The sequence below is a fragment of the Rhincodon typus genome, chromosome 2, assembly GCF_021869965.1.
Source record: "Rhincodon typus isolate 14 chromosome 2, sRhiTyp1.1, whole genome shotgun sequence".
Lineage (NCBI taxonomy): Eukaryota > Metazoa > Chordata > Chondrichthyes > Orectolobiformes > Rhincodontidae > Rhincodon > Rhincodon typus.
Genome location: NC_063333.1, coordinates 133,934,119 through 134,006,207, shown reverse-complemented (window position 1 = coordinate 134,006,207; position 72,089 = coordinate 133,934,119).

The following is a 72,089-nucleotide window of genomic DNA, read 5'->3' as shown; positions in this document are numbered from 1 at the left end:
TACATGTGCAAGTGTCAACTGTGCCACCTATGTGATGTGAGAAGCGTTAGTTTGTGGCTCCAGTACTAATATATACATGGGAAAGGACAACTCTAGGCTGCCAATGCTTGACCAGATGCAAACTTCGCAATTTCTGATAAAGTGAAAATATAGAGCTACAATAAATTCTTTTCCTTTGCATAGCTCCTACATATCGCTGTATTCTCCCTCAAGTAAACACTTAAAAGATGAAGTCCTCTCAGTAGACAAGGACTACTTTTAAGATAAGACAATATGTTGACTTTTACGAGACTTGTAGCTGTGACATTGTTGGTGCTGGTAAGGATAATTGTCAATGAAGCATTCTGATTATCTGAAACCCAGACGATTAATGTTTCAGAATGTACTTCAAACAACCTTGCCCAATAAGACAATCTCTTCATCTCAGGAATCAGCCCAGTGAATCTTCACTAAATTATTCCCTGAGCAAGTATATCTTTCCTTAAGTTAGGAAACCACGACTGTGCTCAAGCTTCTATTGATAAATATTAGATTTTCTTGCCTTCAAGCCTGACACCAATTATAATACTCACCAGCAGATAGAACAAAAGCCACCATGGTGATAATCAATAAACAGACTGCCAGTAACTGGGTACAACATTTAGAGTATCAAACCAAAGACCACGACTGGGAACAAAATTGAGGTCTTGCTTTTAAGATTGTACATAGCAACAGGCATGTGGATTACAGTGGAGGGAGGCGAAATAGGAATTTTGGTTTATTGGTCAAAGAGGACACTAACTAATTTGAGATTTTTCTAAAAACAGTTGATTTTTGCAGTGAATTCCCGTTCATTGTCCTGAGCTCGTGATCAAAGCAATATTCTTCCTTGTGGTCTTCCCATCAGTAAACATCCTCATGTACTGCCATTCAGTTCCTCAGATTTCTGGGGGATGGGTTCCTCTATCACACAGACATTCTGAGAGGTATGACAATATGGTACAGATGTGAATACATGTATGACTGCTTTCATTTCCTTTTCTAACTGATCTGTTTTTGAAAGTACATTTCATTAAGTTATATATAGGCAGCTATTCATAACATCCATTTCGTATAACATGTTGGTGCAAATTGATATGCAGCTGTTTGGGAGTCATAGAGATTTTACAGCATGGAAATAGGCTATTTGGCCCATCATATCTGTGCTGGCCTTCAAGCATTCTAGACTCATTTTCTAACATTTGGCTCATAGCTCGTATGCAATGGTGTTTCCAGTGTTTGTCTAAATAGTTGTTAAATATCTTGATAGTTCCTGGCTCTACTCTATTGGACAGTGAGTTCCAAATATCCACTACATTTGGGTGAAAATATTTTCCTCAAATTCCCTCTAAATTTCTGCTCTTTACCTCAAAACTGCACCCCCTGGTTCTTGATCCCTCTACCATGGAGAAAGGTTTTGTGTATCTACCCTACCATAATTTTTTACAGCTCTATTCTGTCCCCACTTAGCCTTCCCTACTCTCAGAAAGCAACTCTAGCCTATCTAGTCTATGCTGCAAATACATACAATTTATAAGCTACCGTATTGCTACAGCTTGCACCTATGTATGTGTTAAGTGATTGAGGAAAATTTTGACAGATAAAATGGTATAATGTAAGAAAATATGAAGTTGTCCACTTTGGCAGGAAGAATAGAAAAGCAGAATATAATTTAAATGGAGAGGGACTGCAGAGTGCTGCAGTACAGAAGGGTATGGGTGTCCTTGTATATGGATCACAAAAAAGGTTAGCATGCAGGTACAGCAAGCTATGAAGAAAGAAAATGGAATAGCGACCAATCTTGCAATGGTTATGGAGTGTAAATGTAGGCAAGGCATGCTAGACCACTGATGAAAAAGCACTTGGGGTATTAAGCACAGTTGTGGTTTCCTAACTTAAGGAAGGATATACTTGCTCAGGAAATAATTCAGGGAAGGTTCACTGGGCTGATTCCTGAGATAAAGAAATTGTCTTATTGGGCAAGGTTGAGTAGTTTGGGCCTATACTTATTGTAGTTTAGAAAACTGTGTAATGAATCTATTGAAGCATGTGAGATTCTTAGGTGACTTTGAAAAGGTAAATGCTGAGAAGATGTTTCTTCTTGTGGGTGAACCTAGAACTAGGAATCACAATTTAAAAATAAGATGATTCCGGTTTCCATTCTAAACCTTCTGCACCTTGTATCTATGATTCCTAGATCTGGAATCCCAACCTTTGGAAGCAGCCAACTTCATAGAATCATAGAATCCCCACAGTGTGGAAACAGGCCCTTTGGCCCAACAAGTCTACACTGACCCTCAGAGCATCCCACCCAGACCCATCCCCCTACAACCCACCTAATCTACACATCCCTGAACACTATGGGCAATTTAGCATGACCAATCAACCTAGCCTGCACATCTTTGGACTGTGGGAGTAAACTGCAGCACCCTGAGGAAACTTACGCAGACATGGAGAGAATGTGCAAACTCCACACAGACAGTCGCCTGAGGGTTGAATCAAACCCGGGTCCCTGGTGCTGTGAGGCAGCAGTGCTAACCACTGAGCCACTGTCCCGCCCCAAACTTCTATCAGTCCTGCTGATTTTAATGCTCCTATCATATCACCCCAGCATCTGCAGTATTCCAATGAAAATATGTCCAATTTTTCAAACTTTTATTTATATTTACATCTCCTCACAGCAGGTGATCTGTGTTTGTTAAAAGCCTCAATACCCTTCCCATAATCTGGAATCCAATACCATACAAATATAACACCTGAACTAAAATCTTATAAATGTTTGATGGGAGCTGAGCATCACCTTTTGCTGAGATATTCACTATGCCTTGAGCTAAAACAACAAATCTATTTTATATTGTTTACAGCACTATCAACATGAGGTGCTGCAGTTAATGTCCTGTGAACCTGTATCCAAATCATTCTCTTCATAGCACTTTGTTCCACTCAGAGCATTGCAACTACTGTAAATTGTTCACCAAAATGCACAGTTTCACATTTACTGACTCTGTACTACATTGGTCATGTTTTAGTTGATTTTCTCATCTTATCAATAGCAACTGTGTTTTGTCTTAGTAAAAGCACTAATATTTCCCAGTGTAGAAGTGAATACCACAGCCCACTTCCAAACAAGTTGAACAACCACCCTTAATTCAGATTTTCTCTGCTCTCCCTTCTCAAATTGAATCTGATCTATAATTCTCTCACTAGTTGCAGAAAGTTCAAATTTCCCTCCTTATCTTCTATTTAATATTTGGTCAAAGACTTTCTGAAATAACTGCACAGAGGTTAGTATCCCTTCACCAAGTCAATCTTTATTGACATGAGCATAATACATGGGCTCTGACCAGCCAGCTCAAAGCCAGCCCCTGGGCTGAGGAGATCTTCTGAATCTGTCAGCCAAGGGTCCCTCATTGGCCCAGGTAAACAACCCCAATCAAGAATCTCATAGCTAAAGAGTTCCACCTGGCTGTGTTTCTAATCACTGCACTTTCCTAAAGTACATGTACACTGCATCTACTGTTTCCTCCAGCTACTACATGTGTTTCCTCCTCAAGTATTTCTCTGAGGTTTTGGAAACACAATTATCCATTTCCATTCTGGCTCCTTTTACTATTTTCTCTTGATCTAGACACATGATAATTCATCATTAATTAAAGGCTCTAAAATGTTCCCTGCCTTTGATGTTGCACTAACTGGCATGTAATTACCAAGATTATCTTGTACCTCCCTTTTTGAAAATGGGACCACAGTTTCCAGCCTTCAACACATATTCTCCTTCAATAAAGCTTAAATAATAATTTCTCTGCCCTCAATATTTTGCTCTGTCATCTCTTTGAAGGTCATAGGATGTATCCCAGAAGTCCCTAGTGCATTGTCTTCCTTCAGCCTCATACATTTATCAAAATCATTATTGTTTTCTTCAAAAACCTCCTTGCTCATCTCTCTCAACCACTTAAAGATTCATCTAATCTCTACCATCCTTCTTGTCAGTAAGAATCAATGCAAAGTACTGAGTAAAATCCACTCCCTTTTTTTGTTATCTGTAAACTCACAACTGTCTCCTATCAAGATGTCTTTTTCACTTTTAATATTCCTCCCACAAAGTATTTGTAAAATATTTTTTCTGATTATTTTGAATTATTTTCTTCTATCCTCTCTTCACTTTCCTTAACCACTTCTCAACCTCTATTTTTAATGGGTTAAGGGGTTATTGACACCCTCACTGTATGGCTCCCATGGGACAATTAATTATACATGGAGTTATGAAGGTCAAATTCTTAAGACAGCCTGTCTGCCCTTTGGATTTGAGGTGAGCTGAGTTGGTGAAGGTGTGGAGGTGAGCTCCTTTTGCGAGGTAGCAAAGGACTCGGAAATCAATACCTACCAAAGAGGATAAAAAAACAATAAAATTGACAAAGTAAAACTAACAATCATAGTAAACTGGAGAATAGCAGTGTTGATACTGGGAGAGAGAAAGTTCATCATTATCAGGTTAACCATAAATGACAATTTGAAATATTTATTCTGCTGGTCCATTCATATCAGCCATGGAGTCAAGTTATCCATTTCCTCATGCTGTGTATTATAAGCAGATGTAACTCATTCTTGCTTTGTGTTGTAGTTCATGATGTTGTTCAAATTAATTCTTTGCTATTAAATGCTGTGAGCATGTGACAATTTATAACTTAAGGGCTGGTTTAAATTCATGAATTGAGGTAATATGGATGGGAAAGGAGATGTGTTTCAATATTTACCTTGTACTAATGGACTGAAACAAAAGTTCACCCTGCGTTTTACTTATTTATTGATAAACCTGCTTAAATTTGTGGAAGGCTTAATATGAACCATTAGCAATCAGCATAAGTCACTTGCTACAGCTTTGCATCCTTTGGATCACAGAAATTGCACAATGTCGGATTTAATTGAGAAATACCTCTATGCTTCTTTTGCTTCACAATAAGGGTGTGATGTTAAATATATATGTCAAATATTTACACTGCATGACTGATTATTACAGTACAGATTGGAGTCACTGTTGAAGAGTAAAAATGTATCCACTAGTTGTTCTAATATCCATGTACCATGAACACCTTGTTATCTTTGGCACTTACTGTTCAGTGCTTCCAGTCTTCTGGCAATGTGATAACACATTTTCTTTGTTTAGAGTTGTTCTGTGTGACCTTGTTTTCAAATTCAATTTCAGTTAAAGAAGATAGCATTGATTTCAAAACTACACGAATATCAACAAACATATATTTATAAACACGTGAATATGTGAAGCTATCATTAACTCTTAGAAACTACCAGACAAGGGAAATTCTAAGCTACTATATCTGCTCATGGGCTTGCAACAAAGAACATTCACGTTGCACAAAATGGGACGTGGGAACATTTCTGAAAAGTAGATATTTTGGATTGTCAGAAGCATCTTTGTTGGTAAAGTATGACCCTTACTAGTAAGTATGATAGTTTGGAAAAGATATCCAGATATGAAGCTGGAACAATAAGAGCAGAAGTCAACAGGAATGTTAGTTAGGGCAATATTGCTTATCGTCCCTTTAGTTAATGCACAGAAATGAAGGGGCTGGTTGCATTGCTCTGCACCCAATTATTCTGAACACTTTGGCAGGATTTTTGTAGTGAGGTTGGGCGGGAGTAGAGGTGGCCAATCCTTTTATTTGCTGCACGTTTCCATGTTTTTAGCTACGATTATGGGATGGAATTTTAGATATGGCCACTGACAGGCATTGAAGGCATTGTTGAGGTTATACAATACAAAATCTATGTTCTGCATGCCATCTACCCACCCATGAAACCTTTTGTCCATTTCTCTGGAGTCGTTGGGGTATGGGGGGATGTAGGGGAGACATTGGGTGACCTGTCCACCCTTGGATTTATGAAGGTCCTAAAATGGTTACTTAATGGCTACATAAGTTCCCCATCCAGTTCACTGTGCTATTTTACCTGGGACAGGGGGAGACACAGGATTAGTGTGTAACGTCACAGGTTTTACTGGTACTGGGTGAAACGATTCCACAGAGGCTGGCATCTCATCATCAAGTCACCCTTTATTTACACAAAAACAGTTCTTGACTTTCACAATGTCTCATTCAGAGTCAGGTATCAGAGCATCAGTAACTCTGACGCTCGTTCTTTTTATATGTCAGCCAGGGCTACCTGATTGGACCAGATTAACAGCCCTAATCAGGAAGCTCATATTCGTTGAGGTCCAGCTGGCTAACCTCATTACATTCACTACACTGGGCAAGAGGAGGAGCTGGATGGACCTCCTTTTAGTGTTCTTCTCTGTCCATTGCAGGAGCTACTCAACAAGTTTAAATGTCTCCCTTTGCCCTGTGTTTTCAAACCCACCCCTTCTTGCCCCCCTCGCCCCTCACACGCCTGTGCTGGGTCCTCTCAGACACTATCTCAGACAATACTAATCACTACACACACCGCACCCTGTCTACCCTTTATTTGCTTGAATCCAGCACTCCTGTGGTTATGGAACTGCTGACCAATCAACAAGGGGCAAAAGTCTTCTCTTCAGCCAATTAAAGCTCCATAGAGAGTCAACTCAGTGTTACATATCAGCCAGATGTTATCCTCTTTGGAAAAGACCTAAAAATGTTGCCCAATTCTGATGCAAGTTCTGACGCACAGTACCCTTCAGGTTACAAGCATGTTTCTTCAATTAAATGCCATTATTATTGTTAAATGGATGGCCATTTTTGACACATTGCAGGTTTGAGAATCTTATTTGTTCTCGACACTGGGGTTTGAGACTCTAGCAGAAATTCCAACTTCTGCTGTCAAGTTTAAATGCGACAGTTTGGATATGTGCGGTGATGCAGGAGTGGGGTTTGGCTGGGTAATGTTGGAGGGAAATTGTGATGGGATTGGAGGAAAGGAAGAAGGATAAGTAAAGGGTCAATGGACGATGGGGTTCATCCATTGTATTGGTTCAATAGCTTTGGTTGGGGGGTTAGTTGCTTTTCATAATCTTGCCTTTTTTCGATTTTAGTGTTCAGCTGCCAATTATAATCACTCATCTGATTGGCAGCCTGCCATTGGGAGAATGGGAAAAGGGATAGACCATCCCCATTCTAAAAGCCATACTTCAGTGTTGAAAGCTGAGATTACAATTTCGATGGCCCTGTGGCAAAATTGATTTCCACAACTGACACAACACAAAAGACTGAGGTAACTGAGTTTTTGGATAGTCGAAGTTGTTATTGAGAAATTAAGTCAGGACATAGTAGGCGATCCTGTCTCCCTCAGATAGAAGGTGGGAACTACACCAAAGAATCCAAAGGCTTGGGAGAAATGACTGAACAAGTCAACGCTAGCAGCATCATTCCCAGGACTTGACTGCAGAGCCAAAAAATTCCAATGACTCTTCCAGCATTGCCAAGGTCAGACTAGCCTTTACACCTTGCTTTCTTGGATGCTGTTCTGCAAACTTTAGACCTATTGACCAGTTAAATCATTAACAACCTCCCTTCCCTTCACAAGTACTTCTCCAATAACAATGAAATATTCTGCGACACTGGACACTGACCTACTGAACATCTGCTCAAAACTGACAAAAGTTACAGCATGTTTTCACTTTGGCAGGACTTGGATTAAGTCTTATATGTTTGTTAAGTTCTTTGTTATTTCACACTTGTACTCTGCTTTGTTATGCTCAGCACTATCCTCTATACTCCAAGCTCCTCAGACATTTTCACATGATCCATTAATGCACATTACTGGAAGCTCTTCCAATTAATGAAAGTGATAGGGTACTCTGAAAGAGTTCACATGAGTGCAGATGGGAAGGCCTCAGAAATGGGTGAATGCCTGAATTTTGTGTGAATCCCAGAGCTCTACCCTATTATTGCTGGATGTCCATGGGAAATTAATTGAATTGCTCAACACACATGGCATCAGTGACAACAAGGTGTAGAGCTGGATGAGCTACTATCTCTGGCATCAGTGACATGCTTAATGTAAACAGGAGCTGTAGATTGTTGTGGATGGGATGAAACCAGACATGGAGATGTTAAGTGTCTTAGGAAGCTTGAATGCAAGAAGCAATACAGTGTTCATCTGGCAGTGGGCTGTAGGTTTTGCTGTAGGAGATCATGTCTATCTGAGACAGTTCTCTGCAGAAACATTGTCTTCTTAAACACTTTCTTTCATAATTAAATGCTTTACTTACATTTTTCCCCTGACTGTCTCCTGTTACACCATTCAATCTGGAGTTGAGAGGAAGCCTCAGGATTACTGAAACCCCACTCCAAAGGGTATTTTCTGTCAATTCAACTACCTTAGGCTGCGTCACTCCTATGGGGATAATCTCAATTTTGATAATGGATCCAAGAAACCAAAACATCTGTTACCACTGATTCCAATGGAAAGGAGAACAAGGGGAGGTGCATAAAGGGCAGATGATCCACAACTGCTTGACTTCTACTCACACTAGTTGAAATCTAATGCAAACAGGACCATGTTCCTTGCCTTTCAGAACCTGGAGCACTATGCATTGAGTCTAGGCACTTTAATCATGGTAGTCAAACTCATTTTGAGAATCCTAATAGTTAAAAGAACAATGAGATACAATGCTGCACCATGTATGCAGACAGGGAGGATTTGACCCCTGCTTGCTGCAAATCGTTTGAATCTTCTTACACCATTTGAATCTTCTTACTCAATGAAAATATTGCTCCATGATGTGGTGCAGGTATATTGTAGACTTTTCACGTTCCCTCTTCTGCAGCAATCCTTTCAGAAGGTTAACAGTTGACATCAATTCCTGATGAACAGAATGCTAAACATCTATTGTTTGATCCGACATTGAAAATACTCATGGGTTGATCTAACTACAATTGACTCGGGACTTGGTTTCTTATGCATTACGTGGTCAGCCCTTCAGATAGATTCTGTCTCATTATTTTGCATCTTCTATTTCCTTTCAGAACAAAATAAGCCTCGAAGCATTTGAGGGACTGGACTTAAATGGTGCAAAAAATTATGTGATCCTGAAGGGACTTGAATATTTCATGCATTGATTTTGCTCTTGCTATTAGTTTTGCAAATTCCTCTAAAATGAAAGGGGCGGCAATTACATCAGGTAAATGTACAGATCATTTTGACAGACAGCATGAATTAACCATGACGATTAGGTTTTTATAAATTACAAATCCTTGCCAAAGGCAGAGTGATTTCCACAAGTAGAAAGCTTGGGGAGAAGTGTCTATTCCTGATGTGTACCAACAGTGCTTTTGTTGAGCAAACTGCAGAAAAATATTTCTTAGGTTGAAACAACATCAGAAATCCAAAGGAAGATAATAAATGTCACCCTGTCTTCTTTTGCAGCAATGTAATGTGAATGGTGAAGTGCTGCCATATCTGGAGGAGAACCCACACTCTAAATACCATTTTCCAGCATCTTCTGGAGGCAGCAGTGTAGATTGTGGCTGTGGCTGATTCACTGATTTGGTTCACAAGTCGGATGCACAGAGACAAGGGGATTCCTCTCCTTACAAACTGACATTTAAAAACTGCTGCCTACATTCCCCTTTTTGGTCTGGGATGAAAATAGGGTGAAATAGGTGTGGGCTGGATTGAGAATCATGGTGTAAAACTTGATAAGAGCCGACTGCCAAAAGTGGGTTGGATGGAGACCTGCTCAGGACTCTAGCACTGTGTCCAAAAATTAAAACAAAAGAAAAATTCCCCCAACAGTTAAAAATCATACCTCTATACTCCATCTCACCGTCACACATATGTCCCATTCACGCCACCTGATGCCACCTAATTCTCTCTACCGTTTCCCCTTGGCCCCTTGTACCCCCATGCCACCCCGTCCATACTCCTTGGTTCATCATACTCCCTAAGGTAACTTAGAGGATTCTTCTAAACACCACCCATTCTGTCTTCCACTACCATGTGAATGTATGCAGCATGAACACATTTCTATACACATGGGAGGAAATTGAAATCCTCTTCCATTAAAATTCTTTATTGTAAAATATACTCATTCATAAAAAAAATGCTTCAACAGCCTTTGATGCTTAATGATATTGCTTGTCGAGTTTGACATTTCTTGACAGTTATTGATAGTTCTTGGCAGATCTGACATTTCTTGACAATTTGATACTTTGTGATATCCTGCTCCAGCATTGAAACTTTTTGACATCTCTTGACAGGTCTGAAATTTCTTGATAATTTTTGTATATCTTTATGAGTCTTGACAGGTTTGTCACTTTTAGACAGCTTTGACATTTCCTGGCAGTTATTGACAGGTTTGGCACTTTTTAAATGATTTAGACAGGTCCTTCTTTGATTTGAAAGTTCCAATGGGTTTGTGCAACTTTAACAATTTTCTCACAGTTAACAATCTAAAAGGTGCCTAACTAGCACCCCTCTCTACCTGAGCCCCAACAAAGGGTACTTGAACCTTCCTCCCAAAGGGTACCACCTTCCCTACCCTCCCTAACATGCCTTGAAACCATATCCACAGGGGTACTTCAGCTCTCCAAAGAGGTGGTCTAGCTGTCCAAAAGGATGAAAACAGTCCTGCTCTGAGCTAAACTGTTCTTTGGGGTTCATGCAATGGAATTACCAAAATGCCAGTTAAATGGTCAGCTGCTGCTGGGAACGCCATAAAGTGAAAGCCAATGCCAATCCTGCCCAGCAAAATTGATAAGTGTGGTATTTGGAAACAGGGCTTGTGCTTTCTGTTCACTTCGTCAATTTTCACCTGGAGTGGGAGGTTTTCAGATGTGAATCTCTGGGCCTCAGCCTGTAAGCATTTACAAGCAGCTCCCTCTGTTCATCACTGGCTTTCCCTGAACCGTCTCCTTTTATTAGTGTGGGCCCTGTGAGCTGTTGGAAACTCTTTGCCTGGGTCATCTTTGTCAATGCAGTCAAACTGTGCGCACAATACAATAGGATTAATGGCACAATCATTGAACCACCTCAAATGGAAATGACTAGATGCTAACATTGTGTCCTCTGAATCAGAATGTTTTGGTTCATGCCTTAGGGAATTTTGGAGGTGATATTCTTTGGATAAGATGTTACAATGATGCCCATTCCCTCTCACATGATTACAAAATACAGCATTAACAAAAGAGTGGGAGATTGTCAAAATGTTCTGACTACATTTATTCCTTGTTCAAAGCTATCAAAAACATCATGCTATTTGTCTCATTGTTGTTTGTGGGACTTTGCTGTGGTTTGTGGCTGTATTGTTAAATCACATTGATGACATTAAAAATAAATTATGGCCTGTAAAGCACTTTGGGACATCTGAATGTGTGAAAGGCACTACGTAAATGCATGAACTATCTGTCTACATAAATATAAGGCATACAGGCAGCTCATCATTTTCTACACTAAACATAGCATGCCCTGTTTAGTAATGCAAATTATTTCCATGTAACCGTCATCACACTACAATTGCTCCTACTTCAATGCAAGCTTCAACAGTGCAGGATGTATGATGAAGCATCATTACTACCAAGGGTTGCCAGCTGAAATCATTTTCACATAAAACCAAGGTTTCACCAAAACAATATTATGAATGTTAGCCATTGAGGTGAATTATTGGAGACTAACAATTGCCTGTTAAGTGGTAAGGAATGTCGAACTGGTAAAGTGAATAATGTTTAGAAGCACAGAGGAAAGATCAATTTTAATACAATCCTAGATAATCTTTCACTGTACTGAACACGGGAAGTTAAGATCAAGTGTTGTCTTCGAGTAATCTGAGGTGAAAAGGTGAGATGTAATTGGACTGAGGTGCACAAATGCATTTCATTTCCTATTTGAAAGTCATATACCCTATTACTAAGCTAATGTTTCCATGATAAATTCCTTTGTTCACATTTTTAATGGAAATTGCTTGTGTAAGTTTGTCCCAGTGTAATTACAGCCAGAGATATACTGCATTGCTATCAAGGGGGTAGGGGATAGCAACGTAATAGGAGATGACAAGTCTATATCGGCAGCTTTCATTTTATAAAAATGAACTTGGGGGAAATTGGAACTGGTGAAGTTATCAGATCTAAGATTTCTAAATACATTATTCAATCTAATCTTCTTGTTGGATAATAGAACTTACATAAACTTAATTTCTTTGTGTTACAGTATGTTCTATGCTGCAGAGAATATGCTCCTGGAATCATTGCCAGGTGGCCATGTTATAAATGGGTTTAACATTAGAAGTATATCCGATAATTAATGGGAAAGACAGAAAATTGTGTCAATAGTTATCCAGTGATAAGTATTGCACTATATAACATAACATCCAAATATCTCTGAGCCTTTCACTTGCACAATTTTTATTGCAATATGTATCATATTGCCTAGTCTCTGCAGGAATTGGCTGCTGAATGCCTGGAGGAAAAATTGCGAACAGGCATTAGTTAAATTATTCATTAGGTCTACTGGAATATAGAGCAACTAGTCTGCAGTTAAGTTTGAAGGCAGTGATTCAATCTTGGGATTTTACTGAAGCTCGTGAACTGTTCAGTCTTTACTCGTGTGGATTATGACAGCATCCGAACTGTTCAACCAACTTTCAGCATCTTTATTCGCTGGCAATCACTTATCTTGTGTTTCTTTTCCATGCACAAGCAATACCTTCTCAGGTTCTAAGAATGATAAGTGAAACTCTAGGAAATGCATGTGGAATTGTGGTTTTATATTTAATATCAGATAAAGCTCAGTCTCAGTTTCAGCTTGTCCACTATGAAGCTGGAACAAATATCAATACTATAATTTATATGAGTAGGTTAGTTGCTGATATGCTAACAATTTACATTTGATGGAATCATCTGAATTGTATTGAAAATTTTAAGCACAAAGTAATAAAAAATAACATGCTACATACAGAATGGAGAATTCAGACTGACTAATCCATGCCAGTGTTTATGTCCTACTTAAGCCTCCTATTTATCCTTTCTTATTTAATTCTATCAGCATAAAATATCATCATACATCAGAAGAAACAAATCACATAATAGAAATAGCTATAAATTAAGAAATGGAATGGAGGGGGGAACTCGAGAACATAACTACTATAAAAGCTATTTTTCCTGTATTTCTAACTATAGACTGAAATGAGAAAATAACCTCTATAGAAACTAAGGATGGTTGGAGGATCACTGTACATTTGAAAGCAAGTTACCCTGACACTCATTGCAAGCATCATTTATGCAGGTGCTCCTGAACCAGTAATTGATGTTTAATCCACAAATGACCTGCAACCAAAGGATGGGTGTGGGATGATAGGAAGTATGAATTAAATGCTCAGTGAAACACTATAACATGCCAGGCTATTTTTGATATTATAATGGTGTCACTAATAGACCTGCTCTGCAGTCTATGGATTGAGCAGTATTTTGCCAGATTGTTTAATATATCAGTTTCTCTAGGAGATCACAAGAAGGCTCAGTACACATTTAGAAAACTAAACAGAGTGATAAAGGTTTCTGTGCATTCCCTGCTACATTACTAGGTGCTAGGTATATAAAGATATATACTGGATAGTACGGTTTGAAAGCTTACTTATTTCTAGGGCTCCAGAAAAAAGAACAATGCATTGAGATTTGTTTTGGACTGTGGAAGTGAGGAGCTGCAATCGGGATGATGGGCTTGAGTGTGCTTTTGTGTTGTAAATTGATGGCACTTTGGGCTCCAGATGCTGCTTTTGCACCTAAATGATTGAGAAGGTTTTTTTTTCAGGTCAGAAACATGAGGCTTACTTCTTTCATTGAAAATGAGATCAAGGCAAAATGTGCCTCTGAATTTTCTGGCACATTCTCTGGGCTTGAAAAGTCTGCCCAGAGAGTTCAAGGAGAAAAAGATTGTTAATTCGAAATCCTCCTTTTAAAAATTATGTGGACAATATGTTTAAAATATATCCCTGCAGACTTTTAACTGTATGGTGAAGCAATTCTGTTGTTTAATTTCCATCAGCTTTTCTTGCCCATTAATTATCCAGTTGGTCAGAGTCTTCTGAAATTATTTATGGGTTCACAGTGCAAAAGGGGACTGAATGCATCTGTGGTATGAGACTAGTGTTAGATTTTTAGCAAAGCTTAAAATAGCTAAATATTAAATCTACTCCTGTACTTTTGTCAGCACAACAGTTTTGAATAATTTAACTTGACTGCAAAAAATCTTGCATAGATATAAGAGAAATAAACCCATAAGTATGTGGTTGTTGAGACTACTTATGCACTTTTTAAAAAAATCCAGAAGTACAGAAATGTACTTGTGCATGTACAGTGAGATAGCCTGATGTTTGTTGTTTACTTTGCTTATTTTGAAGAAAACTATTCCAAAAAGATATAAGTATGCTCCAACGTTATTTCTTAGAGACTGTAGTTTTGCATTTTTCCGCAGTTTATTTTTCCTTTACAAAAACATGCTCACAGAAAATGTGTCACTTTGAGCAACAGGTCATCAGTAATTTCCTTGTTAGATTGCAGAATTTATTTTGCATTTTTTCTGAGAATTATATTATAGAATATCAAGATTGGCCTCATCTAAACATAAGGGGTTTGAAATAACTGCACAGAGGCTGGTATCCCATCAACAAGTCACCCTTTTTTTACATGTACACAGTACTCTGGCTGTGACCAGCCAGTTGAAAGTCAGTCCCTGAACTAAGGAGATTCTGAATCCCCTGTTTATATTATTGTTATTGTTTTTATTTTTATATATAAAATAAAATTCCCTGAATCCCCTGTTTATATATATTTTTCCTACCTCCACAACACCTGTGTTGTGTGTGTTTCTTGACTCAGTGAAGATACCATGAGCAAAAAAAAAACTTTATTCAATATTTCTACCACCAGGAAAACACCCACGTGGCCAGGGAACCAATAACTAGCAAAGCTCTATAAGGGCAATGCTTATGTAATCCCCTGTTTATATTGGTCAGCCAGGGCTTCCCGATTGTTCCAAGGTAACAGCCCCAATCAAGGATTTCAGAGTCAATGGATCCACCTGGTTCCAATCACTGCATGGCTCATATTAAGAATTTGAAAATTGAAGCTGATGAGTGTCCATATTTAAGTGCTTGGTATAATTGAATGCCTGCTAGAAAGCCAACATGTAAAGCCCATGAGTATGAAAGAGCCCAAGACCAGACTGTCACAGGGAGATGCAATATATTTGCAGCCCATTCTTTCCAAAATGAAAAGGGTGCCTCGGTCTAGCAGTCTACATGTGGAACCAACAATAGTTGCTTGCCAAGGGGATAAAACATTATCAGAGTTATGCAGGAAAGTAGAGCTGAGATGAAAATCAGATTAGCTATAGAGCAGGCTCAAAGGGCTGAGTGGCCTACACTTGTTCCATGTTTGTATGTTCACGTAAATATCTGATGGCCGTATCTCAGCCTTCATTGTAGCTCAGTGTTCATTCAATATCTGTGTGCGTCGGTAGGAGCTCAGACCAGCATCATTCAATCTTAGCTCCTTGTCAGAGAAGCTCAGACTACAGTCCTCCCTGAGTTTGAGATCACATTAAAGGAAATTCCATGATGTTGCAGCATCCTAGCAATTAAATTTATTGTCAAGTTACTCTATTAAGATCCACTGCGCTGTTGAAAACCTTTCTCCCTCTCCTGAGCCTCCCTCTTCGAGAAGCTTGTCTCACTGTGGGTGATCTCTACTCATTGTCTCAGTAATACACAATAATAAGAAGAAGTCCTACTGGATCACCCATGTCTAGATGGCTTATGGCTTGTGATGAAGACCTAAAGCCAACAGAAAAGAACATCAGCACCTTCCATCCCATTCTACACAATCTGTTTAAACTTTAACTAATTATAGACAATGCCCAAAATACCAAACAATTTCAACAACAACCAGACGAGGTAATTTAGTTATAAATAGTTAATTATTCCTTTAATAGCACTGGTTAGGGTTGGGATGGAGGGTTGGTGAGTGTCCCTTGGTGTATTTAATCTTGGTGTATTTTAATGGCATTTAACTGTGTGAGGTAATGGGAAGGTGTAGGCTGGATCATGGATCTTCAAACTGGGAGTTCTGGCATTATGATAGCATTGTGCACTGATTGATGTTGTTGCAAATATTGAGCTCATGGCCTCTGTGTTTTAGAACATAATTTTTAGTTTTTGGAATTAAAGTTTAATTGTGGAAAATTGGATTACTGCAATTAAACTAAGCTTTAGGACCTGTACATCAAAAACAGTTGGGGCAATGTTGCTTTGGAATCTCTGGACCGGACCGTGTTCAAGTGTTCAGTGGAAAAGCTAGATGAGTACGCCACGATAGGCATGGACTTCATTAGTAAATGTGTGGAGGACTGCGTACCAAAAAAGTCAGTCCAAGTCTTCCCCAACTGTAAACCTTGGATGAACCAGGAAGTCCACTCCCTACTGAAGACCAGACAAGCAGCATTTAAGTCGGGTGACCCGGACTAAAACAGGATATCCAGATACAACCTCCACAAAACCATCAGGGAGGCCAAGAGGCAGTACTGGACCGAGCTAGAGACCCAAACCTACCAAGCAGACTCCCGCTGCCTAAGGCAAGGCCTAAATGACATTACAAGATACAAAATGATAGTGGACAAAGACATGCCAATGGCGCAGTCATGCCTGTCCCGACAGCCCCAGACATGCCTGTTCCCTCCACCACCGCTTTTCCATAAAGTTCCTCACCAACTTCTACAGATGCACCACTGAAAGCATACTGGTACGGCAACTGCTCTGCCACGGACCGTTAGAAACTACAGAAAGGTGGTGTGCACAGCCCAGACCATCATGGAAGCCAACCTTCCATCCATGGACTCCATTTACATGGCTTGCTGCAGTGGAAAGGCTGCCAACATCATCAAAGCCCCATCACACCCCAGTAATGATCTCCTGCAACCTCTTCCATCAGGCAGAAGATACAGAAGCCTGAACATATGCACAAGCAGGTTTAGGAAAAGCTTATTTCTGGCCTTTATGGTGATGAATGGACTCTCTAGCCTCAAATAATGCAGAACTTGCTAATGTTGATCTCACCTAGTGTATGCCCTGTGCAATGTAACTCGTATGCCTCTGTATAAGTCTTTTTAATCTGTACATCCTTTGCTTACTATGGTCTGCCTGTACTGCTTGTAAACAAAGATTTTCACTGTATTTTGGTACATATGATAATCAATCAGTCAATCAATCAATCAATTGAGAAGTTTTCAACCAGATAAAATAAGATCATAAAATAGTAGGAGGACCGATTGAACTAAAGGGCTGGAGATAAGTTGTCTGCAATTCTTGCAGAACCAAAAGCATTACAGAACATGTTTTTGCTTTGAAAGATAGAGCCAAATTAATTTAAAGGATTTCAGTAAGCCTGGAAAGGATATAAAATGCATTTATGTCATCATGTCAAACATTAAATTATAAATGAGCAATTACTATCCTAAAGATCAGTTTGAGGATATCCCAGAGCAGGCTACCTCATCATGGAGGTGGTTGAGTTCAGGGAAGTTCTTTGGTTTCAATGTATCTGTTTTTTTTTGCTGAAAGTGGGTTGCACTTTGGATCTGGCATGGTTTAGATTTCGTTAAGAGACTGCCTAAGTAAATGCAATATAAGAAGAGTAAAAGAGAAAAAAAAACCTAGCTTCATCGTTGACTGTGTGGGTTGTTGAAGAGGTTTTTCTCTCAGCTTGAATTTTACGAGAGAAAACAAGCTGGAAGATTGTCTAGTTTGAAACTAGTGGAAGAATCTACAGCCTTCCCCCAAGGAGGCTTGTGGTAAAGCAGATCATCCAATACAAGAAAAAATAATTGGAAGTCTTACTTTTGAGAATAGCTGAAGTCGAGGAGAAGTTTTTAAAAGACTGTGACACACTTGTGGTGATACCTACAGAATAATTAACTTTAAGAGTATGTGTCTTATAAAAAATATTTTTGGGCAAGTTAGTGGTAAACCTAAGCAAAAATACAAAGTTATGAACCATGTTGTTAAGTTAGTGATGCTTGTCTGATGCAATTCCTTTGCAATAAAATGTGTTTTGACGTAAAAGAAATAAACCAAATTTTATAGTTCTATTATTTAAAATGGCATGTCATATTTCTTTTTTAAAAAATTTAACAGTTCCTTAACTGAATTGCAACAATATCATGCTCTATCTGCTGCATATTTTGTGGGAAAGTGGTACACGTGCACTAAACCCTTGATAAATAAAGTTTCTGATACATTTGCCATTTTATGTGTGTGCATGTACGGGCTGTGCTATTTTATACACTCAAGAAGTCTCATAGTACCCAAAACAAAAAAAAATACTTCTGAGCCCCTTTTTGCCTTCGTTGAGAGCCACCCTTGATTCAGTTGCGCTTTTGTTTCTGAGTCAAAAGGTTATGGGTTGAAGCCCCATTGATTACTTGAATAAATATCCAGGCTTTCACTTACATTAGTGAGGTCTGCTACTTACGCAGTAAGTTCTTTAACCGTCTATACTAACTTCTTTAATTCACAGAAAGATTATAGGACAGAATAGAGCACATTTGGAAGAGCTACTCACCTAAAACCACTCTCCTATGTTTTCCCTGTAACACAGCAAATCTTTTCACTTCAGCTAGTTGTCCAATTCCCTTTTGAAAACTGCATTTGAGTGCATCTTCACACATTGTATGTTTCAGATCTTAACCAGTCCAAAAAAGTACAAAATAATGAGGCGAGCAGTGCAAAACTACATGAGAAATGTTGCCAGGGCTCACAGAGGGAAACCTCCCATGAAATTACCACAAAATTTAAATTTAGCTGGTTTTTGGGAAATTCAGCCCAGGAGAGAAGAGTAAATGTCTGACTAAGACAGGAAACAGAGCTAACATAAAAAGGCAGGGGACAAATGCAGTGGCAGAGAAAAAAGTCTAAAAAGTCTATTCAAAATAGAAAGAGAGCAGTGACTATAACAACAAAATGAATTGCCTGTGAAGAAATGTATACAGCGTGTGAAATAAAACATGGGAACTGGAGGCAATAATACATAACAAGGAATGAGATTTAGTACATTAACTGAAACATGGCTCCACAAAGAATTGGCAATTAAATATTGCAGATTATGACATATTTAGAAAGAAGAAAAGTGGGCGGATTATCTGTATTATTTAGTGATTTTAGGTAGATGAATCTTAGTCTCTAATTCCAGAATTTGACATGAACATTTAGAATGTAAAATGGTCAAGGCTCAGCACATTTCAATATTACTTTAACTCTTTATTGTTTATAAATAGCCTTGAAGTGTAAATGTACTGTTCACTTTTGGCATTAAACAAAACTCATATACCCTTTAATTCTCTTTAAAGTGTTATTGGAGTATGTTCCCACCCGTGCTGGTGATCAGGTCTGGTCATAGTTCCCATGGAAGATGCCTAAGTTTAGCCCTTCTTTTCATACAAAGACCAGATCCATGACAAAATATTGACTGCACACACTTTGATTGTACAATCTTGATTTTGTCATCTCCTTATTCTGGATTACTACTTTGTCTCACCAAAAAATGTCCTCATTTGGTACAAAGTTTAGCTAATGCCACAGAATAAGGATTTGCTGCAGAAAACTTCCAGACTTTTCATCGTGTGGCAAATTCAGTGAATGAGTTATACAGCACGGAAACAGACCCTTCAGTTCAACTTGTCTCTGCCGACCAGACATCCCAATCTGTCCTTGTCCCATTTGCCAGCATTTGGCACATATCCCTCTAAACACTTCCTATTCATGTATCCATCCAGGTGCTTTTAAATGTTGTAATTGTATCTGCCTCCACCATTTCCTCTGGCAGTACCACCCTTTGAGTGAAAAGTTGCCCCTCAGATCCCTTTAAAATCTTTGCCCTCTCACCTTAAACCTCTAGTTTTGGACTCCACCACCCTAAGAAAAAGACCTTGGCTATTCACCCTTTCCATGCTCTTCATGATTTTATAATCCTCTATAAAGTTTATAAAATCTTCCCTCTGCCTCCCGATGCTCCAGGAAAAAAGCCCCAGGCTAGTAAATTTTAGTATTAATATTTTCATAGGATGAAAGAACTGATCCAGACTTGGTGGAACCATGGTTGTCACTTGTCATACTGATTTGCAGACCTTGAAAACAGCCTTAACCACAGGAGTTCAATGATCAGGACAGCCAGTTAAATTTAAACACACAAATGCCATTGTGTAGTCTGACTACTCCAGCAATTTTCTTGTTTATTATATTTGTGAAGTCCATCCATCATTGTCTGTCTCTGTATAAATAATTATTTTTCAGCTCACAGCTTGTTTTAAGAGTTCATTTCACAGTCTTGTTGATTTCTTAAAGGCACTTTGGGATACTAAGCTGATTAAGCATATCAAGTTTTAATGGGCAAAGCTGCTAGACTGGATCTGTGGCAGGTGGTGAGGGAACCAATGAGAAGGATTAACATATTTGACCTTATCCTCGCCAATTTGCCTTTCACAGATGCCTCAATCCATGACCATATTGGTAGGAGTGACCACTGCTCAGTCCTTGAGAATAATACAACATATAGTATGGCACTAGCATCATGCCAAATGGGAAAGAAGTGAAACAGATCTTGCAACTCAAGACTGGCATCTATGTTACACTGTGGGCCATTGGCAGTGTCAGAATTATACTCCAACACAATCTGTAACCACATGGCACTATCAAGTCAGGGAATCAGTTTTGGTTCATTGCAGGACCCCATGCCAGGGACAACACCAGGCATACCTAAAAAATGTTGTGTCCACCTGGTGAAGCTACAAAACAGGATTACTTGTGTGCCAAACAGCATAAGCAGCAAGTGACAGAAACAGCAAAGTGATTCCACAACCAACGGATCAGATCTAAGCTCCGCAGTCCTGCCACATCCAGTCATGAATGGTGGAGGACAATTAAACAACTCACTGGAGGAGGAGGTTCCACAAATATCCCCGCCCTCAATGATGGAAGAGCCCAGTACATCAGTGCAAAAGATAAGGCTGAAGCATTTACAATAGTCTTCAATCAGAAGGGTCAAGTCGATGATCCATCGCTGCCTGCTCTGGAAGCTCCCAGAATCAAAGATACCAGTCTTCAGCTGATTAGATTCACTCCACATGATATCAAGAAAATGCTAGATGCACTGTATATTGCAAAGGCTTTGGGTCCTGACAGCATTCTGGCAAAAATCCTGAAGACTTGTGCTCCAGTACATGCTGCTCCAATAGCCAAGCTGTTCCAATACAACTACAACACTGGAATCTATTTGACAATGTGGAACATTGCCCAGGTATGTCCTGTAAACAAAAAGCAGAAAAAAATCTAGCCCGGTCAATTACCGCCATATCAGAATACCCTCGATCATTAGTAAAGTGATGAAAGGTGTCATCAACAGTGTTATCAAGCAGCACCTTCTTAGCAATAGCTTGCTCACTGATGTTATGGTTCCACCAAGGACACTCAGCTCCTGACCTCATTGCAGCCTTGATTAACATATTGTTAAAAGAGCTGAATTTGAGAGGTGAGGTGAGAATGACTGCCCTTGACATCAACTTGTTGTTGTTTGTACACAAATGAATTGCTGTGTTTTCTACATCACAACAGTGCAAGATATTGAATACAGAAAGTTTAAGGGCATGTGACCAAAGAAATAATATTTTTAAAGGGAGAGCATGAGAAGAGACATGCAGTTGACATAACTAGAATTCAAAAATCTTCTGCAGGCATAGAAATAATAGTGTAGTAAAAAGGAGTAGGAATGATAAGCGACTAAAAAGTAGCAATGACACCTGGTGTGACTGGATTGATTGAATGGTGCAGCATACTCCTGTATACAGTGACACATGGAAGACCCTAACAAGGAGAAGCATAGAATGCCTCCACATGGAACTTAGATAAAGGGATCTTATTCCAATGAATTCAGTATGAATTCATGAAGTCATGCTGTGCTAAGACTGATAGAGCTGCATGCTTACTGATATCTTGCCCCCTCAACCTGACCCTCCACGTCATCCAAGATGTATAAGAACACGTTGGAGAACACTTATGATGCAGGGTGACAGGAAATTGGAAGCTGTGTCTTTGTGCAGCCTATGGGATCTTGGATTGTCTTTGTGAATTGTGGACCATAGGTGTCATGTTTAAGAATATTTGTGATTAATTCTGCTTCATGGAGATGACTGTGATCTATCTGCAATGACCAATAACATGGTCAAGATTGCTTATGACCAGGATTTGTATTCCATACATTTGGAAACTACATGCATTTCACATGCAGGGTGCTATGATTCATCAAACTTATGCCTTCAACCTGTATAAAGCAACTGCCTGTTGAAGGGCTTCACATCACTCGCAAGTGAAGCTCTTGTGTTCAGACAGAAATAAAAGTTTATTCCACTCACTCTGCTTGTCATCATTTTCTATTTCTGTTCTGCATTTATGGTTCACCAGAGCATGGAAGGCGATGCAGATTGCACTTAGTATAGTGATTCATAAGCTCAGCTTGGCAATCAAAGACATCACTCCATCCAAAACATCCATGTTCCTTTAGTCCTTGCATCCCTGTCGAACCCATTAGTACTGAGCTTCCACATGTTGCCACACACCTCTTTGAATTATGACTTATCTCTCAAAAGTACTCCCCTGTGCACAAAGATAACCACTCAGTTCCTTATGCTACTGGAAATGACGTAAGAATTTCTGCATGAGTTAAACTACCCTTCTGGAGGCAAGCTTAAATAAGTAATTACTTGAGTTACCAGCAATTTCAACCTGTTTTCTACAATATCAGGGAATTGATTTATTGAAAAACTTATGTCTTCTTCAGGTTAAAAATACTCCACTCTACTGCTGAGTATAATTACAAGGCAATCATTTACAGTAAAAGCTCTGCGCTACCATTATTTCTTATTTCCCAAGTCTTTTGTAGATTTCTAATTACCTTCTAACTGTGTGAAATAACTTTTACTGAATATATTCCATACAAATCTCAATGGTATAATTCACCACAACATCCAAATATGAATCGGTTTTGAAGAAGCTTAGTGAGGCTGCACTCAACCTAAAGGGGTAAAAATGAACATCCCTAAAACAGATAAGCTGATCATTGACATTTTCTTGTTTGTAGGACTTTGCTACATGCAAAGGTGCTGCTGCTGCTGTTCTTATATTACATCAGAGGTTACACTCCAAAAGTACTTCATTTCTTGCAGAACATATTGTGATGTCCTGACGATCTGAAAGTCACGATACATATGCAAGTCTTTCTTCCTTCTTATTAGGAGTACAAATCACAAAACTAAATCAATAATGTTAATGTTATGATCGGTATAATGTGTATTGGAAGCTTGGTATGTTGAATATACCCTGACATTGTTTTAAGTCATGCCTGACGCTTTCCTGAATTTGGACATTTAGTACGTCTTGGGGCTTTGTTAGAGTTCGTCCGACAGGGTCCATTCAGATTTCAATTTGAGTTAACACTGCGTGATTATGTGAAAGCCAAATCTTGTGATGGAAAGTATGAAAGAACATGCAGACAGCAACATTTAATATCTGTATGAAAGCAGATAAGATTGGAAACAGAAACATAAAAGAACCAGCTAAGACTAAAACTAAGAAGAGGAGAAAAGAAATAGAATTAGTGTCAATTGTTGATTAAATCTTATTAGTCTCATTTTTTTCAAGAAATTGCAAAGCAACGAATCTATTCTCACATTGATCCAGCTTTGTATTCTATTCTAGAGCTCACTATCTTTGAGCTTGGCAATCTTTCAATTTTTGACGTATGCAGGTTTTAAGCACGCTACTATGTAGTGAGTATGAATGAGAGATGAGTTTTTAAACAGCTTTATTAAAGACCAAAGGTTTCAGAACATGATGTAGTGAAAAGGACAGTACACAGTCAATCCAACAACAGCTCTCTAATCTTTCTCAGGCAGATTATTTGCGCGAGAGGAATGCAATAATTCAGCACAGAAGACTTAATCTAATGATTCAGGAAGATTCTCAGAACAACGGATGCAGATTTGGAAGTGAATTAAAGGAAATGCCAGATGAGATGAAGCAGGACTCATGGACAAAAGATGGGATTGTCTGTGTAAACTCAACTGTGGAGGATATTCCAGTCTCATCGCTCAAATGTGAAAATTCAACGTGAAGAATTGAGCTAAAGGATCGAACTGAACATTTATCTACATGAAAGTAATCACCACACTCCAAAAGTAATTCAGGGTGTGAAGTATTGTGAGTCATTTCAAAGTGATAGGATGACATATAAAACGATGATTTATTTTCACACAAGCCTCAGAACAAAAATTTTGTGTTTGTATTTGAACCAAATGTGGGACTATACTGATGGACAGATACTCAATGCTCAGTTTCCAGGGGAAGAAAAGGAGAAAGTAACAGGTGAAGTTACCAAGTGAAAGTCAGTAATGTAGTTTGAGTCATACCTAGCACAAAAGGAAGACAACTGCATAGATTGAAGGTCAATCATCTCAGACCTGAGCTATCCCTCCTGCAAGTAATTCTCAAGTTAGTGCCCTCGACTCAACCACCTTCATCTGCTTTAATAATGATTCCTTCCCTCTCTAATGTTGTGGGTTTGCTTGCAAGGCAAAAACCAACAGCACGGGTTCTATTGCTGTGCCAATCGAGGTCATCCTGCCTTTTCAAACTCACTGCCTTCTAAAGAGACAGCAGCCTTTGGGACAACGTAAATGTTTACTTTCAATGTCTGAAGGATATTTGTGTAAAAAGGAAAAGGTTGGAAAAGACAAATATAGGCCCATTAAAGACAGCGACAGGAGAGTTTATAATGCGAATAAGAAAAATGGGAGAGAGGCTAAATAAATACTTTGTGTCTGTCTTCAGAGGAAGACATAAAAATCTCCTTGAAATAGTTAGGATCCAAGGATCTAGTCAGAGTATGGAACTGAAAGAAGTGGTGTTGGAGGAATCAATGGGACTGAAAGTCGATGAAACCCCAGAACCTGATGACTTTTGCCTAAGTGTTGTTGAGATAGATGGTTGCAGAGGTAATGGATGCACTGTTTATCATGTTTGAAAATTCTATTAATTCTGCAACAGTGCCAAATTGCAAAGTTACAAATGTAACCATTCTGTTTAAAAAAGGGAATGAGAAAGAAAATGGGTAACCACAGACGTATTGGTTTGACATCAGGGAAAATACTAAAATATATTTTAGACAATTGGACAATTAGAAAATAATTGCCTGAGTGGACAGAGTCAACAGGGATTTATGAAAGGGAATTCATATTTGACAAATCTGATAGAAATTTTTGAGGATGTTACCAGCAGAATCTATGAGGATAAACCAGTGGATGTGGCATATCTGGATTTTTTGAAGGCTTTTAATAAAGTTCCACATGGCTTAAAAAACAAAATTAAAGCACATGGAATTGGGGATGATATACTTATTTTCATTGATGGAAGTTTGGTTAGCAGGCAGAAAACAGAGTATAGGACTAATGGGTCATTCTTAGGTGGGCACACTGTCACCAGTAGGTATTCAGATCAGTGATAGGACCCCAGTTGCTGACAATCTATATCAATGATTTAGATATGAGCGTCAACTATAATATTTCCAAGTTTGCAGATGGGATTGTGAGTTGTGAGGAGGATGCAAAGAGGCTATGGGGATCTGGACAGGCTGAGTGAGTGGGCAAAGGATGTAGTAGATGGAAGATAAGTAGATAAGTATCAAATTATCTACTGATAGAAGAATAGAGTGCAGAATATTTCCTGAATGGTGAGATGTTGAAATGTATTAATGTCCAAAGGAACCCGGATCTCCTACTGCTAATAATCATTACTTACTATTGACATCAAAGAGTAGGGGATAGAACAAGAATATGATATGGAGATGTATGATCAGCTAAGATGGCAGATCAGCCTTAGGGGCTAAGAAGCTGCTCCAATATTCCCATGTTCACATGTTTTGAAGTGTGCATGTTTGCTGATGATTGTGCAGAGTCTGCAGGGTGTTGCAGATCCTTCAGCTGTTTAGCAGAGGGTTGATAGCCCCTCCTTGCCTTGTTGATGGTTCAGTGGTTAGCACTGCCACCTCACAGTGCCAGGGCCTTGGCTTCAATTCCACCCTCAGGCAACTGTCTGTGTGGAGTTTGCACATTTTCCCCATGTCTGTGTGTGTTTCCTCCAGGTGCTCCGATTTCCTCCCACAGTCCAAAGACTTGCGAGTTAGCTGGATTGGCCAACCTAAATTGCCCATAGTGTCCAGGGATGTTCAGGCTAGGTAGGTTAGCCATCAGGAATGCAGGTTTACAGGGATAGAGTAGGGGGTAGGTCTGGGTGGGATGCTCTTTGGATGGTCATGTCGACTGAATGGCTTGCTTCCACCCTGTAGGGATTCTATAATTCTAAGAGATCTCAGTGCAGTCTTCTAGAAGTTTCTTTGACACTTTGGGTGTTATGTTTCCACCCACACAGATGCTTTTTACAATCAGTTATAGCCTCTACAGCAGTCCTCTTTTAATATTTTGGAATTAAAAGCTAACAATGTCCTCAGAACATTAGGGTGTTGATCCGCGATCATGACACTATCTTCAACAAAGAAGTCTAAATCTAGTCCTCTTCCCTTGAAATTGAATTACATATCTAAGTTTCCCACCGTTGACCACTTGTATGGTAGCACGTTTGCTTTAATGTATGTCTGGACAATGGATAAGGAATGAAATTGCGGTAACCTCTTTTACTGTCCCCATAATTGAACAATCTACGAGGGCATACTGACTCACTTTGAAATGAAATGGAAGCAGATGAATTTGAATTTTCTACAATCTACCTTCAACCGTTTAAAGCGCTTTCCAAAACATTTTCGAAACAGCATGCTTTTCTGCCACGCTAATTTACACTACAGTTTGATAGCATGGGGCTTGATGGAAAGGGGAGGTTAGGAGGGCGGTGGAGGTTGTGAGAAAGGTTGTTACAGTGGGGGGAAAGCACTGGGGCTGAGGGGAGAAAAACAAAATGAGGCTGTGGTTGGAAATAAATTCTTAGGAAGGGAAGCAATAGACAACAATGGAGAAATCCAGGAGAGGGGAGAAGTGCAGTGTTTGGAGTGCTGGGGAAGTGCTTCCTTGTTTGACTTTTAAAAATAAGTAACCTAGAAGCAGATTTTTGGGGAAAATGTAATGAGCAGGAAGGCAAAAATATTAATTCATCTGGAAATCTTGGAGAACTTCTCAAAGCCTCACCTTGGAACATGTAAGCATATATTCTGTAGCTACTAGTGCTTAGGTTATTCTTAATTAAGACGATTTTAATACCATAAACAGAAGGTAGCACATCCAGTGTAATTGTAAGAAGAGAAAACACAAACCAGAAAGTCCTACTTCGTGTGGACCTGCTGGATTTCTTCATTCACACAGCGCTATTAGCCCTTGCTTGACAGGTTCAACTTGAGCTAGAATTACCACATGCTGGTTTATGTGTGAAAAGAAACTCAATTATGTGCAATTTGATTATACCAGGGTTCATCTCATGGGAGTGGAAGCAGAGAGGAAATATACCAGCTGTAAGAACAACATTGCACCAGGAAACCTTTTACAGAGCTGGAAATAAATCTGGCAGGTGCACGATTATTAGATAAATAGAACGTTCCCAAAACAAATGTTTATTCAGATTTTTAAGTAGCTCTAAATTTGGGTTGGATTAAACATGTTCTGCATTTCATTTCCCGATCACTTGTTAAGTTGCTGAATATTCTAGGAATTACATATACAGGTTATCTGTAGAGAAAAGAAAACCACATTCTGTAGAAGTGAAGCTAACAATGTTTTCAATCACAGCTTCTGCAAAGCTATTTTTAATCAAAGTTTCCACAGTTATAAGACATTTACCACATCCACCTTACACAGCTCATCAACCCTACCCACTTATTCACCAAATCATCCATTCACCGAGCCTAACACCTTACCTCTTCACTCATTCATATATTCAGTAACATTAACATGTTATCCATTCACAAACATTATCCCAACACCCATTCATTTTAATCCATCACCCCTTCCCTAACATTAGCTCATTACCCTTTCACTAGCATTAACCCATTACCCATTCACTATCTGAACTCATTACCCACTCTAACATTCACACAGGACAGGTGCAAGTAAGATGTTTCCCTTGGTTGGGGAACATAAAACTAGGGAACACAATTTAAAACTGAGGGGTTTATGTCTGAATTTGAAATAACTTATGTCTGAAATGAGGAGGAATTCTTTTACTAAGAGAGTTGTGAACCTTTGGAAGTCTGTCTCAAAAGGGCTGTGGAGGCTCAGTCTTTGAGTATATTTGAAGTAAAGATTCATAGATTACTGATTGTCAGTGACATAGAGGGTTATGGAAATGGGGTGAGTAAAAAGAATAAGGTGTAGAGCTGGATGGGTCCGAAACGTCAGCCTTCCTGCTCCTATGATGCTGCTTGACCTGCTGTGTTCATCCAGCTCTACACCTTGTTATCTCAGATTCTCCAGCATCTGCAGTTCCTACTATCTCTGAGTAAAAAGAATGATGTGTTTGCTCAGCCATGATCGTACTGAATAGTGGTGCAGGCTCGTCAGGCTGAATTGCCTGCTTCTGTTCCTATGTTCCTCGAGATTGTGGATCGGAGGTTCAGAATGTTTTAAACGCATCCACGTGGGGGAACAGCTTGTTATCTAATCAGCGTTGGATTCAACAGTCCTGAGGCTGTTTGGTTGACTTGGGCCAATGTCTTCTCATTGAACGAGTCCTACTGAACACTGTCTAGGAGAGATTTGTTGGAAAGAGAAGCAGGAAGAATAATTGGAGATAAAGTCAGGAATCTGTGACTCTGAGAAGTATTTAGTGATGAGCGGGGTGAGGGGGAAGGAGTGGAGTGATGGAGTAAGATCTTGGTGGAAATGGAAATTTCAGCAAGAATTAAAAGGCACTTTCAGTTTTGAAGAACTATTGTAACAGCAATGCATCAAACAGGTAAAGTCATGATAACATTAGAGTAGTTATATTTAGGATTGGAAAGGTTTTGAAAAAAAAAATCAGCTGAAGAGATTCAAGAATTAAAAGGCACCTTCAGTTTTGAAGAACTATTTTGAAGAACATCGCAACAGCAATGCATCTACTAGTTAGGTTGAGGAAGCAAGGCTGATGAAACACAGTTTATATTTTAATACCTAAGATACAATGATATGTGGGTTTATTTGAAGTGTAGTGCAAGTAAGTTTTTCTCTATTAGGTGTAAAGATGCTGAATAATTTGGAGGCTTGAAGAAATCGTTAAAACAAAAATGTTAATGCTCTACAGCCTCAGTTCCTGCTGCATCAGATAATACACATATTTCTGGAAATTATTTGAGATGCAGGATGAAGTATTAAACATTTAATAAGTGTCTGTGGCACCACATAGATTAATGCTTCTAAAAACTGCTGACAAATTCCTCCATAATTCGAATATTGATTTTTCAGAATGGACCTCAGACATTCAGTACGGGAAGATTTCTTATGCATACAAATCAAATTAAACCAACTGTAGGATAACTATATAACTTCATCCCAACCATCTGCCGGCCTCATCAATGATGATTGGATTAAGGAGGTGGCAAGAATTTAGAATTAATTATTCTGATAACATGACTGAAAACAGATTATCTTGACATTATCTTATTGCTGTCTTTTGGTACCAACAGTGTACAAATTGGCAGCAATATGCTTTGAGGTGTCCTGAGTTTAAGTAAATATAGAAATAAGAGTGGGAGTAGGCCACTCAGCCCTTTGATCTTTCGGACCCACTCTGCTATTCAGTGTGATCATGGCTGATCATCCAACTCAATCCCCAGTACGCACTTTTTCCCTGTACCCTTCGATCCGTTTTAGCCCGAAGAACCATACCTAAATCCTTCTTGAAAACATTCACTGTTTCGGCCTCACCACTTTCTACAGCAAAGAATTCCATAGGCTCACTGGTTCTCAGTCCTAAATGACCTATTCCATATCCTTAAACCTGGACTTCTCAGTCATTGGGAACATCCTTTCTGCATTTACCCAGTCTAGTCCTGTTAGAATTTTCCAAGTTTATATGAGATTCTCCTCTTCTGCTGATCTCAAAGAAATTGGATATACTTTTGTAATTGATCTTATTGGGCTGCCCCTTAATTCCTGACGATAATTTTATTTTTATTTCCTGGTCCTCCAAATGCATTTGGCAATAGTAAAAATAAACATGTTGGCTTAGTTTTTAAGATTCTTTTAGAAGAGATATAGCGTTTTAGAGATATTTGCTAGTGTGAAGTTTTAGCAGAAAAAAATACATTTTTCTGAGAAGCTAGGGGCTGATATTTCTGCAATGTAGCTCACTCTGTAGTGGTTAATATTGGCAATGCTGTGAGGACTATTAGAGACTTCTGAAAGTTCTCTCATGAAGAACTAAAAAGTCTTCCAACTTCTGTCACTTCTTTGTAAACACCATTATGGGTAATTACGATAAACTGAGAACTTTCATGGTTATTTTATCCGAAGCTAATCCACAAATCACGAGATTGAGCTCACTTCATCAGCTAGGAGGAATGGGTTTTTTTTGAACTCTATTGCTGGATTAAAGGTCCAGCATCAGTGCCACAAAGTTGCCATTCCACTTCCAGGAAGTGCATAAATGTGGCAAGACATGACTTATACCAGTGTGACCTTGCAGGTTAGTGACGTGGGAATGGAGTCAACGTAACCTTTAGTGTAGATGTCTCTGTGGAGATGAAGTCACTCTGCTACACTATCTAGCAAACATAAGGGTTGTAACCTGGTCACAGATAATGAGAGAGATGTTTTAAAGGTATATAGATTCTGTGGCATTGTTGGAATTTGGATGGGCATTCTATTGGCTTCCAGGGTGAGCTGGTGGTATTGTTGTAGTAGTTTAGGATTATGCCTAAATTTGCCACAAAACTGTTCCAAGTATATAGAGAGGCAGATAGAAAATTTGTCTGTGTTTCCTTCGCCATTACACAATTTCTGTTATAGCTTGAACAGGACAGAAACTATGATCAAGATTTCATTGAAGAAAGCACCCCACTTGAAAAGTGATTTAACTCTGGATAACTAGTAAAGTCATGATAACATTAGAATATAGAAATTAATTACACAGTTACCAAAAAAAGAGTAGTTATATTTAGGAATGGAAAGGTTTTGAAAAAAAAATCAGCTGAAGAGATGCAAGAAATTGATAACCAGGAGAAAATATAAATGAAAGTAAACTAGCAAGCAATATAAGAACATATGGCATGAGCTTCTACAAGTATGCTAAAATTAAGGAATTAACAATGTTTGATATGGATTCCTTTGACACAGAAATGGTAGAAATATAATGGGGAATAAAGAAATAGCAGAAATATTAAGCAAACTTTTTGTATCTGTCTTTGTAGCAGAAGAAACAAAGAACATATTAGAAATTGTGGGAATCAAGGGTCTAATGAAAGTGAGGAATTTGAAGTCATTAGTAGTAGCAATGAAAGTACTGGAACAAATAATGGGACTAAAAACTGACAAATCTCAAGAATTAGTTAGCATATTTCCTTTATTCAGAGATTTGTGAATTTTTGAAATTCTCTACCCTTGCTGCCTGTGGATGCTCAGTTATTTAGCTTTTTCAAGTCTAAGATTAATAGATTTTGGAGCATAAAAGGAATCGAGGAATATGGGAATAGGGCGATGAAGTAGGCCTGGTATAGAAAATTAGCTATGATATTTTTGAATTACCGAGCAGGCTTGATGGGGGTACTTGGCATATTTTCATTTGTACTTTTTCTGTTTTGCGAATAAAATGCCTTATTATGGCCAGAAATATTGTAGCAAGTATAAGATGCCTTCTGAATGATGAATAGCGGATCACCTCAAGTTGCATATTTCACCATTAGCTTTGCAAAAATAGTATCTCACCTTAACCACCTCTTGAATTTCAAGGCATTGTTGCATTTGAATATTAATTACAAAATCTGCCATTAAAAATGCATCTACTCTTTTAATTTGATAATTATTAATGACTGTCAATCAACCTTTGTGGGCCAGAAAGTAAACAGTTATAAGTTTGACATCTCATCAGGTTGTGAATGGTTGTTGGAGCTTGCGAAAAAATGTTACATTTCTAAAATCTTACTTATCCTTTTGCTCTTAATTCAATCTTTCTTTGCTTCTTTATTTCTTTGCCTGTTCCTAAGACCATAAGAAATAGGAACAGGAGTAGACTGTTCGGCCCCTCAAGGATGCTCTGCCAATCAATCGAATTATGGCTAATCTAGCATTCCTCATTGCACGTTCCTCAGTTTTCCCTGTAACCCTTGATTTGATTTTGAATTATTTCATTAATTCACTCTGAGATTTTACAATGGTCAGAATATTATGGTCTAAACCATGGCCACATCATAAATTTCTTCATTGATGCCATAGAAAAGTGTAGATCGCATGTTGTCATGGACAATAAAGCAGCCTCCTGAAGCTTATTAGTCAAAAGCCCAGTTGCTTCAGGTTAGGAGTCATTTGTTGAAAAAAAGTCACCTCCCATCCCTATGTAATAGGAGAGCACAGAGGTTACTCACTGCCTTGTCCCTCTTGATGGCTTGTGGAAAGACACCAAGGAACTAATTTACAAATACTTCTCCATCGGCAAAGCAGGAATTATTACTGCAACTTTGGGCTCCAACCTCAAAAATGCCTTAGGATCTTGTGGAAAAAGAGACTCCCAATAGAGCGTTTATTCCATCAGGCTTGTTGTGTAAGTATATAAGGGTCTGAAAGGGTTAACACTGGGGAATGCCTTAAATACATCCAATGGTGATGGAATACAGACTTAGTGGGAGAACAGGTCAGGATCTTAAAGGAACAGGACCCATCATCTGACACTTCCTCATAGTCTTCGTAACAATGCCAACCTTGTGGATGTAACTTGTAAGTGGTTGCTGTCATGTAATAAACTACGTGTTGCTTGAGATAAAGAGTGTCTTCTCCTTAGATCAGATTTTCCTCAACCGCACTGAGCCAGGCAGGCCACATAGATCTCTACCAGGAAATAGGATGGTGGCAGCAAATCTGCTAAGTAGTTCAAACAATATGATGGACAATGGTGAGGATTTATCTTACAACAGTGCTTGCTTTAGAAAAGTGCACAGTGCCATTGAAAATTAAAAGATTTCTTCCTGCTAAAGCATGTATGAAATACCTTAAAATAAACCACTAAATTATTCATCATTAAGTGCAGGATGAAATGCATTTCACATTTTGACAAATGTTATTTTTATCTGAATTTCTGATAACGCCAATTGCTACAAGGGAAGGCATTTGCAAATTAAAACTTTCATGCTTCATATTATTGCAACTTTCAATGGAAACTTTTTCTGCATGACACGAGATTCTTCATTGTGACACTGAGCAGAATTTGTACATCTAATATTTGCTTAACAGGTTGTCAATGAATGATGGTTTTGGATTATAGAGTCTCTCACTGAAATGTAAGATTTTCTTTTAACATAGGCTAAGCTGTTGCCGAAAAAGCTCTAGCAATAATTTGACCCAAATTCTTAAAAGTCCAACGATATGCTGATGAACAAAGATTCAATAGCATAAAAAGTGCCTTATTCTGTTAGCTGTAGCAGAATTCCAGTGTTTTAAATTTGAATTTACTTACAGTAACAGACTAAATAGTAAAGTTAGAATCATAGAGTCACGGAGATGTACAGCATGAAAACAGACGCTTCAGTCCAATTCATCCATGCTGACCAGATATCTTAAATAGATCTAGTCCCATTTGCCAGCATTTGGCCCATATCCAACCCTTCCTCTCAACCCTTCCTATTCATATGCCCATCCAGATGCCTTTTAAATGTTGCTATTCTACTTGCCTCCACCACTTTCTCTGGCAGTTTGTTCCATACACGCACCACCCTCTGTGTGAGACGGTTGCCCTTTAAGTCCCATTTAAATCTTTCCCCTCTCACCTTAAACCTATGCCCTCTAGTTTTAGACTCCCCTACCCTTGTGAAAAGACCATGGCTATTCACCCAATCAATGTCCATCATGACTTTATAAACTATAAAGTCACCCCTCAGTTTCCGACACTGCAGGGAAGATAGCTCTAGTCTATTCAGCCTCTCCCCATAGCTGAAATCCTACAACCTTGGCAACATCCTTATAAATGCTTTCTGAACCTTTTCAAGTTTCGCAACATCCTTCCTATAGCAGGAAGATCAGAATTGAATGCAGTATTCCAAATGTGACCTAACCAATGTCCTGTGCAGCTGCGACATGACCTCCCAAATCCTACACTCGATGCACTGACCAATAAAGGCAAGCATACCAAATGCCTACTGCACTACTGTTACTTGGATATGTCTCTTTATCCAGTTCAAGTAGAAACCCCAATCCTCCTTCATGAAGAATAAAGATCGTATTATCTGAGGTAATGGTTTAGGCTTGGTAAGTTAATGAAGGGAGGCTGTAGTTTTCAGAATGATTAGGTATAAAGACCTGCAGAGGAAAGAATGTCAAAATCACGTTTCAGTGAGTATGGTCCAATCAAATTGGAAGTAGATAGGACTTCTGCTTGTGGGCTGGGCAGCTGGCCACATGCAACTCTGAAATGACTAGTCAACTGGATATTCATGAACATGGTGCTCTGTAAACTGTGCAGCAGGGTTAACAAGGAGTGACAACTCTGCCGTTAGCTCACTGCATTGAAGGACCAGGCACTATATTTAAAGGATACCAGACAGGCATTTATTTCCTTCAATCCAGCATCTGGTTGTATGATTGAGTGTCTTGAGGCTACAGCTGTTGCTAGTAGTTTCCGAACTTTCTTCCCCGGCAAACCTCAACTGCTTTTACCACCTGCTATTCTGGAGATATTTCTTAGATTAGTCAGGGGAGGGGGGCAGAAATCTCCACAGTTTAGCAATGCCTCCCTACTGGTTCTCCTCCAAGGTACTAAGAGATGACAGAAGGCTCTTCTTCCTTTTCATAGCAGCAGGAAGCCCTCCTTTGATTAGCCCTGCCCTGAGCTTCTTGCGTTGCAAGCAGGCAATCGCAACACATCAATGTCTCCTCTCCCATGGTCCAATAAAGCTGCACATCAAACAAAAGCAGCTTCTACACAGATCAAACCCACCAGGAGGTCGACTTCACATGGTACATGCCATCCTGAACCAGTCGTGAATCTGAAGGCACATGTTTCTTGTTCACTGCCAAGTTAAATTGCAAAGGTATCCTTTAATCCAGGGAAATGGTGCTTTAATGTGTATGCATAACATGCTAATATATTACAAATGCGTTCTCTCTGCTTGTTGTTGGGTGTATTGATTTTCCTTCAATCCACCACAGCATTAACACCATAGCTACCATTTTGCCCTTTGAACAATGAAACATACCCACCACTTGCTTCATGTTACCAGTAGCAGTATAAGACTCCAGCTGATGTAATAGTGTCAGAGTGTGCTCAAGTGAAGTGTAGAGAGAAATTCAATGGTTCCTGAGACAGTTTTATGAAGTAATAAAGCAACTATATATACATGGGGAAAGCAACGTAAGTTGGAAATAAAATAGAAGGAAGAAAAATGCACTAAAAAAATCTCAGGTTTTCCCTAGACACTGGGATTATTGTTTTAAAGAGTGAGATGACACCGTTTCAATACAATATTTGAACTGCTATCTGATCAAGCTAAGTTGAACACTTTTCTATTAACTTTGTACACAATAAACATCTAATTAGAATTGCTTTGTTACTTATGTACCCCTGAGAGGTGCTTTGATCAAGTACATATTGTAACTGACAAAACTGATTATTGATGTTATGACGTAATGGAATTTAATTCTCTTTAAGCTCAATTTCAGATGGGTAGAGGGCTAACAGAATAATACAGTGGTGACTTAATGTGGCAATGCTGATGGCATGGGCCCTCAGGGTTAGAGGAAAGGTTGCTCCCGAACTCTGTAAAGTCTGTCCAACATCTGCAAGGCACAAACATGTTGGGAGTGTGATAAAACAATTTCCAAATTCTTGGATGTGCGCAAAACCATGAACACTCAAGAAATTTGACACTGCTCTGAACAAAGCAATTTGCTTGATTGGCAATCTGCTTTGGACATTCAATCCCTCCACTATGGCCTATAAACAAATTGTGCTGCAGCAAAACAAACCCCCTTCATCAGAAGTTGCGTGGGAACACCACCACTTGCCAATTCCCCTCCAAGTAACACATCATACTTACTTGCAATTTTATCATTAGTCCTTTGCTGTCAGTGAGTCAAAATCTAGAACTCCCTTATTATGAGCACTTTGGGTGGACCTACTCCAGACAGACTGCAGCATTCCTAGACGGCAGCTCACCACCATTTTCAAGGGTAATTAGAGAAGACTGACCTGAAATACTGACCTGACCAGCGATGCTCTCATCCCATGAATTAAGTTTAAAAATAAATATTGGGTGAAGGGAGGTGGACAATGTGACCAAAATCTTCATGGAAGAATTGTCTTTTAAGGAGACTCAAAGGATGTGAAGGATATTGCGAGGTTTTGGAGAGCCAGTTTGAGGCAATGGGACTTAGAATGTTTAAGAAAAAACTTTTGCAATTTACTGGCATATCTGAGAAATGTGGAACACTTTTGAGACAATCAATCAGTTTGAAATGTTGTTGTTTATACAGGCAAGTATGTTAACCATTTTACAGGTGGTAAGCACAGATACTTGGGGAATATAAAAACAGGTGAGTTCCATCACAGCTGGGCAATAAGTAAGACACTTCACTTATTCACTTGACTATGTAATTGCATTCTCAAAGGGGATTCTTTTCAATACTGTGCACTTCTTTCTAATTCCTCGATGTTTTATATTTCTGGACGGATAGTGTAGTATGTCTGCACCGTGGCATCAGTAGGACAGGAGACTATTCCTGACTGCCTGAATGGCCTCCCCTAAGGTCTAAGTGAAACTAACCCTAATGAGCAGATAATGCAGAAGCTCATAGCACTCTGCCTTTCTCTCACCACTTACCTTACATTTGTGACTGTATTGCAGAAAGTTAGACAAGTCACTCTTAGAGTTTAGTATTTGGTAATTGGGAGACACCACTTTATTTGTTACTTTCCACAGAAGGGTCTCACAGATATAGGCCATTTGGTCCACTGTGTCTGCGCTAGTTAACAAAAATCTGATTGCACTAACTCTATTTTCCAGCTACATAACACATGCCTACAATTGTAGGTAGGTAGCAACATATTTAAAGATTTGAAATATGATGTCTGTAATAGCTGAGGTCATTTAATATTTTCATGCCCATATCCTCTTGATTACAAAGGTTGAACACACAGCCACCATACACATGAAACAGATGAGCTCTCACTCATACTGAAACAGTTAGTCTTCTCATTTCAGAATTATTGGTTCGGCAATAATGCTGTTTATTCTTGTATTATGCACAACAGTATATTCAGTGCACAGCTATCTATATCCAAATCCAGTGTTATTTTCTCAAGCTAATTCTGAAAGTCCCCTGTGATTGATGGATCCTTGTTGATTCCTGTGACAGAAGTGAAAGATGCAGGGGCCTGGCTTTATTTTCACCCTGCAGACCTAAGACTGGTTCATGCAAATTCATATTAGAATATGCAATGCATGTTACTCCTTCACATGGTGCTTGTATGTCATATGGAATGGGTGAAACTTTCCATTGATGGTTCCTGCCAAAAGGCAGCAACCATTAGCAGGGCAGAACTGACAGTGTCAGTGGACTTTTCCTTGGCTCTTTTTGTTAGAGATTACTGATCTACCAATTCTGCCAAAGGGAAGATTTTAGATTACAGAATTGCATGTGGGTTTCTGATGCTTCAGAAATTACAGGAATAGAAATGAGAACTGAGAAAGCTGCTCTCCAATTCTAGGTAACACAATGTGGATCTGGAGGAACACAGCAGGCCAGGCAGCATCAGAGGACACTGTTTTATCTCTGACTCTAGCATCTGCAGTTCCTGCTATCTCCAGTTCTAGGGCCTGTTTCTATGCTGTAAACCTCTATGACTCTATGAGTCTATGTCATTAGGGAGGGAATTCCATGTCATGTTGAAGGCAGGTAGCAGGGAATGCACCTTATGGTGCATAGAAATGATACTGCTTTCAAAAACTTAGCAATCACCTGTCGAAGGAAGGAATCCAGAATTGCCATGAGCAGCCACCTCTCTCCCAGGTATGGCTGCAGGTTGTTAGTTTCAATGTTCAAGCTTACCAGCCCGTCAGTTCCACTGAAGAATTTCTCCTCACAGTGCTCTCTTGTTTTATCCTGGTGATTTGCTGATACCTGAGGAAATAGGTGTGTTGACTGCTAAAGATAGAAGTGTGTGTAAAATCAGCAGATTTGCAAATGACTTTTAGTTACCTTACTGTCCCTTACTCACTGTCAGAGTCATCGGGTAAAATATAGAAGTGGATTGGATGGTGTCAGGACCCAACTCATTTTTTATAGGATTTAATTCCTGCTTGTACACAAACCTGCCTCCCCTTAACAGTTACAATTCTGACCAACCATGCAACTCTTCAAATTGCAACACTCTTGTAGGAATTTTTTCCTACCTCAATACTGCCCCCTGCCAATAGTTTGCCCAGGTCATGCTAGAAGGATGTTTTGCATCTGTAACAATCCCCCTTCCAAGCCTAAATTGTATACTGTACAACTCTGGACCTATTATGAAAATCTCACCTAATTTTGAAAGGACATGAAAATAACCTTTAGCCATTTTTGTTTAACTTAATGTAAAAAAATTGCAGAGTATGAGTAATGAAATATTTCATTGAATGTTGTATTTCCAGAAAGAAAAAAGTAGTTGCATAAAAATGAGAAATGACACTGCACAAACAGCAAACATTTCTTTGCATATCTGGTACCAACATAGTAATTGCTCTGGCTGCAACAATATTCAGTCAAGTCTTTTCATTGATCAGGTAAATAATATCAGTCTTAATGTGCAATTAATGTGAAAACCCATTAATCATGCTTAGCAGAAGAACCATTTCTGTCAAAGACTCAATTCGGCTCCTTTTGATATGGGAAAATCATCATAAACACAAAAAAAGGAGTTTTTCAGAAACCACGTGGCACTTTGAGTCTTGTTGCGAAGTTGGGTAGAGTGATTGGAAGGCAGGATGTTAGAATTTGGTGTTTGTGAATATTGATGTTTATAAAATAATAAGAGGAAAGCACTGTATGATTCCCTTAAGAAGATGATGTGCTTTTTTAGGCTTAGAGCTTAAAAAATTTCTGTGGGTGGCTTGTGGTTTTGCAGATGCACAGAGAACGTGAATTGTAACATTTGTATCAAAAGGCTGGATGGCTGGCAAGCCAAGCTGCAGTTTTGTTATCAAGACAACAAATTTGAATTTAGCCAATTAATTTAAACCAGGCCCTTAGATACCAAAAAACAACTAAATTTAAATCTGATGGTTTTGACAACATAGGACCAATTCTATTGTAAGAATGTGATATGTCGTCAAGGGCATTTGGAAAATCGGTAGGGAACCAACTGCCATCTGATAAGAGATCAGCTCTCTCAGCTCTTAGAGAAAGTATCATCTAATTAATAACTGCACCTCGGCACTCTTAGTTAATATTCCAGACAGAAGATCAAAGGAGAAGGCACAAAACATTCTGGAAGACGTAACCTGGCTGTAATTTTGTGAGACAAAGTCTTTTTTTTAAAATTTTGGTTTATATAAGTGGGACTTGTATTTATTGGAACAGTATACCATTAGAATCTTGTTTTATTCGGGAATAGTTGGTAGTTAGAGGGGAATTCTTTGGTTTGTTAATAGTTCAGTTAATTTGTTCGCTGTTGGAGTTAGATAAATAAATAGTTACTTGTTGATTATACAGTGAGTGTCAGGAGTTTATTTCATTTAACCACTCCTTTATAACAGTTTGGGGGTGAGAGGCAAGTAATATCACTTTTCACATTTCTTTTAACAGATGTTTGAATTTTAGATGTTTCTATGAGATACTGCCTCATTCTTCTAAACTCCGGTGAATATAGTCCTAATTGATCCAGTCTCTGTTTATACATCAGTCTTGCCATCCCAGGAATCAGTCTGTTAAACTTTTGTTGCACTCCCTCCATAGCCAGAACATCATTCCTCAAATAAGCAGACCAAACTGCACACTGTATTCCAGGTGTGGTCTCACCATGGCCTTGTACAATCGCAACAAGGCATTCTTGCTCCTGTATCTGAATCCTGTCACAATAAAGGCCAATATTCCATTTGCCTCTTCCACTGCCTGTTGCATCAGTGTGCTTACTTTCAATGACTGGTGCACAAGAACACCCAAGTCTGAAGAAGGGTCTAGGCCCAAAACGTCAGCCTTCCTGCTCCTCTGATGCTACTTGGCCTGCTGTGTTCATCCAGCTCTACACCTTGTTATCTCTAACACCCAAGTCTTGTTGCGCCTCTTCCTTTCTTAATCTATCACCACTCAGGTCATAATTTTTCCTCCTATTTTTGCTTCCAACCTGGATAACCTCACATTTATTCATATTATTCTGCCATACATCTGCCTACTCACTCAAATGTCCATATCACACTGAAGCATTTCTCTATTCTCCTTGTACCTTGCCCTACCACCCTGCTTTGTGTAACATGTGAACTTGGAGATATTACATTTAATTCCTTCATCTAAATTATTAACATGTATTGTGAATACATGTGAAGCGGTTGAAGCTACCTTGCTGAATGTGTTTAAGGCAAGGCTAGATAAATTTTTGAACAGTAAAGGAATTAAGGGTTATGGTGAGCGGGCGGGTAAGTGGAGCTGAGTCTCAAAAAAATCAGCCATGATCTTATTGAATGGCGGGACAGGCTCAAGGGGCCGGATGGCCTACTCCTGCTCCTAGTTCTTATGTTCTTATGTTCTAATAGCTCTTCTGGTACCCCACTAGTTACTGCCTGCCATTCAGAAAAAGACACATTAATTTTGTTCTTTGTTTCAGTACTCTAACCCAACTCCTTTGTTTTAATGTTACATGCTAATCTCTTAAGTGGGACCTGATCAAAAGTCTTCTGAAAGTCCATGTAAACCACATTCACTGATTCTCCACTATCAACTCTACTGGATTAATCCTTGAAAAAATCCAGTAGATTTGTCAAGCACAATTTCTGTTTTGTAAATACATTTTGATTCTCTGATCCCTGTCACTCATTTCTAAATGCTCAGCTATTAATTTTGAACTCTAGCATCTTCCCCGCTACTGATATTAGGGCAACCGGTTTATAATTCCCAGTTTCTCTCTACCTCCATTAGCAAATAATGAGGTTACATAAACAACCCTCCAATCTATAAGAACTGTTCTAGTGTCTATAGATGCTTGAATGATGATCATCAATGCATCCATTAGTTTTAGGGTCACTTCCTTAACTAGATTATTAACAAACTCAAACTATCAGCAAACTGCTGCATGTCTCAGACACTATGATCTTGAACCCCTGAAATCAAAACTTTGATTCTGATTAGAGTTATTATTCCTGATAACTATTTGTTTGGCCCATGTACAACCAAATTTAATTGAATTTTCTACTCCATCTGAGGGGCATTCATTTGTGCTTATTACTGTAATGTCAGAAATAAAAAGGGCAGTCAGTCCAACCTGCTCTTGCTTTTGTCTAGGCCGAGATAGAGGAAACATACAAAATATTTCCAATCATTTCCCTAGTGTCCGCTGAGTCCCAAAACGACTCTATTTTACTCCTGAATCCCTCAGCCAAGTTCAATTTCATGTATTAAGCAGCTACAATTTGAAGGAAAGTGTTTCTCTTGGGAATTACTCAATCCTTCAGAAAGAGGTTAAAAACAAACAGTTTGTGATACTTCCTGTTTGAAAGGACAAAGCTTCAGTTGTGCCAATCTAAAAAAGAACTGCAGTTCTGCCAGGCCTTCTTGACCAGAAAAAGAGATATGTGACAGGTTCATTCCTAACAGGCTGCCATTGCTGATATCAGCTATCAGGACTGACATCTTTCCCAGGCCTTGGTATTGATCGCTTTCTAACAACATTTGCCAATGACCAGCCAAGTCATTATCAGCTAAAAACTGGACTTGAAAGGTTTTCTATGAGACTACTTCCAGCATGTCAATGCTGAGGGATGTTCTCCACTCAGGTGAAGAATACTTTGAATTACTTTTTAAATCAGACTTGCAAAATACTCAAAATTACCTACCATTAAAAATATACTTTTCCAGATAATAGATGGATTGAGGTTTCATTTTTTAACATGATTACAAATAATTTCTCCCTATATTCCAATGTCTTTTTACATATTCTGACAATATGGCTGTAGCTTTGTTATGATGAAGATCCTTATAACATTTAAAAATATTTTAAATTTCTGCTTGATAACTAAAAAAAAGTTTAGGTTTTAAATTTAGTCGTAGAATCATAGATTCATTGAATCCCTACAGTGTGGAAGCTGGCTGTTTGGCCCATCAAGGCTACATCGACCCTTTGAAGAGCATTCCACCTAGACTCACTCTCCTACTCCATCCCTGTAACCCTGCGTTTTCCATGGCTAATCCACCTAGCCTCCACATCCCTCATCACTATGGGCAATTTAGCATGGCCAATCCACTTAATCTGTATATCTTTAGTGTAACAAGTTACTAAAAAATCATGATTGACTAAATACTAGCAGGCAACTCATAACATAAACTACATGAAGTGATATTCCTTGTTTTTGCCTATCACCTCTCACACTTTCCATACAGTAGCAGCCCTTTTAGCAAAGCAGTTGCACCCAGCTTCCAATTGGTTTCTGCTGATAAGTAGTAACTTTGAATGACCATCGTTAGATACTTCCCTCAGTTTTTGGATAGTTGCTCAAAGTTAACATCAGCAGTAGTATCTGCTCAAATTATTCTTCTGCCAGCCCTCACCCATTCCCCCACTCCCATGCCAGAACAAAACTGGAAATATCCCTAGATGCCTTCAGGGTACATCTCACTGACACTGGACTGTCTTCCTCTCACACCTTCTGTGGTAGTTTATGCAGCCAAGCATCTTACTCTCTGCTGGCCAACTGGAAAACTGCTGTCAATGTGAACATATGAATTAGAGGCAGAAGTAGGTATTTGGCTTCTCAAGCCTGCTCCATCAGTCAAAAAGATCAAGACTGATCTGTTTGCATTCTGCATTCCACATTCATCTACCCAATAACCTTTAAATCCCTTGACTAACAAAAATTTAAGTATCCATCTCCTTCACCATCTTCTGAGACAGAGTATTCTAAATTCACAGAGCCCTTTTCGAGAAAACAAAACCCTCACCTCTGTCCAAAAAGTGTCCCTCATACTGGATACCCACAAGTGGAAATATCTTTTCAACACCAATGTTGCCATGTCTTTTCAGTATCTTGAATAGTTCAAACAAATCATCCCTCACTCTTCTAAACTGCAGGGAAAACAAGCCCAACCTGTCCACCATAAAACAACAAGCTCATTCCAATTATCAACCTAGGAAACCTCCTCTGAACTGCTTCCAATGTATTTATATCCCTCCTGTCATTGGAGAGCAAAACTACACACTGTAATCAAGATGTAATATCACTGTAGTATCATTTCTGAAGAAGGGTCTAGGCCCGAAACGTCAGCTTTCCTGCTCCTCTGATGCTGCTTGGACTGCTGTGTTCATCCAGCTGTACACCTTGTTATTGTAGTATCACCAATGCCCTTCATAACTACAAAAATACCCTAATAACATCCTTAATTTTATGTTCAATTCCCCTCATGATAAAGGATTGAATTCCTTTGCATTCTGATTTACTTGTTGTTACGTGGATACTAATTTTTTGCGACTCGTGCATTACATCTTTGTCTCTCAGAGCTCTGCAGTCGGTCCCCATTTAACCACTGTTCTACTTTTTTATTCTTCCTGCTAAAGTCAATGACTTCACATTTTCTCATATTATACCACATCTGTCAGTAATTTTTCCTCACTCATTGAATCTCTGCATCTACCTGCATCCACCTTATGTTCACTTCACAACCTACTTTGCTACTGATCTTCGTAGGATCTGCAAATTTAGCTGCCATGCCTTTCCTCTCCTTATCTAAGTCATTGATATAATTTGTTAAAATCTGAGGTCCCAGCACAGATTACTGCCGGACTCCAATCATCACACCCTGCCAATCAGACAAAGAATTATTTATGCATTCTTTCTGTTTCCTGGCAGCCAGCTCATCTTCCAACCATGACAATGTGCTGTGCCCTACACCATAAACACCTATTTTGCACAATAATCTTTTTTGTGATACCTTGCCAAATGTTTTCTAGAAATCCAAGTACACAATGTCTACAGACTCCTCTTTATCCACTATCCATGTTACTCCTTCAGATATTTTCTAATCAACCTGTTCAGAGATGTTATTAGGTACCTCTGGAACAGGTGGGTGTTGAACCAAGGTCTCCAGACTCAGGTGTAGGGACACTATTACTGAGCCTAGCCTCCACCCCATGTTACTCCTCTAAATAGTTCTAATAAATCTGTTAAACATGGCTTACCTTTCACAAAACCGTGCTGACGCTCCCTAACTATTTTGCGTCTGTCTAAATAACCAGCATAATGATTGATTTGAACTCCCTCTCCTCAAAAGTCATAGAGTTAAACAGCGTGGAAACGGACCCTTCAGTCCAACTCATCCATGTCAACCAGATATCCTAAATTAATCTAGTCTGACTTTATTTCTCTATTGATCTATTCTAGTTCATTTCAGCTGTTTCAGCTTTCACTCATACAGTTGCACTTATTAAAGTTTAGCATACTAGTCTTAGGTGTGCTCTTAGCCCTTTCAAACTGAATGTGAAATCATATTATGCTCATTGATACCTAGGGAAGCTTACTCTGAGGTAATTAAATAAACATGTCATATTGCATGATATCAAGTTTGGTATAATGGGCTCTCTGGTTGGTTTCCAAATGTGCCGCCCTTAAAAACTATCTTGAAAACATCCAATGAACTTCTCACCCAGGTTAACTTTGCCAATATGACTTTTCCAGTTTATTGTAAATTAAAATCACCCATGATTATTGCTGTCCCTTTATCACAAACCCTTAATAGTTCCTGCATAGTTGTCTAATATTGTGGTTTATGTTAGGGAGCCTGTAGACTACCCCTTCTAGATATTTCATTCCCTGCTATTTCTTACTTCTACCCAAACTAAGTCTACTTCCTGATTTCCTGAATCAAGTTGCACCAGTGCCATTCTTGATTGATAATGCTACCTGTCCACCTTTACCCGACTTTCTATTTCTCTTGAATGTCATGTACGGTGGGTTCTGCTATAATGTGATAGTTGATTCTTGGGAGCTCTTCTGATGGATAAAAGCCTTTAGAATGTTGAAAAAAATCTGGGAGAAGCTTTCATCAAAATGCATGCAAACAGTCTTTGTTGACATCGCTGCAGGCTTCAATGTCAATTGCTCTTCCAAAATTGAAGAACATTGTCCTTATCCCCCTCAATGGCTGCAATCAGCTTCTTAAATGTGCACCTTAAATAACAAGCTTTCAAAGCTGCCATTGCACCCTGGTCTATTGGTTGAAGGAGAGAGGTTGTATTTGTGGGTAAAAATAACACTGATATTTTCAGATAGCTCAAAAATAGTGGGAGGATGGCTTGGCACATTATCCAGGATGAGGAGAATCTTGAAATCCAAATTTCTTTCCTGCAATACTTTCTAAAAACATCTTGCAAAACATAAACAAGAAGGTCGGAAAAATTTTGCCCTGCTATCCAAACTCTTTTGCTTGACTTAAAGTATGCCTAGGGTAGATTTAAGGTAACCTTACAAGGCTTGTGGGTTGGCAGGGTGATCCACCACCACAGGCTTAAACTTAAGTCTCCACTGGTATTGGCGCCCAGCAGCACAGTCATATGATCCTTTGCCACATTAAAGCCTGGAGTGTGTGCTTCATTCATAGAAATTTAGGTTCTTGATGGCATTTGCTTCCAGTGTAAACCTGTCTCATCCAAATTGAAAATTTGATCTAAGTTGTGGCCTTCTTAATCAATTAATTTTTTTACTCTGGAAGGAAATGCCATCACATGCTCCTTGTCTGCACTGGCAGCTTCATCATGTAAACATTCCATTATGAAAAACATAGCGGTACTCCTCCACGCACTGATGAAATCACGTTAAGCCAACACAAGTTTGCATTTTAGAAATAGTGTTCCCCTATTCATCAGTCGCATTATAGCCAATTCGTGTTGCTGGAACTTGCATCATAGCAGAACCGATTGGACCTAGTTCTTGTCATCATGCTGCCAATCTATATAATGGCTATCATTTACTTACGTGAATTTGCACTATGCTCATTCAATTACACAAACTTTCTTTTTAGTCTTTTTTTGTTATCTTTGGATCACCTAGTCTTATTTTTTGGTGCATTCTTAGGTCTATTCTCTCTATGTATTCCTGTCATTCTCTGACCTTCATTTCCCATATTACTGATTTGATATTTTGCCTTGATACACCTTTAATCCTAACCCATGATATTTTGTTTAAAACCCTCTCTATTTCCCTCATCATACAATTTGCTGGAACACCGGTCCCACCAAGGGTCAGGTGCAAGCAGTCCTAATGTGGCAGACCCAACTTTCTCAATACTAATGTCATTACATCACAAAGCCCACTTTTCCAATATCTGTCTTTGAGACACATACTCATTTTGCCAATCTTAAGTGCTCTGCCAATTGGCATGTAGCTCAGGTAAAATTATGACTCGAGATTTTACTTTTGAATTTTGTGTCTATCTCCTCATACTGTCTAAGCAGAATCTCTTTCCTAATCCTGCCCATCTTAGTGCTACCAATGTGGATCACAAGAACTGGATGATTCCTCTCCCACTGTAAGATCTGGATATTCATTGATTTGTAGAGAGGTCTGTAACCTAATCCCCAAGATGGCATCCCTGCCTTCTTCTCCATTAAAATATGGAACACATTCACCTTGCATCCATGTTAATTTGCTTTTGTTGTTTTCAGCTCACTTTCATTTCAAAAGTAAATGGACTATCTACAGCTGAAAAGTTTACAACCCAATATCAATAACACTGTTGTGGAACTTTGGGAGAATCAGGGTGGAATTTTCCTTTTTTTAGTTAAAGTTCAGGAAGGCTGTCACTTTCTCGCCTGCTGGGAAGAGAGTTCATGGAACCAATGGCATGATAATGCTTCTAACCAGACATTATTTGACAATTTAAGAGCCTTACTTGGAAGAGGGTCAGGAAGTACAACCATGGAGTTTCCTAAACCTGAACCCAGAGCTGGCTGGAAGTGGGCCAATTTGCCTAGTTTTTTTGCCCCTCCTGGCAACATCCCCAGCATATCCAGTTAGGAGAACAATCTACGCTTAAAATCTTCTCATGATAAATTCAGTGATTGCTGCCAATGTCTGCCACTGTGGCTACCTTACACTTTCTTCTCCTATCAAGCTAACTCAAGCACTCCTTTGATTTCTCAACAGTCAAGCCATTAAGATTTATAGTCAGGCAGATTACAGAGCAGGTCACACAAACCCCCTCAATTGCCCTAAATTAAGTAGTTGTCCCAAAAATAATAATTTGAGAAACTTCTTCATTGCAACAACGTACCTTCCAATTATTTAGTGTATCGTTGATTTGTTTGGGACTTTTAATTTTTTTTTGCACAGCAATGTAATATCTTCAAGAACACAGGTTGAACATAGACTGTATGGGGATGTTTGATCTGCTCTGTGACTACAGAGCTTCCAGGGAACATTTCTTCTTGGAAATTCCTCCCCTTCCTCACTCACCGTGACTACAGAATTGCTTTATTAGGGTTAGATTTAACAGAGGCATTAGATTTACATATGCCTGTTGGAAAGCTGGTGAGAACTTTGCTTTAGACATTGTGCTTGGAGATTTGCAAGCATGAACTGGTTGAGCATGGCCAGTGCTCTGCCTATTTTCTTTTCTGAATTAAACAAAACAATAATTCCCTGGTGAATTCTATATGGCAATGTCTCACGCAATCCAAGTCAACTTGCCAACCAATTAAAACTTTTTCTCATGCCATACAATTTCTTGCTCCCCTCAAAAATTGGCATTCTTGCATCCTCATTCTGATGAGTTCAAGACACTAAGCATTGATAGGATGTCTCTTCTTTTCAGCAATATAAATAAAATTCTACAAGTCAGAAAATTATATTAGATAATTTTCATGGAGTTGAAGTTGTTTGAACAGTAGTTTGATCATTTACCAAAAGGGGAGAAAAAAACAACTTTATGGCTTTGGGCATGGAGCTGAGAAGTGGAACTATTTGGCAACTCTGTCAGGAAACCAGCTGAGATACAATGGGCTGACTGGTCTCCTTAAGCAGCTTTATGAGCCTATGTGATTATGCTGCACGATCTATGAAAATGATATTTCTACTACTGCTCATAGATAGAAACAAGCAACGATTGTGTCTTGGACAGCTTATGAATTATCATGCACAGCAGCCTTTTTAGCGACATATTGCCTAACAGTAGCTAATCACTTGGGAGCCATACAAGGAGGTTTAATCTGAATGCAATATCTTAAAACATCATTAAAGATAACTCTTCTCGTACATTCCCCCTTTGGGTTGCTGGACCTCTTTGCTAGAATAGGTTGTTGCCATTTATCAGGAAACTAGCAGGACACTTTGAATAAGTTATTAAAATCATTGAATAGCACAGATCAATTTCTCTAAACTGTGGCCATTTCATGTATATGTTCAGGATAGGCCAATTTATTCCATGTTCCCTGGCACTGGCCAGGGGTTTGATGTCAACAGCAAAGCAAAGGCACTCAGCACTGACCTTATTGAGAACATTCCTACGAGATCTCATGATCTCTGTGATGGGATCTTGAACTTTCTCACCACTCCTTGCAGCACTCTTTAATGGAAATACACAGCCTGGAGCTACAATGATGTCATCAAGCTGTCCAATCACAAAAAAATTCTCATGGACAACCAAGAAAGTACAATTATTAAAATCAAATTATTTATCCTAAAACTTGCATACTGCAAAACAAAGATTTGGACAAACATATAGCCAGTAAGTAGCTGATTATTTTTAAAGAAATGTTATTGAAAGTAGTTTAGTTTTAAAACTCAAGTAAATAATCAGAATTAGAAACCACAGTCTGAGGAAATAGATTTTCTCATGTTGGTAAGCTGTGACTAGGATCAGTACTTGGGCCTTTGCTGTTAACAATACATATCATCGATTTGGTGATGGGGAGCAAAATGTTATATTTCCAAATTTGCGGTCAATACAAAGCTAAGTGGAAATCTGCATTATGAGAAGATGTTAAGCAGATTCAAGGAAGATTTGGACAAGCTTAGTGAACGGGCAAGAACATACCTGATGTAATATAATATGGAAAATTGTGAGTTTATCCACTTTGGTAGGAAAAACAAATGCACACAGTATATCTTAAATGCTAAGAGGTTGGAAAGTATAGATGTACAAAGGGATCTAGGTGTTGCTAACAAGTCACTGAAGGCTAATAGACAGGTGCAGCAAGCTATTAGGAAGCCTAATTGAATTTTTGCCTTTATTGCAAGAGGATTTGAGTACAGGAGTAGTGAGGTTTTGCAGCAATTTTATCAGAGCATGGTTAGGCTACACCTGGAGTACACTGTGCAGCTTTTGTCTCCTTCTTTCAGAAAAGATATTATTGCCATAGAGGGAGTGCAACAGGCATTCAACAGGATGGTAGGACTGTCTTATGAAGAGAGATTGAGCAAAATGGACATGTTTTCTCTAAATTTTCAAAGAATGGAAAGTGATCTCATTGAAACATACAAACTATTTAAAGGCATACATTGGGTGGCTACAGGTAAGATGTTTTGTCTCATCGGTGAGTCTAGAACCAGGTGGCACAATTTACAATTGAGGATGTCTGAGATGAGGAGAAGCTATTTTACTCAGAGGGTTGTGAATCTTTGGAATTCTCAACCACAGAGAGCGGAGGAGGCTCAGTCTTTGCATATGGCTCTTTCCACTGGTTGGAGAATGTAGAACTAGGGGGCAAAGTCTAAACATTCGGGCCAGACCATTAAGGAGAGATAGGAAGCACTTCTATACACAAAGTACGGGAGAGTCTTGGATTCTCTTCTGGATGTTGGATCAGTTATTAATTTTAAATCTGAGATAGATAAATTTTTGTTAGGCAAAGATATCAAAGGATATGGGCCAAAAGCAGGCATATGGAGTTAGGTCACAGTTCAGCCATAAACTCATTAAATGTCAGAACAGGTTTGAGGGGGCTGAGTGGCCTCCTCCTGTTCCGAAGATAATTTTCTGATATCAGAGACATACAGGGTTACGAGGTGAGTAAAGAACATGAAGTATTCAATCATCTACGATAATGTTGAAAGGGCTGGCTCAACAGGCTGAATGGCCTACTTATTTTCCTATGGAATGGAGATATTTAACAACATTCGACAATTGAAAACCTTCTTTTGTTAGTGCCAGATATGCTTAGCAGTAGTTAATACCCAGATCTCTGTTAGATATGCAATTACACCTGACTGAACATCTTACAACAGTTTAGTGGGTTTCTGATGGTGATCTGACAACAGAAAGAATTAGAATTCCTACAGTGTGGAAACAGGCCCTTCGGCCCAACAAGTCCACACCGAACCTCAGAGCATCCCACCCAGATCCATCCCCCCATGACCCATCACCTCCCTGAACACTACGGGCAATTTAGCATGGCCAATCCACCTAACCTGCACATCTTTGGACTGTGGGAGGAAACCGGAGCACCCGGAGAAAACCCACGCAGACACGGGGAGAATGTGCAAACTCCACACAGACAGTCGCCCGAGGCTGGAATCGAACCCAGGTCCCTGGCGCTGTGAGGCAGCAGTGCTAACCACTGTGCCACCGTGTCGCCCGAGGGAGTCATTTTCACCACATCAGCTGATTTAGACTACTAGTCACTGTTGATATTGGGGCTACCACCACAGTCAGTGGCAGCACAGTGAGTGACAGATGGCAACTTGAAGATTTTGCATGTTAATCATGCTAATAATGCCTCTGCACTAAATCTAGGAAACAAAATCGAAGTCAGAGGAATAATGATGGCAGATAATGACAGTTCACCACAGAATGAGAACCATTAAATCCCACTGGTAGTTTATGTTCCCATTTGCTAATATTATTTTAGCTTGCTGGGACCGAAACGCAGCTGCCCTTGAATATTGTGCACAGAGCTTCACATAACCTGTAAACTTTCAACTTTGAAGATAATGAATATATATTGAAAGCGAAGATATGTATTACTTCGCAGAATTTTCCACACTGACTCATTTCTATCCAGAAAGAATTCCAATAAATTCCACGGGCATTAGCTTAGATTGTTTAGCGACTGTGTATCTTGAATCTCTTGACTGCTACTGTTTCAATGGAGAGGGATTTTTTTTCCTCATTAAGAAATCACTCTAACAGCTCAACAATAATGCATGGATTCTTTTTAAAGATTTCAATAACATGAGCTACAAAACTGACTTATGGTGCAACCAAAGATAGCAAGAACTGCAGATGCTGGAGTCAGAAACAACACAGTATGGAGCTGGAGGAACACAGCAGGCCAGGCAGCATTAGAGGAGCAGGAAAGTTAATGTTTCGGGGTCAGGACTCTTCTTCAGAAAAAACCCTTATGTTCGCTGAGCTATGAAATGTTTCTGCTTCCACCCCCCACTATTTCTAACAAAAACAGAAGTTGCTGGAAAAGCTCAGCAGGTCTGGCAACATCTGTGAAGAAATAATCAGAGTTAACATTTTAGAACGGTGACCCTTCCTCAGGATCTTCACAGCATCCACAGTTCTTTCAGTTTTTACCCTCTATTTCTAGCCTCATTTAAGTATTGTTAAACGCTTTGCATTTGACCCAGGTGCTGTTAGGGTATTTAAGTGTTCCAGTTTTTTAAATGTGAAATGGCCATATAATTACTTGTTCATTATTTATTCCAGGAGTCAGATGCATTTCAGTCACATGCTCAGATACTCTCAGTATGACTGATTGAATAAAAATCAGTGATTGCTTCTTCCTACAGTATTGTTCCATTCTCTCTCAGTCATCATCCTGGACTCACTGCAAATAGGAGCCAGTTGACATTTTAATCTCTCTCCTTCTGTCAGAAGCAACATTTATTCCAATTCAAGGTCCCTCCCAATGTAGTAAAGAAAATGTTTCCACAAGCAGACCAAGAACTGAAACTTGTCCCATAAGGATGAAGTGAACGACAATAATCTGTTGAAGACAGAGTTTGGATTTCTTGTGGTGTTCTGGAGACTCTGTGGAACCTAAAACAGGGCTGGATCTGGAAGCCCTGCTTCCATTTCTGATGGATTTGTTTTTCACTGATAAGGGAAGGCAGCAGAGCTTGAGTAATAGTGCTGAACTCAAACCGGCACCATTTACACTGTAGGAAGAGCTCTCTCCCGTGGTCTGGGAGGCACAAGTTGGTGAAGATGTAAATGCTTGTGAAGGAAGGATAAGGCATGCGCATGACATGCTGTGAAGTTATTTAAATCCACAGCCTTTTAAAGAAATGGTGAAAAGAACAGCCTGATGTGTCTGTCAGAAGTTCTAACATTTTCAAGAGCTGTTTGTTAATATGATCCCAAGGACTATCATATTATTATTAATGGTTAGTTGTTTCTTGCAATGTATAATTATCCCTGCAATAACTTTGTAAATTTACAATTTGATTGGCAGCTCAAATAGCTTATTAAAGGAATAGCTATCTTTGATATAAGGTATTAAATAATCGTATTTAGTAGCCAATGGGCTTTTAAATGTTTGAATGGGTTGTTGTCATTTTGAATGATTTTACATTTTATTGCAAGCAACAATAGATACATATAGATTTTTATTTCAGTCCAATACAGTGCCTGCAGACAACTCGTAGAGGATATTGGGTGTATTGTCATGGAGACCTTAAGGGAAATGTTTGATTGTTGGGGAGTATACCTTGGCATTAAGAGGCCTTATTGGCACGGACTGACATATGTTGCAACTAATTTGGCATAGAGGGTCAATTCAGTGAAGAAATTTTAAATGTGATATTCAAATTGTGCTGCTTTCAGGCATCAAACCATATCTGAGTTTAACAAAAACAGAAAGTGCTGGAAAAACCTCAGCAGGTTGCTCAGAAATCGTAGAGAGAAAAACAGAGTTAACATTTTGAGTCCAGGGATCCTTCAGCAGTAATGAAAGCAGCTGGGAAATAGTAGTATTTATTCCGATGACAGATGGGGAGGATGGGTAGTGGTGGGTGGGAAGTCAAATTGTTGGAGACAGTGCACGGAGAGAGAGAGTGTACTAACAGGAAGTATGTGTAGGTGAAAATGTGTTGGCTGCGCAGAGAGCAATCCATACGCAACAAAACCAGGGTGTGTGGAGATGGGTAACGAAGATGGACGAAGGCGTTTGTACTTTGAAATTGTTAAACTCAACATTGAGCCCTGAGGCCTGTAGAGTGCTGGTTGGGAGATTTTGTGACTGGAAGGCAAATGTGCTACTAACTAAGCTATAACTGGCTGCTGTACAAGGTTATTAGTACTCAAAATGGTTAACTTGCAGTGCAAGACAAACTCCACCCATCTGGATGTAAAGGACTGTTCCCAGGAGCTACCACTGGTGCAAGTGTGCATGTGTCTGTTAGTAAAGATTTTGTTTCGTTTTCTCAGTTGATACAAAAATGTTGAAATCGCAAGAATGTTTACTTACTCTTAGGTTGAGCCCGCTGCCTCACAACAGACTATTGTGTAACTGAGATGTAATGTAACTAGCTATGAAGCAGGATATAATAAACCCATTGTGTCTAGTAAAACTGAGCTTATCTTTTGCTGAAGTCCTTGTGTGAACATATTTTCACATTTGATATCAGTAACTTAGAGAAATAAGAAAAGGGATTTTTGGCAGTACGTGTACCCAAGGCATCGCACATGGCTCAAAATCAGCAAGTCACTGTTCTGAAGAAGGGTCAATGGACCCAAAACATTAACTCTGCTTTCTCTGCACAGATGCTGCTTGACCTGCTGAACTTTTCCAGCAATTCCTGAATTTGTTTCTGATTTTCAACATCCTCAGTTCTTTAGTTTTTTTGCAAATGGTTCAAATGGACAACAACATTACAAGATAGCACCAATAATGGTTGTCTGAAGATTCATTGAGCCGCACCACTATAAGTCTGGAAGCGGTTCCAAAGTCATAAAAGATATCTGAAATCTTAGCGTTTTTCAGTAACATTTAGTGAAATCCCAAAAATTGCATGAATTATGATTTTTATCCAGGAAAAATGCATACAAGCTACAAAGGGAAAGAAACAGCTTTCGTAGAATTGGTTATGAATTCAAAGGCAAACTTCAGCAGTAAAGATCAAAGATTCTTAATAAAAACCGAAAGAACTGCGGATGCTATAAATCAGGAACACAAACAAAGCTGCTGGAAAAGCTCAGCAGGTCTGGCAGCATCCGTGAAGGAAAACGCAGAGATAACGTTTTGAAACTGAGGAAGGGTGACCGGACGCGAAACGTTAACTCTGTTTCTTCCTTCATAAAGATTCTTAATAGTCAGGCTATTAATATGCTAACCACTCCGAACACTTAAACAGATTGCTGGTGAAGAATGCTGTCTTTCAATTTGAAACTTTTTTTTATTTCTGATATGTGTGTCCCCCAGAGTAGCCATTCTCAATATGAGCCTGCATTATCTTTCCTGTAATTAATAACTGAACTGTTCCTTACAAACAGAATTCCCGTGTTCTAGCTAACGTAGAGATGAGGTGGTCTGCACACAAATTGACCTGTACATCTCCAGTCAAAGGTAAAAACCATGGAAGGGTGGATCTGAAGAAGGGTCTTTGGATCCAAAATGTTAACTCTGTTCCTCTCTCCACAGATACTGTCAGACCTGCTGAGTATTTGCAGCAGTTTCTGTTTTTGTCTCAGATTTCCAGCATCTGCTGTTCTTTGGTGTTTGTTTAATGGAAAAGTGCTGTTGACTTTCCATAATCACTCTTAATATACCATTATTTCTGTGGAAACCCTGGAGAAATAGCAAAGGGTCTGTGAAACTCCTGGAAATGAAACGCCATAAGTTTTACTGCTTTGCTACAGCCACTTTCTGAAAATATTAGTTCATGGGATGTGGATGTCACTGAATTGGCTGACAAGTAGTGCCCATCATAAAGTGCCCTGCAAAGTAGCAGTGAACTGCCTTATTGAACTGTTGCAGTCCTTGAGGAGAGAGAACACCGATAGAGCCAGTAGGAAGGGAGTTCCATGATGACAATGTAAAAACAGGATGAAAGTTGCAGTACAACCTTACATATCTATAAAAATCCTGAATTGGGTTTTGATCTGAGCATGTATTTTTATATTATGCGAGAATCATATTTTTAGGTAATAGGAATTAGCTGCACTGTTCTGGGTTTTCCTACAGGTGTTGGGATCTTAAGTTTAGGACCTAATCGGCATGCCAGTCTGCATTTACCAGCAGTAAGTCCGGCAGCACAATCTTTCAGAAGGTGGCCTACTAATTAGTTCCTTCTGTTTATTGTCCATGTAAGGATGGTGGTCAGGTCATGGAGACCGAAGGCACAATTGGACAGTCAACAACCTCCATCAGGAGAGGCATGTTCTGCAGAAGTAGGTTACAGATTGCCATGCCTCACGCACTTCAATTGGGTATGAAGAGTCTTGCTCCTGTGAGATTTAATCTGGTGTCTTCCCACACAGGGTTGTGAGGGGTAGGGGTGCTTCTCCACCAGTTGGACAGTACAGCATCACCAAACATTGCCCTAACCATGGCCTTAAGCAGTCTAACAGGCAGATCATCGCTGAGAAGCCTGAAACTCGGGAAAGTTCACTAGCAACAGGAATGCAACAGGGAGCTTATCCAATGCAGTACCCCTTTTCCCCAGCTGCCTTCAATCTCATTTCTCCACAGGGCCAAGAATATGCATCCCAATGAATTTCATCAAAACAGAAAAGTGGAATTTTTTTCTATTGGTACTGACAAACATTTGGATTTTTGCCAATTAACATTTCTAAGTTAGGTTACTTGAAAATAAACTTATCGTCATAACTCAGGTAGGATTAATTGTTCAAAAGACAGTCGTGAAACTGCAGTGAATTTGGGGATGCTTAAGACAGAAAGAACAATTCCTTCATTTATCAGATTAATAATACAATTTCATAACAAAATACCAACCTGTACTTTCTGCTACATGACATATTTTCTGATCTTTCTGAAGCAGCAAATCTACAATAAAAATATGTTTATTCCTAGGCCCATATTGTCATTCCTGAGTGTGGTGCAAACCCAAACTTACAGATAAGCCACTGAAACATTATAGTTTTGGTCCCAGGGTAGCGGTGGGTGGTGGAGGTGTTGTCGAGTTGTCGTAAACTGAATTAGAAGTCAGGAAAGATCAGCCTGTAAGAACTGAGGAAACTGCCAGCTGCCAAGGTGAGCTGGGCTGATAGTATTTCAAAGGGGGCTGGCCCTGTGTCTAAAGCTTAAAAGGCAGTCAGAATGCATGGAACATTCTTCCAGCCCACGCCCCTTAAAACCCACTCCAACACACAACCGATGCCCTATCCTTTCCAAACCATGCCAGCTCATTTCCCCTTCTATTCCCTATCGCCCCACGTGTCCCCATGACATGGTTCACCCCAAAACAATCTTCATGCCCATCATAATAAACAATCCCCACCTCACACCCCATGAACCCTCATACTTCCTGACAATGTATGTTTTTCAATGACCCCAATGGGCTTTCTATGCCAACCTATGAGACTCCAATCACCCTATTCCCCTTTCACAGCCCCTAGGACATCTCACTATCGATTTGATGCAAAACGTCACACTGAAACCCCCTTATCATTACCCTTTTCCCTTACATATACCATGCCTACTATCCAGCATGGACAGACCTCAGGACCCAGCAGAGATGAGATACAATACATTTCTATTCAACAATATTTTGACTGTCTATTGCATATCACACTGTGTTGAAAAACAAACACTTATTCAGAAAAAGAACTCACTTACTGCACTTTAATTCTTTCAACATTACAGCAGCAAACATCTCATTCAAGTGCACAACCTTTATGACAACAACATTGGAATTCACTGACCTAATTCAACTAGTTTATAATCACTTTAGTCTGTTAAACTATGAAATAGCAGGCACCTGTTTGTGATATTGGATGGTTGTGAAATCAGTCATGCAGCAACAGTCCAGAGGCTTAATGTCAACAGAATAAAGTAACAAACATCATTTTTACTTAACGTTGTAGACATGTTTGTTTCCAAAGTTTTAAAGGGCAGAACATTTAAATGTCTAGACAGCTTGACATTTCCCTTTGATAGCTGCTTTTGATTAGTTCCTTTGGGCACCTTTGGCAAGTCCATTTGACAATTCTCCTGTGACATTTTTGACAAGTCGTCTTCATGACTCAGTTTGACAAATCCTTTTGACACTTCTGAAAGATCCCTTTGAGAATTGTTTTTTGATAGTTGGTTTTGATAGGTCTATCAATACTTCAGTGAGTTTGACAGTAACGAGTTAATGCAAACCTTTTGCACATTTTATGCCTACTTTTATCAATAATCCTAAAGGGCATCTGATCTCCACTGAAAGGCACCTTCCTTCCCTCAGAGATATCTGAAAATGCACAAAGTTTCAAACTGTTCATGTTAGATCTACTGTACATACTTCAAATATCATATTCCATGGCTACCAGGATTTCACTTTGGTAGAGGCAACTGCTGATTTAAATGGCCAGGGGCCATAATGAACTGACCTTGTGAAAATCCCTACTTGACCTCAATCCACACCCACATATGTGTGTCATGCTTCGGTGGGATGTTACTTACAATTTCTGGGCTCGTCCTCCAGTTTTACTATGATAGACACTTCCTCTATTGTGGCAAAAATCCAAGCCTTAAGTTTTTAATTTGCTACAATTTGATAGATATTTGATTTAACCTTTAGTCTGTGGCCAGTTATTGTGTGCACAATAAACAAAAATGTGTAACAAGGCAGAAAAAAATAATCACTTGAGATAAACAGAATATGGTTTAACGTTGGCTATTGCATTTATTGCACAAATTGACAATTTGTTCGAAAGATCTGGGAAACTTCGAAAGAAGACAGATCTATTTCTATCTAACTAAGCTCTATGGTCATAGACATTTTCCTGCATTTTCCTAAACTTCTAATGTGTTTCTCTATGCCTGGAAGAAATATGAGCTGGAATGAAACTCATGACAAGGTCTTTATGTCGCGATTCTGAAGTTGTTGATGTTTGCCTCAAGGGATTGTAAGCTGGGACCCATGATATATTTGCATGGATGCACAAATGAGCATTCTACCCACTTGTTTTGGCATCAGAAGCTATGGGGAAATAAAGGGATCATCAGCTCTTCCAGGGGAGTAGACAATCACACAAATAATTTTGTGCCTACGAGAATAGACCAGGATGAATGGTTTTTAATCATGAATGAAAAGATGTGCACTTACATAACACATAAGTTACATAAAGATGCTGCCTTAGGGCAGCACGGTGACTCAGTGGTTAGTGCTGCTGCCTCACAGTGCCAGGAATTGTGATTTGATTCCACCCTCAGGCGACTTTTGGAATACTATGTGCAATTCTGGTCTCCCCCCTATCGGAAGAATGTTGTGAAATTTGAAAAGGTACAGAAAAGATTGACAAGGATGTTGCCAAGGTTTGAGAGTTTGAACTATAGGGAGAGTCTGAATAAGCTGGGACTATTTTCCCTGGAGCATCGGAGCCTGAGGGGTGACCTTATAGCGGTTCGTAAAACATGAGGGGCATGGAGAGGGCGAATAGTCAAGGTCCATTGCCCAGGGTGGGAGTGTCCAAAACTAGAGGGCATAGGTTAAAGGTGAGAGGAGAAAGATTTAAAAGGGACTTAAGGGGCAACAATTTCACGTAGAGGGTGGTGCATGTATGGAATGAATTGCCGGAGGCTGGTACAATTACAAAATTTAAAAGACATCTGGATGGGTATATGAATAGGAAGGGTTTAAAGAGATATGGGCCAAATGCTGGCAAATTGGACTAAATTTATTTAGGATATCTGGTCGGCATGGATGTGTTGGACCAACTGGTCTTTTTGCATGCTGTACAGCTCTATGACTCTATGGCTGCCTTTATGGAGTTTGCACATTCTCCACTGTGTGGAGCCTGCGTGCGTTTCCTCTGAGTACTCTGGTTTCCTCTCATAGTCCAACGATATGCAGGTTGGGTGGATTGGTAATGCTAAATTGACCAGAGCGGGCGGATACCTGGGTTAGATAGATTAGTCATGGGAAATGCAGGGTTACTGGGAAAGGGGAGGGGGTTGGGTCTGGGTGGGATGCTCTTCAGAGGATCGTTGAGGACTTGATGGGCTGAATGGCTTGCTTCCACACTGTAGGGATTCTAGAAGAAATAAGTTCAAATATGCTTTACAGTGAAGGTTTTTTTTTTAAAGTGAAGTCATATTGTTTTAATCTAAAAATGCAACAACCAATTTGAACATAGTAAAGTCCAACAAAAAAAATGAAATAACCTGTGAGATCATTCATTGTAAGGTGGTCATCATCAACACTGCAACAGGTGAAACCAATGCTTCAGCAATGCAGTAGCAACATAAATGATCTTTTCTGTTAACAAGATGTCACTATCAAACCAATCAGGCATTCTGGCGACTACACAAATGAATGATATAATGAATTTATTTCAATACCTGCATGATGCACAGACCATAGGCTGTACCTCACAAAGACTCATGGGTCACGTTAAACAGCGAGGCCTTTTGGTTGATTACAATGGACAGAGCACCGTTCATGATCAACAAGCCCAATGCTTAAAGCTCAGAACGTAGAAGAACCATAATGAGTGATGAAACTGGAGATGTGTAAGAGGCCAAATGTGGAAGGGCGTTATGACAAGAAGGTTTTGTGATGGAGGAAATTAAATAACCAGGGAGAATGTTCAAACTAAAGATCAGAACTTTAGACTTGACGGGTTGCTCACCCAGAAGTCAATCTAATTCAGTGAGTATAGGTGCAATGAGTGAATGGAACTTGGGCGTGAATTACAATATAGACTGCACAGGTTTGCTTGAATTCAAGTTTATACAGTTGAAAATGGAAAGAAAGTGTTGGAGTAGTCAGGTCTAGTGATTACAAAGGTATGGATGAGGGTTTCAATAACAAATGAACTGAAGTAGAAGTGAAACCAGGATTATTTATAACTGGATGATATTGTTAATGTCGAACTAGGTTGTCATGGTGATGGAGAGGGCATGTGATTGGAAGTTGGTCTTGGATTTAAGTATGACCGATGTGTTGTAAATTTTCTGATACAACAGTGGATGGTTGCCAAGGAAAGGATTGGAGTTAAAGGCTTTGGAGCAGAATTTGTACCAGGGACCAGGCAATAGCTTCTTCCTGCCTTGCCTTCACACTTATGTAATTTTCCGCATAAAATTACTTGCAATTAATCAGAAGCAGGAAGCTTGACTAATTCTTCCTCCCTAGCCTAGATACACTTAGATCAATAAGGTGTGCTTTATTAAAAAATGAAAAAGAATCTTGTTTTCAACTGAACATTGAGAGCAAATATTCAATTCCACAAATGAAATTCCCATCTCCATAATAGAACAACTGATGTGCCAACTTTTAAATCATACATTAGTGAGTGGTTATTTTTCTCATGACTGTGTGAAATACTGTATAGACAGCTTAGCATCACAGAGTCACAACCTGTGACAACCTATTACTTGCAGCATTAATGTTACCTCACATCTACACACTAGATAAGCTGGTGAGTATTTTACCAACTTCCCGATTTGTCTCAGATGAGAGTCCATCTAGCAGAACCTACAAGGACTAACATGAACAACTGAAAATAACTATGTTTTTGATCACGTGGTTCCTCTTGTTATTTGTTGTAGATACACTCCACATAAAATTTCAGGTCAATGGTTTGTTTCAAGCCATATGGATCAGTGTCCTAGGCTGATTCTTGGTCTGTGCTGGCTTAGTTAGAATCATAGAATCCCTACAGTGAGGTGGCAGACCATTCAGCCTATTGAGTCCGCACTGACCCTCCAAAGAGTAGACCACCTTGACTCACTCCCCTACCCTATCCCTGTAATCCTGCACTTCCCAAGGCTAATGCACTTAGCCTGCACATCCCTGGACACTATGGGACAATTTAGCATGGCCAATTCATCTAACCTGCATATCTTTGGACTGTGGGAGGAAACCGGAGCACCCGGGGAGAATGTGCAAACTTCACACAGACAGCCATCCAAGTCCAACCCAAGTCCCTCGTGCTGTGAGGCAGCAGTGCTAACCACTGAACTACTGTGCCATCCCAGTTGCTATCAACTGGAGTGGCAATAAGAGATATTTTCAATTACTTTAGCTCCTTTGGGCATAGGATGTGTGCAACAGTCAAAGTTTCTGTATCTGGTTACTAGCCAGTGCACCTGTTGAGAAGTGCGTAAGGATAAAGGTCAAGCCAGGAGGAAGCTAAATTCAGTGATCGTTCCCTCGCCCTAGCTAGACTTAACTGTGGGTTCACACATAGGGAATGGATATTCAACTGAAGATAGGACAGGATAACTGGTACTCTTGCATTCAAAACTTGTTATTGTAAAAATAGACGTTTGATTTTTGACTTTATTGTATGATTGCAGTACCTCAGACTATTCATAGACTAAATTGGTTTTTAATAAAAGAAAATAAACACTGGTTTAGGATGGTCACAGTGATCACCCGACCACAGGTTGAGCCAGTTCATAAAATCATTAATAAATTAGTTACATTTTAAATTGAAATTATCATGTTTTAAAAATTACTGAAACCAGTCATTCAGATCTGTATCCTTTGTTTGATTTACAGCTTTCTGAAAGTTTCATACGTTGAGATGAAAGTTGCATCTAGGTTATCGAGTGTGCAAAGAAGAAGTGTAGTAAACCCAAGAATACACAAAGGTACTGTATTTCAGACAACAGCTTTTGTATATAGAGAGTGAATAAAATAGATTTATAGCAGGACAACAGGAAGGCTTGGTCTTGCTCCTGCCATTTCTGTCAGCCTCTTGAAAAATAGCACCCAGTGATTGAAACAGATAAGAGAAACATCCATTCACTGAGAACTCAAGGACATCAACAAAGTTCAACATTGCTGAAGGTACAAGGTATGAAGGAAACAATTGTGGTGTCAGGTCAAAAGCTGTAAGGATGTTTTTAAAACTACTCTTGACCTTTCTTTTCTTATAGGAGACTTTCTCTCCTCTTTCAATTATTTTTTCTTGGTATGTGAGCTGCATTTATTGCCAACCCTTCATTGTCGAAAGATTTGTTAAGAGTCAACTGCATTTCTGTGATTCTGGAGTCACATGTAGGCTAGATCAGGTTGGTGCATTTCCTACCTCAAAGAGCATTAGAAAACCAGACAGGTTTTTATGACAATTTTGTTCCATGATCACCATTCAGATTCTGTTACTGAATTAAAATTTCATTAGCTGCTATCGTGGGATTTGACCCATGCCCACTGAGCAGAATAGGGTGCAGGATTACTAGCACAGTGACAATATCATTACACCACAGTCTCTCCTGTAGCAGACCTTATATCTACATGCTTAGCATGTGTTTGATGTTGTGGTTTATTATTTTACTTTGGGTTTGTAAATATTAAAATTTCTTGTGGTTGGTTGGCTCACCGAGCTGGTTTGTTGTTCCACGGACAGTTCATTACCCTGCTGGGTAACATCATCAGTGCAGCCTCCGATGAAGTGCTGTTGTGAGTTCCCGCTTGTTATTTAATTTCCCTTTCTTCCACTCAAGAAAATCTTGTAACTGACAACTTAATTTTGAGTAATGCAACATTTTAATTAAAGAATAGTATAACTGCCTGCTTGGAAAAATCTTCTGTGGTCCCAACCTATTGTGTTAGAAAATGGAGATCCAATTTACCCCTCCTCATGTGGCCATAACCTCCTGGAAGATATGGTTAACTGGACAGAATTACAAAAATACACATAAACAGGATGACTTAGTCCAAACTGCACTGAAACTGTTGTCAATTGCTTAAAATAAATTAAATGCCCTTACACCATCAGACACTTGAATTTACAGTGTCATAAGAATGCATTTTGCGATTTAACTGAATGTACAATCTACTAGAGAAAGAATCATATGCAAATATTAATGAGAACCATTTGAAAAATTCCAAAATTGTTTATGTCATAAAACAGATGGTTAATGCAATTTGGAATTGAATACTTAATTTGGAAAGGCATGAGAAAAGATTACATTTTTATTAAATAAAGTTTTGCATTGTACACTAAAAAATCTTGGATATGCAAATAAACGTGCAGGAAGTTTTTGAGGCACTTTGATACTAATTGTGTTGGGATCTTTATCATTGCCCGGGATTGGCAGATGGCACCTCACTTTGATGTCTTATCTGAAGTATGACAGCTTCAACATTGCACTATCCCTCAACTGCTTCACAGATAAGTGTCAGTGTCAGAAACAAAATCACATGGCCCAAGCAGGTCTTGAAGCGACAACCTTCCGGAACCAAAAGAAAGAAGCCAGCTAGCTGAGCCAATTGGAGACAAATAAAGTGCTTAGAGATTTCTTTTTCATCCTGATGGTAAGCTTTCCAAATATAACTCTTGGACATCTGGCAGGTAATTTTATATTTACCATGCCTGGCTTTGAAATCACAGCCTCCACACATCTTATCGAAGACTTTGGCATCTCGTACGTTTCCTGATTGCTCACCAAATCAGGAGCAGGAACAAACATTACCCCTGGTCCCAACTGGAGCTCGGTCAAAGTCCGGATAATAACGCATTTGTAACGCTGGACAATGGCGTGGCAATGATGAATTGTACATCAGGTTGTTAAAGAAACCGGCCAATATCCTTGAGCTGTCATGTACGTGTAGAAAATGTCTGCAGAATACCTGCATAACAGGAGGCGGACAGTAATTTAACCATCTCAACATTCAGATACTGGTACCACTGCAGGTGCATCTCATGGGCTGCTATAGCTGGGAGATGGAAGATGAAAAAGATTGAGATAGATTAGTTCCTCTGTTCCAGGGCTAAGAACATGCGCATTCCCTGCTATCAGGTACAATGTGAATCCCTACTGTTCCATACAGTGTAATTCTCTATGACTAAGGTTGAGAGTGGCTAAATTGCTTAGCATGTGAAAACAGATACAAGGTAACTAAATGCATGAACACTTACATTTATGCAAAGTGATGCTTGCAATCGTTCTTTCTAAGTGCAGCCTGGTAGCTCAGTGGTTAGCACTACTGCCTCACAATGCCAAAGACCTGGGTTTGATTCTGTACTTGGTGAATGTCTGTGTGGAGTTTGTACATTCTCCTTGTGTCTGTCTGGATTTGCTCTGGTTTCCTCTGACAGTCCAATGATGTGCAGGTTAGGTGGATTGGCCATGCTGAATTGTCCGTAGTGTCTAGGGATGTGTAGGCTGGGTGGGTTAGTCATTGAAGGTGGGTCTGGGAGGGATGCACTTTGGAGGGTCAGTGTGACTGAAGGGGCTGAATGGCCTGCTTCCACACTGTAGGGATTCTATGTACTGCCTACTCATTACCCTGAGTGAAGCAGCAGCCAGCATGAACTGACTTGCTGATTGGTTGCAGACTTGAGCAGATATGTCAAGGAGCTTGAGCGAAAGCTGACTTGCATTATTCAAAGCCTGTCCATACATCCTTGAGGGCTGCGCATTGTGGCAAGCCTTTGGGGCAAATGGCCTGTTTGTGTTTCAAAAGTTTATATTCTCACTTGAGTCAAAACTGTCCCCTTCTCTCACTGTCCCCAACATCGCCCACCCTCCCCACCACCCAGTCACTCAGCACTACCCAAAGCAAGCTGAAGGGAAAGCAAGCCAATAATAGGGCCACAACACTGCTACTTTGTCCCTAATTCGCTTCCACTTTTTGACTATGGCTTCCTTTGGATACGCTGGATTGTTGACTTTACTCGCCAAGACCTCTGAGATAAACGGGGAGTTAATGATATATTTAGCAGCATTGTGGCTAAGCTGTGTCTGCATCTTTTTAATTGAATCACTGCATTTGAAGCAATACTAGATTTAAATTATACATCACGTTATATCCCCAGACTTAAGACTCCAATTTCACCTCTACAGTAAATGGCAGTTTTCTTTTGTTCTCTTGACACTTTGTTCTGCTGAGGATTAGTTGTGGTGAGGGGAGCTGGAATGGATACAATCAATACTCAATAGCCCATAACAGCTGTTTAATTTATTTTTAAGCTGCCATGGGTCAAGTGCATGAATTGCATACTGAACGTGTTAATTCATTTCATAGAACGTTTGTCGTGCAGTATCATGCATATTAATTATTCACTTAATATATAATTATTCTTTGACTAGTGAGGATGAGCAGTAGAAATCTAGTTGAGACCTTCTAGTAAATGACCAGAAAATCTTTTGCTGAGAGAGTTGGAAATGCAGTCATTTTTAATTCTGCACTAATTTTCTCTGGCATGTCTCTCTACCCCTGAAGACAGAGGCCCATGACTTGAAATACAATTCCATGACTACCCTCCCACACTCAGGTACTTTGCACAAGTGGCTGTTATTTATGTGCGAGACCCAGATTTTGCAGAGAAAATGCAACTCATACAATTCATTTGACGCAAAAAGGCCCATCTTGACAATTATGCTCCACAAAATCCTGACATTCCCCAAACCTTCCTCTTACCTCTATTAACACTTGCTTCTAATCTCTTCTCCCTCATACACTTGCCTAGCGCCCCTTTCAATGCATCTATGCTATTCACCTTAGTTCACCCCAATTAACAATGACTTTGTAACATCACTGAACTTTCTTGCCAGTACAGTAAAGTAAAGACTACTAAATTTTATGAGATAGCTTTCATAGAATCCCTATAGTCTGGGAACAGGCCGTTCGGCCCAACAAGTCTACACCGTCCCTCCGAAGAGGATCCCACCCAGATCCATCCACCTAATGTACACATCCCTGAACACTATGGGCAATTTAGCATGGCCAATCCACCTAACCTGCATATCTTTGGACTGTGGGAGGAACCAGAGCTTGCAGCAGAAACCCACACAGACATGGGGAGAACGTGCAAACTCGATACGGACAGTGACCCGAGGGTGGAATCAAACCCAGGTCCCTGGCGCTGTGAGGCAGCAGTGCTAACCACTGTGCCATCATGCTGTCCTAAAGGCATTCCTGAGGCTAGTTCAGGAGACCATTGGTACTGAACCCTCTGTTCTCCAATTCCAGTATCCTGTGGATAAAAGGCCACTGTCATAGCTCCAGGTGATCCCATTGCAGCATTTTCTTCTTTCCTCCAATCTCCTTGCTAGCTTTGAGAATCTTCCTCTACATTTTGGAGTTCTTGCATGTGCCTCAGCTGGAAAGAGCCATGAAGCAAGGCCTAATTGATTTCTTTCATGCCATTAGGCCTGTGCTCATCCCAATCATTGCCCACGGAGATGGAGTGCCCAGTGGTTGGGATACATATGGCAATGTGGTTTCTTAGAATGGAAAGGCATCTGAACCCCTCTTACCAATCCTTCATTCTGTCAGAGATCAAGTTTCACCACCATCTCAGGCGCATCTCAGACACAAAACAGCTGGTTATCTTCTTCCACTGATATAGCATCCAGCATAACTTCCAGAGGACATATGCCATACACTGTCAATCACAGGAATCAGAGAAGTGTGAACACATTAGATCTGGCATATCAAAATAATGTTGGTCTGCCAAGAGGCTAGGTGCACAGTGCTGCCAACTGTGATTAACTCTCTTCCTGGAAGCTCTGATACATGTCTTGCTTCAGCCATTAGTTGGCCAACACATCCATTCCTGTGATGGACTGCCATCCTGCGTCAATTAGAAAGCAAAAAGTCTCAGTACCCAATTGGATGGTGCTGGGTTATCAGCCAAGCAACCATTTCTTTGTTCCCATTTTCAATATTTTCATTATCTGCGAAAGAAAAATGTTCAGAGAAAATGACAAAAAGAAATCTTTTTCAAAGTCCCTATGATTTATTTTCCAGGTTCACAAGTCAATTCCTGGAAAGAGTTGTGAGCTTTTATTTTTTTTCCCTGGAATGTTTGGTTCATGTCTTAGTAGCTGGCCGGAATTTGAATTTTGAGCTGCACAGTTAGGGCTGGAGGCAAATTAATGAAGAACATGGGGAAAACATGAATATGATCAGCTACTAATATCATAGACACAATTTCCTAGGCTCACAACCAATAAGTGATTCTCTCCTGCAGCCCCTTTAGGCTTCTTCTGCTCTTCATGCTGGTCAACTTGCTGAGTCAGGAGTTTTTCTCCCTCAGGCTCTGAGTCCTGGTGTTTTGTTGCAGGGCAGAGTTATAAAAGGCAAAACATGCTGCAGCAATCTAGACTCGCAAAGCAGTGGGAAATAAAACCTCTTGAAACATTTAAGGAAAGGAAATGAAAATGGCTTGAATATTAAGGATGGAATTTTCTTATGGGCTTCTTACGTTAAGCCCTACAGGCTCCTTAGCCTGGAGCAATCCTACACATCAGTTAACCATGTTCATGTTTAATTGATGATCAATTTCCGCAATGGAAATAATACCCACCCATTGAATAATTGGGGATTAGTGCGGTGAGTTATTTCTTGATTACATTGGGAAAATGGGGAGTGCTTCCAATTACAAAACTGTCCGTTGGCCAATTCATTGCAGGATCGTATGATTCTTGAACTTGCTACATCTGACACCCAATAGCCAGAGATACACAGTTATCAGACAGCAACTACAATTCAGGAAATTTAGCTTTGTCGGCGGGGAACCTTCTGGAATCAATAATCCAGGGCAAAATTAACACTAACAGGGGCAAGTGTGACTTAATTAAGGATGAATTTCTGAAGGGAAAATTGTGTTTTGCTAATTTCCGGAGCTTTTTGTTGAAGAGCTAACAGGGAGGTCTGATGAATGTAATGCTGTTGATGTACAGTACATGGACAGTTCCTACAATGCCACATAACAGACCTGTAAGCAATATTATGTTCATGGTTTAAAAGGATCATTAGCATCATAGATACAAGGCTGGCTGAGTTACAGGAAGCAGAGTGTGGTGATTAATGGATGCCTTACTGGACTGAAAGGCAGTTTACAACCGGGTGGCCAGGAGTCAGTCTTGACAACCATGCTTTCAACAATGGCCTAGACGTTGGTGTGCAAGGCATTGCTTCAAAATTTGTGGCCTGTATAAAACTTGAAAACATTATGTGCCATGAAGAGGGTAATGTGGCACTTCAAAAGGACATAGATAAGTTTGTGGAATGAATAGACAAATGGCAGATGAAGTTTAATCCAGGGAAACGTGAAGTGATTCATTTTGAGTGGACAGACATGGAGAGATAGAACAAAATAAAGGGCACAATTCTAAAGGGGGCACAAAAGCAGAAGGACCTGGCTGTGTATGTGCATAAGTCATTGAAGGTGGCAGCACTGGTCAACAGATGGCTCAAAGAACATAATGTCTGATAGGGCAGCTTTCACTAAGTAGCACAAGATGGCCGACTGCTTGCTTATCATTGAGTAGCCAAAGATGGCTGCTTGCAAATATTGCTGATAACATCTTTTCTCTGTCAACTAAAACCATCAGATAATAAAATTAACATTTTCAAGGTAAAAATATTTGAACAATAGAACAGTCATTGCTTCTAAGAACATTCTGTAAGCCATAGATAAAACAATGGCAACTTTTGAGGTCAGAACAAGCTATATTCGACATTTGATTCAGCTCTATAAACCATAGATAAGACAATTCTAGATCTCACATTATTAATTGTTTAATCAATAATTATAGAACCAAATTAGTTCATGAAAGGATTCAAACCAGCTAATAAATGGTTAATGACAACCACAAACCTCTCTCCCTCTTTTTTTCTTTCTCTTTTTTAAGATATATAAATTTTAATTGGAATGTGTTAAACCACATAACTGTGTTTTACCTGTAATGAGAAGTTTCTAATTAATTGTCAGTTCTGGTAAAAATTACTCAGAAAGAAAATAGTATAAAAGTTTCAAAAACTTAAGAGTTTAAATATGATTGAGTTACATGTCTATGCATCCACAAGACAGCCGATCATAGAGTGACAACTTGGCTCTACTGACCAATAGTGATCAAAAGGGGGTGTGTACATTCAAGCTTCAAATGTATAAAGAAAGACATTTTGAAGCCTGTGTTTTGTTATTGTTCTGATTTTTATGGTTTGCTTAAAAGTATTAGCTTCATGATTTTCTGTATTTGATTTTCTAAATATTCAATATTTAGTTATCTTCTTTTACTTGTGTGTAGTTGTGACCTTATGCCTTTTTTTTGTGCTGCATGCAGTATCAGTACTATACAAATAAAAGGTATATTTTGAGTCTACTTCTGTAATGCAGACTCTCATTGAAAGATATGAGATCTAACAATGTCCTAGACGTTATAATAGGAGCATACAGTATGAGAGTAAGGAGCTTATAGAGAAGGTGTATAAGAGAATAGTTTGGCCTCATCTGGAATACTGCATCTGGTTCTGGGCCCCACACGTCAGGAAGGTTGTGAAGGCTTAAAGAAGGTGCAGAAAAGTTTTCATGAGAATCATGAATCATGGATTCAGAATTGGGGAACTTCGAGTATGAGGATAGATTGGAGAAAGTAGGGCTGTTTCCCTTGGAGGAAGGAAGGCTGTGAGAAGATTTGATGAAAACGTTCAAAATTTTGAGGGATCTAGACAGAATAATAAGGAGAAGTTGTCCCCACTTAGGAAAGGATCCAGAACACAAGGATATAGATTTAAAGTAATTGGCAAAAGAAGCAAAAGCACCATGAGGGAAAACATTTTCACACAGTGAATGGCTAAGGCTTGGAGTGCACTGCTTAGAAGTGTCATGGACGCAGGTTCTATTGAGATGTTCAAATGGGAATTAGACTGTTCTCTGAAAAGGAAGATTGTGCAGAGTTATCAGGAGAAGGCTGCAGAATAAGACCAAGTGAATTTCTCATTTGGAAAGTTGGTACAGCACAATGGATCAAATGGCCTCCTTCTTTGCTGCATCAATTTTGTTCTGTGATTCTGTAAATACAGGCAAGGGTGAAGGTTCTTGGTCTATTTATCACTGGCAACTTTGCTCAGGCTATCCCAGCTGACTCAGCTAGAGAGAGACTAAAACCCTACACCCTAGAGGTTGATACAACTCAGATAGCCATTGATCAATTAGAGACAGTCATTACTGCAGTTTTCAAAGGGGAACTGTGAAATTTCAAGCAGTGCTATTTTGGATGAATGTGTTTGAAATGAGTCACAGTGCTGCCTTTTCTGCTTGAAATTCAATCACTGGCTATTGTAGGTGACTTTTCCTCTTTTTGATGCATGAATGCCTGGAAAAGATTTTAAAGGCAGCAATCACAGGTTGCACAGGTCAGTCGAAATTAATAAAGCACTCTGACATCTGATTATCATGGAGATGTGTTGTTAGGTACAGAAATGCATTCTTCATGCTTTCCTGGGCTGACAGGTTACTCTCAGCTGTCATAACAAGGCAACAGCTCAGGCAGAGTTAAGGAGGAAGCTAAAGAATGGAATTCAGTTGCCCGAAACATCATTTGATAAGCATCATTGCACATGTCAGTTGGGACATGTTAGTCATCGATGAGCTGGAATATTACAGCAGCGGTTTGCTGCTGGGATCTCACTGACAGGTCTTTCAGTGGATCAATGTCAGGGAAATATTGCTCCATTTCATTTGTTACCCATGTTTAACTCCTGGGAACTCGCATTCCATTATGTGTTCCATTATATGAGTGATAAGCGTTTATTATTTTTAGATTTGTTTTGCTGAAGTTATGACATTTGGAGCTGCATATCAAGCCCAGTCATTTTTGGGAAGATTCATAGTGTTTGCTGCCGTGTCAGGGAATTGGTATTGCATTTGGTACTGGGTACCAACCACACATGCTTTGCAGTTGGTATTGTTCACTGCCACCAATTCTCCTTTCTATGCTGCACTTAAGAGCCTGTCTAATTATTAGTAATAGAATATAAATCACTAAACAGTCCTAACAATAAGTCTTAGACAACAGGATGTAGTTATTCTATCATAGTCACAGATCTAATGAACAATAACAGGTTAGGCATAAATAGAACTATCAGGATCAAGAGAGATCACATGTCCATCGCCATCAGGACCCCACACTCGACAGTGTCACATAATCAGTTTGGGCAGAATTTAATGCAGATTCAACATTTTCTCTTTCACACCATTACAAGATTCAACATCTTACCCAAAACTTCTTCCCTGTAGTTAAAATTTATATTTTTATTAAGCATTTGCAGTTCGAGGAACTTCAGATCCGACTTGAGGAGTTGGAGTCTGAGCTGTAGACATTATGCAACAACAGAAAGCAGGAAAGTTACCTGAAAAGGAGGTGGTCACACCCTTCCAAGCAGTTATTTCAAATTTGCTCTGTCATCAGGAATAGGAGGCTGTCACTTCAGGTAAGGCAGGTATGAAGGAGCCTCTGGTGCTGTAAGAATTACAAGGTTCCTGTAAGATGTGTGGACGGGAGGAAATGAGAATACAGCAGTTGTAGGGGAAAATATAATTAGAAGGGTAGATACAGTTCTCTGCAGAAATGAGTGCAAGTCCTGAAGGCTGTGTTGCATATCTGGTATCAGGTTTCAGGGTATCTGTTCAGGGTTGGAAAGGAACTTAGAGTGGGACTGGAGGAATCCAGTTATCATCCATAATGTATGAACAAAGTTGACAGAATTAGAAAGGAAGTGCTGCTGAAAGAATTTGAACAGTCTGGAGGAGTTAACTTAAACATTGAAGGTAATAATCTCAGGATTATGATCCGTGCCAGGGAGATATTAGCTTAGGATAAATAAAGTCAA